The sequence below is a fragment of the Clarias gariepinus genome, chromosome 23 (assembly GCF_024256425.1).
Source record: "Clarias gariepinus isolate MV-2021 ecotype Netherlands chromosome 23, CGAR_prim_01v2, whole genome shotgun sequence".
Lineage (NCBI taxonomy): Eukaryota > Metazoa > Chordata > Actinopteri > Siluriformes > Clariidae > Clarias > Clarias gariepinus.
The window spans coordinates 6,328,142-6,389,089 of record NC_071122.1 but is presented as its reverse complement, the minus strand read 5'-3'; the positions used below and the strand labels follow the sequence as shown (position 1 = coordinate 6,389,089).

At 38.9% G+C, this 60,948-nt stretch overlaps 2 protein-coding genes across 4 annotated transcripts; one reads left to right on the top strand and one right to left on the bottom strand.

Moving 5' to 3' along the window:
• The first annotated feature begins 223 nt into the window (after window positions 1-223).
• On the top strand, window positions 224-13,240 carry si:ch211-112f3.4 (EF-hand and coiled-coil domain-containing protein 1). 3 transcript variants are annotated; one of them, XM_053484400.1, is made up of 7 exons: window positions 224-792; window positions 1,098-1,638; window positions 6,128-6,231; window positions 7,944-8,079; window positions 8,768-8,903; window positions 12,157-12,226; window positions 12,988-13,240. In XM_053484400.1, exons 1-7 carry the CDS (start codon window positions 243-245, stop codon window positions 13,134-13,136), a joined length of 1,686 nt encoding a protein of 561 aa, XP_053340375.1. In that variant the 5' UTR covers window positions 224-242; the 3' UTR covers window positions 13,137-13,240. The 3 variants fall into 3 exon arrangements, with proteins under 3 accessions (XP_053340375.1, XP_053340374.1, XP_053340376.1); XM_053484399.1 differs by having other exon boundaries at window positions 8,765-8,903; XM_053484401.1 differs by having other exon boundaries at window positions 8,765-8,920; window positions 12,988-13,115.
• Window positions 13,241-30,134: 16,894 nt separating this feature from the next.
• On the bottom strand, window positions 30,135-56,067 carry LOC128511550 (solute carrier family 41 member 1). Its single transcript, XM_053484462.1, has 11 exons — window positions 55,817-56,067; window positions 54,043-55,048; window positions 47,162-47,269; window positions 40,800-40,871; window positions 40,512-40,656; window positions 39,674-39,820; window positions 38,286-38,433; window positions 38,122-38,201; window positions 37,716-37,850; window positions 36,603-36,751; window positions 30,135-31,435 (listed from the first exon to the last, which is right to left on the bottom strand). Exons 2-11 carry the CDS (start codon window positions 54,490-54,492, stop codon window positions 31,250-31,252), a joined length of 1,620 nt encoding a protein of 539 aa, XP_053340437.1. The 5' UTR covers window positions 54,493-55,048; window positions 55,817-56,067; the 3' UTR covers window positions 30,135-31,249.
• Window positions 56,068-60,948: the final 4,881 nt, after the last annotated feature.

Genomic DNA, 60,948 nt, shown 5'->3' with positions numbered 1-60,948 from the left:
GAAGTGATTGGGCGAGGCTCAGAGCTTCATCTTCATCTCATCTGTCAGTCGTGCGGGTGGAGGCGGAATTCGGGACTTCTTCAAGCGCGCGCTGTATTCTTCTGTATTCTTCCTCCTATTTCGTGTACAGCATTTATTTTCATCCTATCTGATGCTTTCCGTGTCATCCACAGTATAGTATCTTTTTGTCACTGAATTCTTAATAACTTGTGTGTGACTTTATACCATTACTACCGAAGCCAATGTCTCGCGCGTTTGCGGCACCGCAACCGATCCGCGCCGCGCGCAAAACCGAGTGGCTCCGCTGCGCGCTCGCGCATCACTTCTCCCGTGAGCCCGGGGTCGAGAACGAGATCGTGGTGCTGGCCACCGGCATCGACCAGTACCTACAGGAGGTCTTTCACCATCTCGCCTACTCCAGCCGGAGCAGCACCAGCGATGTGGTGTCCGAGCAGGACTTCCGGCTGCTCTGCTCGGTACTCGGTGTGAGCGCGGAGGAGGACGAGGAGGACGATGAGGATGAGGTCTGCTCCGCGCTTCCGCCCGCGCTCAGTTTCAGGGAGTTTCACGCGCGTCTTTGCGCGTTCTTCGCCGTCCGAGCGCGCGACGCACAGACATCCCTGCGGCTGCCGGTCACCGTGGAAACCGAGCACGTGGAGCGCGAGATCAGGCTCCGGTGGCCGCGAGTGCGGCGGAGAAAGTGCGTCAGTTTCGACTTGACTCGGGACGGTGCTGCGAACAGGGCATCACGTGACAGGATGGAACCCGCGAACCCGTGCTCAACGGAAGCAGGTAAAGCACCTGGGCGCACGTGTTCTGAATTTATTTTTATTTTGTTCATGAATGAAGCAAAGTACCATGAAAGCAAATGGAATATGAATAATTACAAAATATAAAATAACTAAACCAAAGTGTAAAATAGGAGTCCAAGTAGTGTTTTTATTGTATGCATGTATATATATATATATATATATATATATATATAAAGGTGATTTACAGCTTTTCAAATTACACAGATTTTTTTCCCCATTTGTTCGGACACTATTAATGAAAGGCATTTTTAAAAAATGGATAAACATTTATTCCATTAATTGCAGGACAGAGATCATGTCAGGAGCAGGTGGAGATGGAGAATGCCAGTCTGAGAGAGCTCGTGGAAGACCTGCGCTCCGCTCTCCAGAGCAGTGACGCTCGCTGCATGTCCCTCGAAGTAGCTCTGAGGAGAGAACGTCTGAACACACTAAGCAAAAGCTCTCCACAAATCACTGAAAGGCAAACCTGCTTTGCTGGCAGTGAGCCCAAACACAAGCCAAGTAAACAATCCAGACGCACAAAGGACCTGCTTCGAGAGCTAGAGCTGATCCGTGCTTCCCGTGACGGCCAGCTGGAGGAGGCGATGAGGTTCAGCCAGAGGCTGGAAGAGGAGCTTATGTCTGCGTATGGCGAGGTCAGCAAGCTGGAGGACACAGTGGCGAGGCTGAGAAAAGAGAGCACTGAGATCAAGAGGCGGGCAGAGGAGGCAAGAGCAGCTCTCTCTGCAGGCCTGACGAGGGTCAGAGACATCCAGGACAAAGCGCAGCAAGTCAGGCCACTGCAGGAGAAAGTCCGAAACCTTGAGGAAGAATTGGAGACATTCAGGTAGCTATGATTGGAGGCTTTGCTTTTCTGGTATCTGGTAAAAGTCACATTTTAGTTATAGAAGTACAATACCTTTAGAGATCAAGGCCCTGGATTCAGTTACATCTACATTCAGACACAGTGATATGGAAGTATAATAGTGTTATACTTATACTATTATAACTATTATACTTCCATAAAGTGACATCTTTATTACATTCTGTACAGAATTTTTAAAAACGTATCCCGTTGTTATATAAAAATAATAATTAACAGAGCATTATGATGAAGTGGAGTTATTGCTACCACCAAAATTACCAGTTACCATGTCCTGTTTTGTTCCACTTAAACGACAACTTTAAATTTAAACGGTAAATTAAACAACATTACTTTAGATTTTTTAAATTTTTCATTTCATAATATGGATCATCCACAAAACAAGTTAGATCTGAATGTTTACTATTAAACACTTGGTATTATACAGTATGAACCTTGCTAACTTTTTACTGGGCTCCTCATTACAAAAAACTGTGTTCACAGACATCTACACAAACACGTCCTGAAATTATATACACCAGCAGTGTAGTAGAAAAGAAAAAGCAACAGGAATTTCTGAATGCTTCTGAAATGACAATGCTTCATTTTTGAAAACATACCCTCAAAGCTCCTCATGTTATTACCGTAATTATAGGCTTGTCTTTTTTATAAGGAATCTCAGTTTTCACTAATCTCTTGCATGTTTAGAAGATTTCCCTCTGGTGGATATTAATTTGAGCCCTGAGGATAAGGAGGATCAGTGATGAGTCCTACAGTGGGTGTGGTTTAGGAGAAAAATGGAGCTGCTGAGCACATCCAGAGCGATGCGAAAAATTTAGGGATGCCCTCTTTTCCTTAGAGACACATCACAATCACAACACGGGGCAGGTTAGTTTCCTGTCATAGCCCAATTAGTCATTATCCTTCAAGTATGACTAAAGCAGACAGTCAGCGCAGCGTGTCATTACTGCACTTCAGGGTATCCTGGGCTAGCGCCAGTTTTGCTCTCGAGTCTGGCCGTAAATTGACTGAACACACATCCCATCAAACTTCAAAGCTGTGTGGTTTAGCCTCCTCCCTCTTCAGTCTAGAGCTCACTCTCATTCAGTTTGAAACACCAAAACAGCCAGAGGCGTCAATGGCAGTGACTTCAATTCAGGAAAATTTACTGGATCTTGTCATCTTAGACGTATACAGAGGATTTGGAACCTGCACTAGTAAAAATGGACTGAATTAAGTAAAGAATAAAACAGTTAGGGCTGTAATATTACAGAAAACTAATTAATCACAGTAAGTCACAGAGTAAGTGTCACAACCTTAAAAGTATTCATGTCCAATAACAGCACATCCTGAAGTGTTATACACTCTTATACAGTGTATAAGGCAAGTCAAACTGGGACTTGTGATAAAATGTCTGGTGAATGAAGGTGTAAAAACAATTAACATTTACGAAAGACTTCAAGCACAGTGATGAGATTCTTATCTGCAGTAAAACATTTGAATGGAGCAAACATTGTAAGGTGAGGCTGAGGCGACTCTGAGTCCACTGCAGTCCTTCCCATGAACTTGAAAATGGATGGATAATTTTTCGCCAGCTTGTGGAAGTGACACACCTGTCTGTGGGAACTGTACATACAATCATCCACCAGCACCACTTGCACATTACAGGAACTCAGCTAGAAGTTATTGTCACATCTCCCGTACAGTCCTGAACTCGCCCAAGCCATTTCCACAGGTTTTTGGCTCTTAACCTCTCGAGACTTGGACTGCTGTGTGCATTGCAATTTCTTCTCACTGTTTCTCATCATTAGCACCGAGAACTAGCACCTAGAATTTAATCAGTCTTTAAATAGGAAGGAAAATAATTTTGAAAAAAAATAAGTTTGGCAAAAAAATGATGCAAATTAAATTTTTTAATAAATCTTTCATATGGGACTCATCTTAGGACCTTACTGGTCTCCTGAAGTGAAAGGCTGGGATAAGCGCATTAGTGTAGCAGGGGATTATATAGAGAAATAATTGTAGTTCCATGTTACATTGTAAATTTAAACATCTGTTTTAAACAGCTAGCTCCTATGATCACTCACCTACAATTTTCTTTTAAAATTCTTCTTATTTGTCTTAATTTGTCTCAATTGCAAAGCTGATTGCACACTGATGGTGGAGACTCTTTCACACTGATGGTGGAGTCTCCATGTGTCAATGTTCTTAGACTTAAATGTTCTTTGGTACAACGGCCTGAGAACTGTTACTATAAAAACATAACATATTACCGAAGAAAATAGCTTCATTAGAGATGAAAAAAAAAAACATTTTTCACATTTTTCTTTTCTGATAGTTGAATAATTTACCAAAATGCATTTTTTTCCTAAGTTAAAAGTTTCATTTAAACTGTTTTAATAAAACAATCCGAATATTTTAGTTATGTGAGAATAACTAAAGTCCAAATACTTGAAACGAACAAACTGAAAAAATTATTTAAAGGCCGCCGATAAAAAAATACTGCTCTCATCTCTTTATTGTTCTTTAAAAAAGAGGATGCTACAATTATAGTAATCAGGTTAATTATAATTTTCTAATTAGTTACAATCAAATAATTTATTAATCTTTGATTAACTGCATTCCTAGCTTTAATATAAACCTCTGTTTTTAGTTTTGCTACTGCCGGAGCTGCTTTTATATAAAAAATAAATCAAATCCAGAATTTTTTATACAATTATGGAATGTGTCATAACCATCAGGTTAATGTTAAAGAATTAAGTACAGACTGCGATGGGTGGAGTTGATAGGTGATGTTGAAAGAAATTCCACTTCCTAAAGTATGAAGCAATCAGATGGCTGTTTGATGTCTTTTCAATTTCAGGTTTATCATAATAAGTTGTCCACCAAAAGGCATGCGGCTTAGATTAATTTAAATCATCAGAGTAGCTCAGTAATGGTGTAATGCTCATTCCTTTCCTAGCCAGGCATGTTTTAGCCTGCAGGTTAACATACTGTCTACACTGGCTATCCACACAATGCTGTATTCTCTCTCTCTCTCTCACACACACACACACACACACACGAGCCTGGTATAAACTATATTGCCTCACATACACAATCAGTATACTGTATATGGAGCAGTGCTTAAAGAAGAAATGAACATAATCTTTATCATTTTATTTTGTAATAGTGTTTAAGCATCTTTCCTCAACATCCAGCTCTATTTTTACATCAGTTAGCAATGTCCTTCATTACCCAGAATACCTTTTCACCTGCTGATTATGGTGCAGGAGACTTTAGCCCTCAGTTTGTCTCTATCTAAAAAGAGGGATGCAGTTGTGCGTTATTCCTGTAGTCTTGTAGTTCAGCTCTCCTTACTGCCTCCCAAACCTTCATGCTAATCAACACCACAATGCTATCATCCTGTAGGTGACTAGCCAAGTCAGGTTTTGTGTCTGGTGTTTGCTTCTCTACTCGGTTTTTCTTGTTGCAAAGTGAAACCTGATCATTATCACTTATGTTTTGGGATACTTGAAATATTTTTTCTCCATGGTACGATATCTGTGCTTGCAAGAACGTTGTCTTTTTGTGACTTGTGACTAACTCATGAAAATACAGCGACAGTACCAGGTTAGCATCAGAATGTTCACAGTAAACACCTCCTAAACATTTTACTATAAGCATTTTTAAAGTGTTTAAGGGTGGTGATTTTCTTAAATTTTTGGAAGTACACAAAACATTGAAACACCTGAATGTTTTAAAGAATCTTCTACCAAGGTAGAAAGTTTTCTTAGTACACCGGAGCCATGATTGGACTGCCTGCTTCAAATCTGAAATGCTGACCAAGAAAAACCTTCAACTGAAAAAAACGGCCTGGTCTAATAAATAAAGGGCATTTGTTTTATTAGGGCAAGGCACAACCTCAAGCAGAACACCTCACCACTTGCACATTACAGGAACTCGTCTGGGAGTTATTGCCATGTCCCAAGTACAGTCCTGACCTTTCTTTACGCATTAAAGGAATTACTGGGAGGCCAGCGTTTCAGACGTGAAGCAGGCAGTCTGATCATCATGGCTCCAGCGCACTAAAAAAATCTTCTACCTTGATGGTATTCAAACATTACAGAAATGCTGGAATACGTGCATCAGTGTAGCAAATTATGTGGAGAAAAAGGTAGTTTATACTTTTGTGACTGCGTTTTATTTTGCACTATTAAAAGTCCTGCTTTCACTTAAACACCCTTTGTAATATAAAAGGCACTGTAATACACACCAATACATCATACAGTGTTTAAATAGGGCCAGTGGGACTCAAGTGTCAGATTAACAGTTTATTACACACCTTAAATTTAGATTTAACTAATATTTAACTAAGCTAAACAATCATTTTAAATGGAAATGAACAGGCAAACATTTATTGGTATGCTTAGGAAGGAAACAATAATCGTCACAATATTTTCTCCTATTTTACTCACATCTGATTTGATCACAGATCTCAATGCACCTGTAAGAGAAGTCCTGAACCTCCAGTTGAGTCCATGAAATCCACAGCACGTGTAATTCCCACAGGCCAAGATGAAATTCTAAACAGAGGAGGTGAGAAAGATTGTTTCAGGTTTAAATTTCGCTTACAGTGGAACCTCGGATTACAAGCATAATTCGTTCCGGAAGTGGGCCGGTATGTCAAAACACTCGTAAACCAAATTTAATTTTCCCATAAGAAATAATAGAAACTTAAATTATTCGTTCTACAGCCCAAAAAAAATAAATACATAAAAATAATTATTACAAAATATTAAGTAAAAATAAAACAAATTAACCTGCACGTTACCTTTCAAAAAAGTAAAAAATAAATCCCGGCAGATAAGCGTTTCCCTTTGTGCATGCAGTATGGCGCTGTGTATGTGTGTGCGAGTGTGTGTGTGTGAGACTATAGTAAGTGGAGACTCTTGCTTTCAACCCCTCCTGTCTCTCTTTCCTCATCTTACACATTAAAACTTTCTTCTCTCGTTTAAACACACTCACACACGCATTAACGGAAAGAATGTTGTTCTGGTCTAAATTATTAAAGCTTCTGCGCTTTTTTTTATGTTGCTCGCGACAGGTTATATTACAAACTTTCGGGTGGATTCTGCACTTAAATCCAACGAAAAAACATACTAAAGAACAAAACTCAGGCTTAATATCCTAACTTAAATCTCACATTCACGTTTACACACAGCGGACTGCATTACCCACAATGCATCTTTGCACCTACTACACTTCCGTAAACAGGGGTCATAAATCAACGTCTCTCTCCCGCTACACTGTTTTATCTAAAAAAAAAACAACCAATAAACATCGCTAAAGACACTCGTGTGAGCGCAAACTAACAGAATCACTGCTGTAAAGTAAAACAAACAAACAAATGACCCAACACCTCACCTCTGAAAAGATTTGCGACAGAGTTTCTTCGGAGAGCAGAGTGTGTGTCTCTTGCCTTCATTTCTGTGCGCGCGTGTGTGTTTGTGAATGAGGGTTTCTCACACACACACATACACACAGCCGGCACAGTGTCTAATTACGCTTGCGCGCGCACACACACACACACAAACACACCGCGATGAGGAAGAAAATAGATTTTTAACCTCTGTATTATTGTATAGAATTTCTTTTGCCTTACTCGCGCGCACACACGTGTGTTATAAGAAACAGTACACGCGCTGTACACACGCGCTTCCGAACACAAAACAAAATATGTTTTACAGACACACAGGGTCACAGTGTTATAGTAAACAGTACACGGGTGCACAGATGTTGATTATACCAAGAAGAGACGAGCACTAAGACCCAGCAGGGGAGATGATTCCGCAGCACAAGAAAGAGGAAAACCGTTGGCTTAGTTGTGATCACGTGACGCTCAGCGTCTAAACAAGAAGCGCATGCGTGAAACATGATACTCGGTGCTCGTAAACCAAGAAAATGCTCGTTTTCCAAGTTAAATTTTATTTAAAATCTTTGCTCGTCTTGCAGAACACTCGTAAACCGCGTTACCTGTAATCCGAGGTTCCACTGTACTTTGTTCCCCATTGTGAAATATATTTAAAAAAAAAATTACATTTATTTTATATTGTTAATTTTTGTGAGTAAATACTGAGGAAAAAACCCACCTGTTCTTGTGTGGCCTTATTTAATATATGTTTGATGTTTATATTATTGATTATTGATGTTATTTTTGTAATTTTTTTATAAACATTGATTTTTGTAATTTTGTTGGGTTTGTAGTAAAAATTACCTTTTTTTTTTTTTTTTACTTCTTCACATTGCAGAGGAAGGCCTGCAGAGGGCAGTAGAGGGCCAAGCAGCCTCAGATGAGGAGGAGGAGGTGAGGGTGAAGGAGGAAGGCCAATGCTGTTTGCTGGAGGTGAAGCGACTTATTAACAAACTTCATAACTGTGCAAAGGGGTAAAGAGATCAGCACAACACACACACACACACACACACACACACACACACACACACACACACACACACACATTCCTATATGTAATTTCTTGTTATCAAAATGGGCCCCTTAAGTCTACAGTAAAAGACAGCACTCATTTAACGATATGATTCATGACCAAAAAAAGCCTCTATATGGCAGGTCTGCATTCTGTAATAAGAGTTACAGAATTCTGCAAAAGAGAATAGTCCCATGGTTCCTTCCACTTCTGGATGGCTAAAGGGATGCTACTTGATTGAACTAAATAATCACATCATTCAACTGACTAGATTTTAATGAGATCTGGTTGAAATGTATATCTTTAGTACAGTATATGTGTGTACAAAAAGTTTTCTGGAGGTGAACTCGTCTGGGTAAAACTGCACCGAACTGTTATAAAATAGACACACAACATTAAGGTAAACACAGTAAGTGATATATTTTTTCAGAACAGAAAGCATTTGCTACGTGGTTTTATGTAGCCAAACTTGTGGCTAGCTTGTTACTGTAGCACACGGATAAAGCTTTGGATGCCTTTTAAAAGACTGCAGTTTTCCAAGAAAATCACTTAAAGGATTTTTTTTTTTCTCACTGTCAAGGTTAAATTTGTAACAATCGGTACAAGGTGAAGATGAGACGTTTTCCCCTTTTATGTGTGTGTTTTAGTAGGTGTCAGAAGATGGCGTTATGTCATCTGCTTCTCTGTCATCTGTCATCTGATCAGATCAGCTGTACTGGTCAACCAGAGTCAAAGATGAAGGAACGAAGGCACCATGTGCTTCTGGATGAAAACAAAATGCATAAAGTAAGAACACAGCTGAAGTAAGAACTTCATTTTTGTAACTATCCTTACTAATCTGGAAGGAGCGTAGCATTTTTATGGGCTTTTTATGGGCTAGTATATATATATATACTTATATATATGTTCCTCCAGGATCAAGGTCCTAGGATCAAGGTCCTACATACAACATAAATTAACACCATACATTAACAAAATTAGCTCAGATACTTACTTAGATAACTAGCTAAGACAAACACCATGAGTTAAGTAAACTAGCTAAGAACTATGCAAAAAGGCAAAGATAATTATGCAAAATAAAGTGCAAAATAATTTTGTCTTTGAGATTATTTATGTAAACATCTCATGACTGAAAGCACAGTGTCAGATTAAATGGAACCTGCAGCCGTTTGTAGATTGAGCTGTGTTCGTCCATTTGATGAAGGTTTTATCAGTCGCAGCAAGTGGAAATGTAGAAAAGACAGGAGGCAGAGTTGGAGGTAGCAGAGCTGAAGATGTTGAGGTTCTCCTTGGGAGTGACAAGGATGGATAGGATCAAGAATGAGTTCATCAGAGGGACAACCCATGTTAGATGTTTTGGAGATAAAGTCAGAGAGGCCAGATTGAGGTGGTTTGGACATGTTCAGAGGAGAGATTGTGAATATATCGGTAGAAGGATGCTGAGGTTGGAACTGCCAGGCAGGAGGTCTAGAGGAAGACCAAAGAGGTTTATGGATGCAGTGAGAGAGGACATAAAGTTATTTGGGGTGAGAGAAGAGGATGCAGAGGATAGGGTTAGATGGAGGCAAATGATTCGCTGTGGCGACCCCTGAAAGGGAACAGCCGAAAGACAAAGAAGAAGAAGAACTCCATACTACATACTCCAAATATAATCAGTAATCCCTTTTTAATAAAAACTGCCACGTTTTATTGAAAATAATAGATTGTGTTAATTATTGTGAAGATATACAGTATGTTATGATACTCTTAATTGCTCAAATGAAAAAAAAAAATCACTGGTTTAGTTACAAACTGCATACTTGTACAGCATGTTAACTAGAACAGATAGTGTGTGGCATCCTTGTTGCCATTTTGGACGTATTGGACTGCATTAGGAAAATAATTACTACTTGTGAGTAATAATCTAAAATAAGTTAAGTGAAATAAGTAATAATCCAAAGTAAGTTTTTTTTTTTTTTTTTTTTTTTTTTACCTCGCATCATTTATTTTTTTAAAACAAAAGCCCAAATGTACACAGGAAAAACTAAACAATATTATAAATTGAATACTTGTCCCATACACTGTATAGACATATTTACATATGCATGTTCCAGGCATAACATGTCTTGGCATCACAGGCTGCCCATATCTTTATACCATACTTAGATGGTTTGTTTCGCCTATACTGCTTAAATGAGCACCGAACAGACTTAAAACCGACAAGATACTCAGCGTATAAAATTGCCTGTTGTCCACATCCCATAAGCTGGATGCACATTCGTTCTGGGATCTGTAGACACCAAACAAATTGAATACACCCACGTAGGCTTCAATATTTACCGGGTCTACATCCTTCCAGGTGTTGAATTTGTGAGTAAAAGTTAAAAACAGAACTGGATGTTATCCACTTGGGACATGACACATGGAGTTAGGTATCGGTTCCATTTTTGGTCCGAAAGGAGAAACAACTTCAGCTGGGTCTTCTTTTTCATTAGTGTCGAAGTCTTCCTCCTCTAGGCCTGTACTCTGTATTATCCTTACCTCTGACACCTTCTCCTCTAAAAGCCTCCAAACTGTCAACCTGGTTTCTCTCATTCTGATTACTGTCATTGTCGAATATAATTCCACAGCTTCATGTACAGTATACTGTATCTCTTGGCCATCGAGGTGTCAAAGACTGAACTGTGAAATGTGCTTGAATTCTGTTTTATACACCAATTAGAAGTCGTACCCATTCATTTCCATTGATTGGTCATTTTTGACTGGAAACACCATGGGTGTATATATAGGTTTCATAAAACACTCACATTTTTGTTAACATATTTCTAATAAATTTTAGGTGTTCAAATGCCATGTGAGAACAAAGTGATTGAACCTCATGAGAAATGCATAAAATGTACGGCACTTTAAAAAAAAAGAAAATCTGTCAGATTTGACCGGAACACAACAGAGGGGTTAAACATACTTGTCAGTGTGGTAAATCCTCTCCTATAAAATTTTCCACCAGATGCCATTAGTCAAATGTTGGAATGTCGAAAATAATGAGAGTTAGACTTTTACCTAATAAAATAAATAAACATAATCATTTTACCTTAGAAATGTTGATGAATTCCTAAAAATAAACTTAAACAGTATACATTTTAAATGACAATAAATCATGTGGCAAAAAAAAAAATCTGACTTCTGAGTTAGTGATTGTGTTTATTTTCACAGTCATTTATTTAAAGTCATTTAAATAGGATGCATTAGGAATAATTTATTAAGAGAAGATTTTTAGGATTTTTAATTAATTTTTCTTCAGTTATACCAGGTCAGTTATACCAATAATAGAGCAAACCTGCCATCTACTGGTCACTGAACTGCTTCCATGTCATGATGATACATTCGTACCAAAACATTTGATTTACATTTAAAAACAACAAACAAAAAATATGACTGTAAAAAAAAAATCAAATACACGCAAGAATGTTTACAAGTATATCTGGCTTGTTTATAGATAAATAAAATTAGAGTAAAAAGAGTATAAAAAAAACAATAATCGGAATAAACAAACACCTCTTCCCAATATTGTGGAAGAAAATTCTGTACTTGTTTTGACATCAAATGTGATAATGCATAGTAAACCCATATACTGCCATAAAATCTTTTGCATGCAGTAACACACAGCGTCCACAAGGAGGCGAATGTTAATGTAATGAGAGTTATAGTATTTAAAATAAATGCATTAATACAGTAAATAAATAACAAAAACTAAATAGACTTACAATTAAACAGTAATGGACACTTGAATGGATTTGCTAATCTAGCATCTGTGTGTATACTATGCCATGTTGTACACATTTAAAAGAAATCATCATTAAGTGAAAGGAAATGCTGTAATATTTGACATCATATGTAATAATAACCTACAATAAACTCACATCCTGCCATAATATAGGAGTGTAGCATTCTGTATGTCAGTGTTCAGTTAATTTCACCGTTAAATACGAATATCCCAGACTCTCCATCATCGTATACACTGTTATTTCTGTTATTATAATTGTATTTTTTGTCCTTCCAGAGAATCTCACAGAGAACCCTAAGTAGAATCCTGCTGAACATGCTAGATCTGTGTAACACAAAAGGCCAAGGTAGGCAACACAGTGTTTTAAAGAACATTTACTGGTTCTAATATAATTCAATTATCATATATAAAAAAAATGCAATTATTTAGTTTTATTATCATAAGCTAAACAAGCTTATTTAGTATTACATTCCAAGGCATCAACCTGAAAATAAGATATTTACACAAGGGGTGTTCAGTTCAAAGCAAGACTTTTAATAGTGTAGAATAACAACACAGTTCTGGGGGTAAACTCTCTTTATTTCTCTATATGATCCCAAATGCACTTATCGCAGCATTTTAGTAGTGCTTGGATACCGTCAAGGTTTTCTCAGTACGGAAGAGCCATGATTGGAGTGCTTACTAAAATAGGGTGATATACTCGTATCTTCTGGTTCTAGTGAGGACTCTCAGTGCTGCATTCTGAACTAATTAACGCTTGCTTATGCACCCAGTTAACAGCCAGACATTTTTTTTTTACCTCTCGTTTTACTGGAGCTACATTATCTAAGGTATAACAGAATGTTGACTCTAAATATTCAGTCAACTGATCGAGTTCTGTGGGGTCAGAAGGTAAATAAAAGTCATAAGAGTGAATCATGGAAGTGAAGGGCTGGTACAATAAAACATAGTGTGCAAAAGAATTGAGAAAATATGCATTCATTTTACAGTTTAAAACTGAATAATAACAGATTTCTTAAAAAAGACGTAATTTTTTTTTACACTGATCTTTAACTAGTCAACAGAATATGAAGCACATAAAAACAACTAATGTCTATCTTTTTACAGAATCGATTCCCATCATCCAGGTCGTGGACGCACTTTGTCAGCAGTTAGACTCTAATGAGCTGATCTGTTTGGAGGGAGATTTTACAACGTGGCAAGGTGGGAACCCACATCACCGAAACACCACAAACCCCCTCCTCATCTCCTGCTGAAAGACTCGACTGATTCATCCCAGACATTTTGAGGAAGAGCCCTAAACCCTTAAAGAGTAACATCTGGACAAATGTATCAAATTAAATTTGTGTGTATTTGTAATCAGTTTTTAGAATTATATTTAAGATTAAAAGAACCCCATTAAAAAAAACTTTGTCATTCCAGATTATTATAAACAGCTACAAATTTCTGCTAAAGCTTTAAGACTCTTACCACTTAATAAGCTATTCCTGTAATGTTACTGTGCACAATATATCTTTAAGCAGATTACAAGACATATGGAATTCTTTTATGTCTGACAGTCTCATAAAGTCCTCATGCATTTTATGAAGTATAACATGCTTTGCAGGTTTATTTAAGTCACAGGAAGGAAAGTTTGTTTAAAACATTTCAAATCAGACTCCAGGGTCTTGTTATGACGTCAAGCAAGGTTGGAATTGCTCATACTCTTATAAGATTAATGATTTTATACAATCATGTCTTTCTTTTCTATTCTTTCGTAAAAAAAAAAAAAGGTGCCAATAATTCTGAACCGGATTGTATGTTCTCTGCCTTTGTTGAGAACACTGGTAAGGGACATTTCAACACATCTGTGTGAGAACAATGATGCTCAGTTATTTTCCCAGAGCCTGCCTCTGTTTCTGTGATAAGAGCGTTCTGTTCATGACCTCACAGGACACTCGAGTCCGAACGTCTCCACATCGCTCCACATATCTGTTCATTACACATCTCATCTTAAACTGTTCTGTAAGCTCTTTATTGAGCCTGTGCTTCAACTGTTTATCTGTGGATAAGCTTTCATTTCTAATTATAATTACTTCTTATTGTATCATTATTATTTATAATTAGATAATTAGTAATGAAATTCATAATAAAGCAAAACAAATGTGTGTCTTTAAACACGCATTTAATTTAAATGGCTTAATAATTACGAAAATTGTCTTACGTTTCTTATTGGCCTGGTTATACATTTTATGCTACAAACATTATTAATCAGCAACATCTTAATCAATAAGCTTTTCTTTTTAAGTTATTAATCATTATTAAGTATTATTTTAAAAACATTTAAGTATTAAATCATTAGACATCGTAATGGGACTTTCACATGAATCCCCTCTAGAGTATGTGCTTTTGTTTAGATACAGTGATGGAAATCAAAAAGCGAAATTATTATATTTATTATTACAGTAAGTTCTTAAAATTACAAGTTTATATGACTTCGCACTTTAAATGAGTTTCATTTAACTTTTAATAAAAAACAAATACAAGTCAGCCCTGATAAAGTGAGAAAATGTTTTTTATGTAAACAGACAATTAACAAACCAGATTGACCAGAAGCAGATTTACACTATGCACCAAAATATACAGTGAAATGAAAAGACGAACAGTATTAGCTTGTTGTCATCTGTGAGTTCTCCTGATAAAAAAAACTAACAAACACACTATTAGCGTGTTGATTTACCATGGTATGCGTGATGTAAGTGTTTGAAGTATGTGTGCACCGCCTCGCTATAGACAGTGTTCATATCATTCATGCAGATTCGCAACCTGGATTCCTGGAACGAAGGTTGCTGCAGACTCCTGCAAAAGGAGACGATTTTCCTGTGTAATGTGGACACAGTTCTTGGCACAGTTGAACGCACTCTCTTTAACATTCCGCACAAGTAGGCATAAGGTGGTGTAAGAGTGGCGGAATGGGTTGGGTATGGAAAGGAATTGTTCTGCCACTTTTTCACAACTCAGGCCCATTCATGACCACTTACGTATAAACGGAAATAATACTTAACTATGAAAACTTTTAACTCTGTTTAGTGACCCATTTCCAACAACGAGTGCACAACACATCTTCCTTTTCACTTCTGGGAACATGTACAGTTGGAGCTATGCCCTGCTATGCAAGTCTGAGATGGGTGAGTTTCAGTGCTGTGTATTTCTGCACATACCGTATTTTACAGTTACTACTTTTAAGGGTTGCTATATTTTACTATTTCTTTACCAAATTAACTTTATTTTACTTCTCCTACATGAATGCTGTTTTAGTGTTTATATGAATGAGCTCCTGCTGACACCCCCACCTCCAGAGAACTTCAGAGCTGGGCAACAATATATATATGGACACTGGATACTCATCTAAACATCTACCATGATTAAAAAGTTAATTATGCCTAATAAGTCCCCTTTAAGCTTACTAACAAAAAACTGATTTGTCCATGTTGCAATGCTTTTTTGATCAAAATGAATATATTAACTATAAAAAACATTAATTAAGAATAACTAAGGCTGTCAATATCAACCGGATAACATATGATTAATCTAGAAATTTTAACACATTTTTTTAAGGCATATAACCAAGTTTGTCCCTAATGGCAATAATAATCACAGTGCGATTTCAGTACCCAGCTGTGTGTAATAATAGGATGTTTAGGGGGAAAATAAGATGACTGAGGAAACATCATCAGGTGTGATGAACAGCAAGTTCCCTTTCAGTCAATTCACTCAGTACAACACATATTGTATGAGATATCACACCCGCTGAAGCCACCTATATTCACGCCGTAAAGGCTGGCAAACCTGTGGTGACGTAGGTGTAGCCCCGCCTACGCCTAAACCATCGTCGCCACGGTTGACCCTCAGTTCTTACGCTCTTCACCTCGCTGTAAACACCTTTTCCACCAACACCATAGTGAGGACTTTATGAACTTTTTTAATAATAAAATTGTAAATATTAGGCATAAAATTGAGGTTTTGAAACCGAACAATGTAATTGATGCAGATGTTAATCTAGCCATGTCAGATCAGAACCTAGAATACTTTACTCCCCTTGAAGAGAATGAACTAATTTCACTCATCTCTTCTTCAAATTCATCAACCTGTATATTAGATCCTGTACCGACACATTTTCTTAAACAGATAGTACCAGCAATAACAGAACCCCTGTTAAGAATAATTAATTCTTCACTCAGCATTGGTTATGTTCCAAAATCTTTTAAATTAGCAGTTATCAAACCAATAATTAGGAAACCTGACCTCGACCCCTGTCAGCTGTCCAGTTACAGGCCAATATCAAACCTCCCCTTTATCTCTAAGATTCTGGAAAAGATAGTAGCGGAGCAGCTATGCTCATATATACATATACAGTCACATATACAGTCACATATACAGTCAGGATTTAGGCCTCATCACAGTACAGAGACAGCACTCGTTAAAATAGTAAATGACATTCTATTGGCCTCTGATCAGGGTTGTGTAACTATGCTTGTATTACTTGACCTCAGTGCAGCTTTTGACACCGTTGATCACGCTATTCTTCTTCACAGAAAATGTAGTAGGAATTAAGGGTACAGCCCTCTCCTGGCTCAGATCCTATCTGACCCATCGTTATCAGTATGTAGACTTAAATGGTGATTATTCTGCATGTTCTCTAGTGGAGTTTGGCGTTCCACAGGGTTCAGTTTTAGGTCCACTGCTTTTTTCCCTTTACATGTTTCCTCTGGGCAACATAATCCGTAAGCATGGTATTAGTTTTCATTGTTATGCTGACGATGCACAGTTATATGTCTCAGCAAAACCTGATGGGAAAAAACAGCTTACTAAAATTGAGCAATGTGTGCAGGACATAAGAAATTGGATGCTAATTAACTTCCTTCTGCTAAATCCGGATAAGACAGAAGTTCTAGTCATAGGACCGCATACAGCTAGGAGTAAAATTTTAGATCACACCGTAACTTTAGATGGCCTTTCTGTTCCATCAAATGCAACAGTGAAAGACCTTGGTGTGATTCTTGATTCCAGCCTTTCATTTGAAGCACATGTAGATAATATTACCAGGATAGCATTCTTTCACCTCAGAAATATTGCCAGGATAAGAAATTTATTGTCACTAAACGATGCAGAAAAACTAGTTCATGCTTTTCCATAACTAGTCCATAACTACCTGGACTATTGTAATGCCTTACTGTCTGGTTGTTCAGCTAGATGCATAAATAAGCTTCAGCTAGTCCAGAATGCAGCAGCGAGAGTCCTCATATGAGCACATCACTCCTATTTTATCTTCACTCCATTGGCTCCCTGTGAAATTTCGCATTGATTTTAAAATACTACTCTTGACATATAAAGCATTAAATGGTCTCGCGCCGCAGTACCTGAGCGAACTGCTAGTGTCTTACAATCCACCACGCCTACTTCGATCAAAGGATGCAGGCTGCTTGTCAGTACCGCGTATTATGAAAAATACAGCTGGGGGCAGAGCTTTTTCTTACAAAGCCCCAAAATTATGGAATAGTCTTCCAAATAGTGTTCGGGACTCAGACACAGTCTCAGTGTTTAAGTCCAGGCTAAAAACCTATTTAATTAGCCAAGCATTTTTATAAATAGATTTGCCATAGGTAAAGGAGCAGATCTGGGGGACTCATGGACGTAGAGTATTATGGTGAACTGGTATGTTTGGATGCTGTCTTCCTCACTCTCATTGATCACTCAGGTTTGCTGACGGTGAGGTGATTGTTTGCTTTACATGTCAGGAAGCCCTCATGTTTGTGTTTCCTTCTGGCTCTCCCTTTTAGTTATGCTGTCATAGTTAGTCCTGCCGGAGTCTCTGCTTGCACTCTACAGTTAATATACATTCACATTATACATTGTGTGACTGTGACCATACCTAACTGCCATTTCTCCTCTTCTTCTCTTTCCCCCCCTCTTTCTCTTTCCTCTCTCCTCCTGTCTCCCCCTTTCACTCTTTCTCTCTCTCTGTCGAGCTACACATGTCGTTCCTGAGCTGCCAGTGATCCAGACTTCCTCTGCCCTCCGGACCTGTCTGACCCATCCTGGTGCCCCGCTTCTGGCTGAAGATCTCGTCACATGGATGCCCCGTATGTCTCTCTGGGATGCGTCTGGTGTCTGGGAATAATTCTCTCTACCTAGAAAATGGTTCTGGCCTTGACTGGTGTTGGCAACTGTTTCTCTGGGGACTTGACAGTTCGATAGTTCAGGACTGGAACTTCTTACAAGTCTACCTGGGTCTTCAATAACTACCTGGACTCCATATTAACATCAATTAACATCAGCTATTATAGCTGAACTGCCTCCCACCCTACACACTGTATAAATGCAGATCATTTACTGCTTTCTGTTTCACCCAAATGAGGATGGGTTCCCTGTTGAGTCTGGTTCCTCTCAAGGTTTCTTCCTATTACCATCTCAGGGAGTTTTTCCTTGCCACTGTTGCCCTCGGCTTGCTCACCAGGGACAAACTGACCATTTTGATTCATACAAATTCACATTTCATACAAACTTAAATAATTCTTTTGACTGTGTAAAGCTGCTTTGCGGCAATGAAAATTGCTAAAATCGCTATACAAATAAAATTGAATTGAATTTAATTGAATTTTCCGTAGAGTTTTCTAGGTGCTGCTAGTTAACTCTACAGTACATTTTACTTTACAAGACTGCGCTTAAAATCAGCTTAACTGCTCTTGTTGGTCATTTTGGTAAGTCTACCTGCGGAGAGCTGACCTTAAGTTCACTGTCAGTGGGAACATTAGCGACATCTCAGTTTGGTTGGCTTCTGTTTAGCCGTGCTAACAGTGCTAGCTGGCATGAGCATGGAAGCTAATGTGGCAAAGAAGAAGTCTGCTGTTCGCCCCTGTCCTCAGGAGTGCAGCTTCTCCTTGCACGAGAAAGACCAGCACGAAGTGTGGCTGTCTGTCTGGGAATTTTTGTCAGAAGTCCCCGCACTTAGCTGGGAGGACCAGATGGAGTATTTCGAGGGGTCGGAGGACCGTAAGCTCACCTACAGTGCTGGCCAGCAGCCAGGCACCGAGCAGCGGGCTTTCAAATTCAAATTCAAATTCAAATTTTATTTGTCACATACACAAACATACACAGTACGAAATGTAGTGAAATGCATTTTACGGCTGCCATTGACCCTAGAAGAGAATTAAAGTTTACAAATAAGAAATAAATATGAATAAAAGAAATACGATAGAAATTAAATAAAAAAATTAAATTAAACTAGGAAAAATAGAACTAAAAATAAAAATAGAAATGTGCTAGGAAAAAAATAGAGCTAAAAATAAAAATAGAAATAGAAATATGATGTGCAAAAATAGAAATCTACTGTACAAATTGAAATATACTGTGCTGTGTGTGCAAATATGCATAGAATAAAGTGACTTTGTGCAGAGGTTATTAAAGTGTCTTTGTGCACTGGTCCAGGATGTAAACGTAAAACTGTAAAATGTAGTGTAGTTGTGAAGGTAGGTGTGCAAAGTTATTAAAGTGTCTTTGTGCAATGGTCCAGGATGTAAGCGTACGACATGTAGTGTATATATGAAGGAAGGTGAGCATGTAATTGTCCATAGTGTTCATGGATGTAAGAAGATTGATGGATTTGATCAATTATGAAAATGGTTGTGGTTGAGAGACCTTATCGCCTGCGGGAAGAAGCTCCTCCTCAGTCTCTCTGTGTTGGCCTTCAAGGAGCGGAATCGCTTCCCAGACCGCAACAGAGTAAACAGTCCGTTATTGGGGTGACTGAGGTCCTTCACGATCTTCCTGGCCTTGGTCAAGCACCGCTTGCTGTAGATTGAGTGCAGGTCAGGGAGCTCGATGCGGATGATGCGCTCAGCTGATCGCACCACCCTCTGTAGAGCTCGTCTGTCCTGCATGGTGCTGTTCCCGAACCAGGTCGTGATATTTCCCGTCAGGATGCTCTCTATGGTGCAGGAGTAGAAATTCCTGAGCACCTTGGAGGGCAGTCTAAAGTCTCTCAAGCGTCTGAGGTGGTAGAGACGCTGCCGGGCCTTTTTTACCACGGTGTTGATGTGACAGGACCATGCCAGGTCCTGCGTGATGTGAACACCGAGGTATCTGAAGCTGTCCACTCTCTCCACTGGGCTCCTGTTGATGACGGGGGTCTGGTAGTTCCTCACCTGCTTTGTACTAAAGTCCACTATCAGCTCCTTTGTCTTACTGACGTTCAGGAGGAGATTGTTTCTCTGGCACCAGTTCTCCAGATTTCCAACCTCCTCCAGGTAGGCCGTCTCATCGTTGTTCGTGATCAGGCCCACCACAACAGTGTCGTCAGCGAACTTGATGATGGTGGTGGAGCTGGTAGTGGCCACGCAGTCGTGGGTGTACAGAGAGTACAGCAGGGGGCTCAGAACACAACCCTGGGGGGCTCCAGTGCTGAGAGTGAGGGAGGCTGAGACATGTCCGCCCATCCTTACTGCCTGTGGTCTGCCAGTCAGAAAATTGGAGATCCACTGACACATTGATGAGCTGAGTCCCAGGTGCTCCAGCTTGGTGGTAAGTGTGGAGGGAATTATGGTATTAAATGCAGAACTGTAGTCGATGAAGAGCATTTTCACATAATTCCCCCTCCGAGTGTCCAGGTGAGTGAGAGATGTATGGAGGAGATGAGAGATTGCATCGTCCGTGGAACGGTTTGGACGATAAGCGAACTGTAGTGGGTCTAGTGTGTCTGGTAGTGAAGAGATGATGAAGTCTCTGACCAGGCGTTCAAAGCACTTCATCACTACTGAAGTGAGGGCTACAGGGCGATAATCATTGAGGGAAACAGGATGAGGTTTCTTTGGGACAGGAACAATGATGGACTCTTTAAAGCATGTGGGGATCACCGACTGAGATAAAGAGATGTTGAATATCTCAGTGAACACAGGTGCTAGCTGGTCTGCGCAGGCTCTGAGGATACGGCCTGAGATGCCGTCTGGTCCTGCTGCTTTCCTGGTGTTCACTCTCTTGAAGGCTCTCCTCACGTCATGCTCTGAGATGATGAACGCGCTTCCGGTGCTGGCAGTGACTTCCTGTCTGCAGCCGTGAGCGCCGCTAGCATTAGCATCGCTAGCATCTTTAGCTGCAGCCTCGAAGCGAGCATAGAAAGTGTTCAGCTCGTCTGGCAGAGACACGTCTGCGTTTATCATACCGGATGTTGGTGCTTTATAATCCGTTATTGTTCTTAATCCCTGCCACAGGCTCCTAGAGTCACTCTGTTGGAGTTGTGACTCTAGTTTCCTCCCGTAGCGCTGCTTCGCCTCTTTCACCGCCTTCCGGACGCTGTATGACGCAGCTTTATATGGTTCCATGTCCCCCGACGCGAGTCCCGTGTTGTAGGCAGCGGTGCGAGATCTCAGAGCGTCGCGGCTGGTTTTATCCACCCACGGCTTCTGGTTGGGAAACGTTTTAATAGTTTTTTTTTCTACGGTATCGTCCGCTAGTTTCCCGATGAATCCCACAACCGCTTCCGTAAACACGGTGACGTCACCATCGGAGCTGTTTCTGAACATGTCCCAGTCTGCGTCATCGAGTGCGTCCTGTAACGCGGCCACCGATTGGTCCGTCCAGCACGCGACCTCCCTCTAAACCGGAACTTCCTGTTTCAGCCTTTGTTTGTATTTTGGCATGAGGAAGATGGCGGCGTGGTCGGATTTACCAAACGGTGGACAAGATTGTGCCTTGTAGCCGTCCTTGACCGTTGTATAGCAGTGATCCAGTGTCCTTTCGCCCCTGGTGGGGCAGGTGATGTGCTGATAAAAGTTCGGCGTCCCGGTGTTGTGTTTGTTGCTGTGTGAGTGCCTCATGCAGCTCGCATAAGGTAGTGTCCGTGTCCGCTTGTGGTGGAATATAAACGGCGCTGATTATGACCGATGTAAACTCCCGAGGAAGGTAAAAAGGACGACACATGATGGACAGTAGTTCCAGGTTGGGTGTGCAGGAGCGTGTGAGAGGAACAACGCTCGCGCTGTTGCACCAGCTGCTGTTCACCATTAAACACACGCCGCCTCCCCTTGACTTCCCCGAGTCCCGCGTCCTGTCCATGCGGTGAACCGAGAAGAACTTGGCCGGCTGAATGGCGTGGTCCGGCACCGCTGGGTTCAGCCATGTCTCAGTGAAACAGAGGGGATTGCAGTCCCGAATGTCTCTCTGGAACTTTATCCTGGCCCTGAGGTCATCGAGCTTGTTTTCCAGTGACTGGACGTTGGCGAGCAGGATGCCAGGCAGAGGTGTGCGGTGTGCACGGGCTCTCAGCCTGTTCCTGATGCCGGCTCGTTTCCCTCGAGGCCGCCGCTTCGCGTCGCGTCCTTTGTTGTCCCTCAGGATCTCACTCGGCCAGCTCGGATCCGGAGTTAAAAACGTCGAATTGTGAGTACATTGTATACCAATAGAAACAAGAGTGTCTCTATCATAACTAATGTACCCCATGGTGGTAATTTTGCCGGTTTTAAAACGCTGTAAACTAATTTAAAGAACAAAAACAAAGAAAAGGTGGTCGGAGCAGTCGTGACGGCAGCCGACCTCACCGGTGCCATCTTGGCTTTCGAGGATGATAACATGTACGACAATGGGCCTAGACATGCATGGCTTGTCGGAGGACGAGCATGAAATTTTGCCGCCCGCTCAGAGCTGAGACGGAGCTGAGAACACAGGTCTAGTTAGCCCACTGCCAATGGAGTCATCTTTGGCTGCTTATTTGGCACCCTCGCATAATCATGGAGTGTCTGGCCCTACTGTCCTTCTGTCCAAACACTGAGGATTCTCCTTTGCCCAGCTGGAGAAGATTTACCGCGCTCAAGCGGGCACTGCTCGTTACGCTGCTTCAAACATATCAGGCAATGTGTTTGGCAGAGCTCGGCTCACTGGTGCCTCAGGAGAGCCCGTTCTGTGCGCTGCTTAACAAGGTCAGGACCGCGACAGACTATATTTTGCGCATGTCTCGTTGTGCTGCTCTCTCCCTCTCTACTGCCTGGCGAGCGCAGTGGTAGCACAGAGGCATTTATGGCTCACACTCTCTGACATCCCAGATAGAGACAGGGCCGTCTACTTGGATGAACTGCTGTCTGGGACGATTCAAGTGGTGCCTCCATCGGAAGCAAACTCATGTTGGTATAGTCAGTATTCTGTCGTTACGAAGAGATGGGGAGGACTGTGTCCTTTTTTGGATCTGGGAAAATTTACCACGTTTCTAAGAACGTACAAATTCAAAATGCTTACCCTAAGACAACGGCTAAATGCAATAGGCCCTGGAGATTGGTTCACTACGATCGATCTCACAGATGCTTACTTTCATATAGCGATCTTTCCGCACCACAGAAAGTTTCTGAGGTTTGCATTCGGGGGTTGGCCTACGAGTACCTAGTGCTGCCGTTTTGCCTGTCACTAGCTCCCGGAACGTTCACAAAGTGCGTCTAGGCGGCACTGTCTCCTCTTCGGGAGAGAGGCATTCGCATATTGGCCTATCTAGACGACTGGGCGCTAATAGCGAGCTCAAGCGAGCAGGTGGAGAAACAGACAGCGCTAGTTCTGTCTCACATTCAGACTTTAGGGCTCTCAGTAAATATGCAGAAAAGCTCACTGACTCTGAGTCAACAGTTTTCATTTCTGGGTCTGGAGATATGCTCCATTACCAGCCGAGCACGTCTCTCAGAGCGTCTTTAGCGCTGCCTTGCTCTGTTTCAGTTGCAACACAGACTTCGTTTCCGACTGTTTTTGGGACTGACTAATGGGATTGATGGCGTCTATGATCTCTGTGGTGCCTCTCGGGCTGTTGAAAATGTATGCATTTTAGCGCTGGGTGTGCTCTCACCGCCTTTGTGCAGCGTGCCACCTCAACAGGAGGTTAGCAGTGACGCCGTCATGCATGTCAGCTCTTCTGCCCTGGAGGGAACACAGGCTGTTACGTCAGGGCTCTCCGATAGGCAGGGAGTCGTTTCGCAAAGTGGTGTCAACAGATGCCTTCCTCAGCGGCTGGGGTGCTCTGTGCGACGGCTCTGCGGTCAGGGGGGCGTGGTCACAGGAACAACTCAGGCTTCACATCAACTATTTGAAGCTTTTAGCAGTGTTTTCAGCCCTGAGACATTTTCGTCTGACCCTGACAGGCCATCATGTTCTGATCAGGACAGACAACACAACAGTGGTGTCGTATATAAACAGACAAGGAGGGACTCGTTCACTTCCCTGTGCTGAAACTTTCTCATTCTCTATTGCTATGGTCCAGTGTTCATCTTCTGTCACTCAAGGCCACTCACATTCCAGAGCACCTGAATCTAGGGGCGGACCTTCTATCCAGAGGGGGCCCGCTTGTGAGGGAATGGAGGTTACACCCATATGTGGTAGCTCAGATCTGGGAGTGCTTCGGCAGGGCAGCAGTGGGCCTTTTGCATCCAAAGAGAATGCTTACTGCCCATTATTCTTCTCCATGACAGATCGCAATGCCCCACTGGGGATCGATGTGCTGGCACACTCATGGCCCCCAGCTCTATTGTATGCTTTTCCTCCAGTAGAACTGATTCTGCCTGTCACAGAGAGGGTGCGCCAGCAGGGCCTCATTGGCCGGCGAAGTTGTGGTATGCAGAGATAGTCAGCCTGCTAGCAGATGACTCAGGGACCTTCTGTCTCAGGCAGGGGGAGAGGTAGTGCACCCGCGTCCCGAGCTGTGGAAATTGCACGCTTACCTGTTAAAAGGTCCAATCTGTTAGCAAAAGGGCTTTTCCCGAATGTGATTGAGACAATTCAAAGTGCTCGGGCCTCGTCTACTAGAGGTTTATATGCTTACAAGTGGCGAGCTTTTGAGCAATGGTGTCAAGAACGTAATGTTCTTCCATTTCAGTGCTCCATGGTGGAGATTTTGTCTTTTCTACAATAACTATTAGAGAAAGGCCTTTCCTTCTCTTAACTTCTATTAAAGTACACTTGGCGGCTATATCAGCTTGTCATGTTGGTTTTGATGGAAGGTCACCAGGGCCTCGTCTGCTGGCAGTACGATTTTTAAAAGGAGTGCGACGTCTGCGACCCACTGCGAGGTCCAGTGTTCCGTTTTGGGATTTATTGTTAGTGCTTGAGGCCCTCTGTGGTCCTCCTTTTATTCTTTCATATAAGACGGCACTTCTTCTTGATTTAGCGTCTGCTAAACGAGTGGGTGATCTCCATGCTTTGTCCGTGCATCCATCTTGTACGCAGTTTGCTGCTAATGGGTTAAAGGTTACTCTGCGGCCAAACGCGGTCGCCACTGATTATAGCTCTATGGTCTTTGACCTTTATAGCTTTAGTCCTCCCCCTTTTGCTTCTGAGGAGAGAGGTAAATTGAACTTGAACTTGAAATTGCATAATTTGTGCCCCGTACGTGCACTACGGGTCTACATGGACCGTACAGTAAATATGCGCTTATGTGATCAACTGTTTATCTGCTTTGCCAGTCTAGTAAAGGATAAAGCGCAGTCTAAACAGCGGCTTTCCCATTGTATTGTGGAGGCTATTTCATTAGCTTATAGCAGTAAGGGTGTCTTATTGCCTCTGGGTGTGAAAGCACATTCAACAAGAGCTATGGCAACATCATGGGCGCTCATCAGTGGCGACGATGGTTTATAGGTGTAGGCTGGGCTACGCCTACGTCACCACAGGTTTGCCTGCCTTTACGGCCTGAATAAAGGTGGCTTCAGCCAGGACACGAGAGGGCGTGATATCCCATACAATATGTGTTGTACCTCGTTCCTCTCCTTCAGGGAACAGAGGTTATAGTCATAACCATTCGTTTTATTATAAGAAGCTTTTAGATAGAACTTTGGATATAACCAAGCATTTTGCACAAGCTACCTTTAAGGGGAACGATTTTTACAATAATATCCTAAGTAAAACATGTGGGGGTTCAGGAGGCTAAGGCTCAAGGTTTATGTGTTTAGGATCTGATGATCTGGGTTCAAGCCCTGCTCTTGGTGGGTTGGCACCCTATACTATCCAGCCACTGCATGCAGTGCCGGTCCCATTTAAGAGATTTTAATTTAGGCATAAGCTGTCTTTTCTAAACATTGCACTTTTATAATACAAGTAAATCTGAGTATTTCAAAATTGTGATAAATCATGATTAATCTTACAGACTATGATTAATAGTACTAATAGTAATAAAACAATCCCAAGTTCTTATTTAGTACAGTGGCTCGCCTAACAAAACCTAAGATGCCTGCAGAGAGTACTCCACAACATTATAGTAGTGAAGATTTTATGGACTTCTTTAATGAAAAAATCGATAGCATAAGGAAGAAAATAATTGGAGTTCAACCTCTAATAGCATCTCATGATCTAGTTCAGCCTAAAGTTTCACATTTAGTTTTTCAGTGCTTCACAGGTGTAGGACAGGAAGAGCTTTATAAACTTATCACCTCAGCTAATTCAGCAACGTGCCTGTTAGACCCAATCCCAACCAGATTTTTGAAAGAAGTGATGCATACGGTTGGAGGGCCACTTTTTAATTCAGCAACGTGCCTGTTAGACCCAATCCCAACCAGATTTTTGAAAGAAGTGATGCATACGGTTGGAGGGCCACTTTTAAACATTAATAATTCTTCATTATATCTAGGTCACGTCCCTAAACCTTTCAAGTTGGCAGTTATTAAGCCGCTTCTTAAAAAATCAAATTTGGACGCAAATGAAATAACAAATTATAGACCGATTTCAAACCTCCCCTTTATATCAAAAATATTAGAAAAAGTAGTATTAGCTCAAATATGCACATTTTTGCAGGAAAACAACATCCTTGAAGAATTTCAATCAGGTTTCAGGCCCCATCATAGTACAGAAACTTCACCAGTTAAGATTGCAAACGACTTGTTTTTAGCTTCGGACCAAGGCTGCACCTCAATTCTAGTCTTGCTTGATCTTAGTGCTGCATTCGACACTATAGATCATAACATTCTCATAGATCGCTTACAAAATCACATAGGTATTCAGGGACAGGCATTAAAATGGTTTAGATCATACCTGTCTGATCGATACCATTTTGTAGACCTAAATGGAGAACTGTCTGGTGTAATGCCAGTGAAATATGGGGTCCCACAAGGGTCAGTTTTAGGACCTCTGCTGTTCTCAATATACATGCTTCCCCTGGGTAACATCATTAGAAGACATGGGATTAGTTTCCATTGTTATGCTGATGATACCCAATTATATATCTCAACAAAACCAGACGAAATACCTAAATTGTCTAGATTAACCGAGTGTGTCCAGGACATAAAAGATTGGATGACCAATAACTTCCTTTTACTAAACTCAGACAAGACAGAGATATTACTCATCGGCCCAAAAACCAGCACACAACAGCTTTTCAGCCTGCGTTTAGAAGGATGTACTGTTACTACCAGCTCAACAGTAAAAGACCTGGGCGTAATATTAGACTATTAGACTAATATTAGAATATTAGTAACTTGTCCTTTGAAAATCATATTTCCAATATCACAAAAACAGCCTTTTTCCATCTTAGAAATATCGCCAAACTTAGGAGCATCTTATCCGTATCTGATGCAGAAAAGCTAGTTCATGCATTCATGACCTCCAGACTGGACTATTGTAATGCATTACTAGGTGGTTGTCCTGCATCCTAAATAAACAAGCTACAGTTAGTCCAAAATGCAGCCGCCAGGGTTCTCACCAGATCCAGAAAATATGATCATATAACCCCAATATTATCATCCCTGCACTGGCTACCTGTTCAGTTTAGAATTAATTACAAAATAGTATTACTTTTATACAAGGCTTTAAATGGTTTAGCTCCCACATACCTAACCAGTCTTCTGAAACGCTATAATCCGCCACGCTCCTTAAGATCACAAAACTCTGGACTTCTGGTAGTTCCCAGAATTTTAAAATCTACAAAAGGGGGTAGGGCTTTTTCATATTTAGCTCCAAAGCTTTGGAATAGCCTTCCAGACAGTGTTCGGGGCTCAGACACAGTTTCTCAGTTTAAAAGTAGACTCAAGACGCATCTCTTTAATCTGGCATACGCGTAACTCATCCCATAACTTCATACTTCAGTACATCTATTCTGAATGGCAACTACGATAATTCTCTCCATCTGTTCTGTACTTTTCTACCCATCCCGAGGCATCTGGAGATTGTACCAGCTTCAGTAGACAAAGGCCAACCCTGCGAGGATCCTGAGGCATCCAGAGAAGGACCAGCTCCAGCTGGATTCTGCCTTATTATGATTGGAGCTACACATCCTGCTCCTGTGCTCCCAGTGATCCAGACCCCATCTGCCCTCTGCACCTACTGACTCATCCCTATGCTGAACTGGACTTCATGTTAATTTAAAGCATTTCTGGTATATTGTACTCTCAGCTGCATAATGGTGTTATATCATCTCTATCTGTTATCACCCAAATGAGGATGGGTTCCCTGTTGAGTCTGGTTCCTCTCAAGGTTTCTTACTATTGCCATCTCAGGGAGTTTTTCCTTGCTTGTTGCCAAACTTATTTAGGGTAACAATTAACACTTAAAATGCAGACAAGGTTTCAGTGAGGTTCTGAAGTCAGTAGAAAGCAATGACAGCCACATAGAAGGAATAATATATTCCTTTATTTCCAGCAATTTACAAGTACCGCTGTTGAGTCCCCTCTGGAGCAAGAGAGTGCAGGGTAGAAGAAGGCAGAAACAAAGTCAGGATTACTTGTGTGTCACATCATACAGACTAAATACACATGTCTGCGCTGTGTCCTGGACCACAAAGTAGCTCTAACACAATGTGTCTTTTCTTAGATGAAGCGTAAGATACATAATCAGAATCTGAAATGACATAAAGATTTGACCTTGGCTTGATTTTTTCATGTGTTTATTTCTGCTCTTCTACCTATGATCGTACACAGATCTTCTGCTGCCAGGAAAACAGCTCAATCAAAAACAAAAAAGCAAAACATTTTTGCGATTTTGCCATTTATGCATTAAAACATTGCGATATACAAAAAATAACAGACAAACCAAAAGGACAAAAAAAAACAAACAAAACATAGACAGCTAGTTGGAGTTGAGCCGTGCTGCAGTTAAGGCCTACGACGTTCAGTGCTCTACTGAACCAGCTCGAGTGTGAGGTTTCATAAAGTATTAGGCACCGACATCTGATATGTATGTTAAGTAAAAAAAAAAAAAATACAGTAAATTACATCTCTTCTGGCCCAAAAATGCAAAGAAAAACAGACATCGAATAAAATTAAAAATAAACACCTTATTTATAGAATAAATATATTATATAGATATATACACATTTTTTTGCTTTGTATGCATCTCTAGAAATAAATAAACAGAGCAATCTCATACTCTGAAGAAGTATTCACAACCAGAGGGCTGTAATAGGAACGGCGAGATGACTCCAGGAAGGCTGGACACATAGTCACAAAAATGTGATACTCGAGGCAGCAGGAAGCTTATTAAGCGAGTGCTCCTGGGATTACAGTATGCTTTGCACAGTGAACTGTTCGGACGTTGTAAGACGACTGTAACAGTGTTAAGAGAATGCATGTCTATTACATATGCATATGCACAGTGCTAGGAGTTTTTTTATGTTCTGTGCTTGGCGCAATCCTTTCTGCTGGCCCCGTTGTAGCATAAAGCAAAACATAAAGCAAAGACAGACCATCCACTTAAAAAACACAAGTGGAGTCACTAAAATTAAACACTCTCGAGGAGGGTGTGTGTGTGTGTCTACACAGAGGTGCCAACATTTTTACTACAAATGGTAAAGGTCCCCTTTTTCTACAATTTTTTCATCTTAGATTAGCAGATCACATGTCTAAACGGTAAGAGCAGTTACATTTCTAATAACTATTAATTATTTATTCAGTATTATTTTGTAGTGCTGCTTTTGGTAACTTTGTATTTAGTTTAATAATTAGTTCTGTAGTTAAGAACGCCACTCTCCAGTTGCAGATCAGGACTGGGCATGATCAGGGAAGTCTTTAGAAAAGTAAGACAAAAATCCATCATGGCTTCAGCTAGTTGGCTTCATTAGTGCATTGCTCTGCTACAGAATATTTTAAGAGCTTGCTTTGGACTGCCGAATTATATTATTGGATCTAGCACATCATATTATAAATAATCAACAGCACATTATATGTTAAATAAAAGCGATATGCTCTGTCCACTTGTGATAAACCACACCCAGAAGCAAACAGGTCTCTGTTTCATCCTGTGTCTTTCCCCCTCTGTGTGTTCTTTTTAACTTAAAATGGTTCCATATCGCTGTACCAATTGGTAAAAGATGATAAATTTTATGTCTAAACTACAAATGTTGGCATCTTTGTGTACATGCATTAACTAGTTATTAAAATGAGTTAAAGGGCTCCCTGTTGTTAAGCCTGGTACCAAAGATTATTTGCTCTTCTAAGACACACCATATCAGGTTCAAGTTTCCAAAGGGTGCTATTTACATTAAAAGTAATAATTAATGCTTTGCACAGCAAATGACTTTAAGTCTTTTTTACCCCTTTTGGCTATTCTTTGAAAAAGCCGATATTCCTTTTCCTGAATTTCCCCTCCCATCCCCTCCCATCATGCAGCAGTTCTACATTACAAAGTAGCCCTTTTAAGCTTTGTTGCACAGTTACAAAGACAGTTTAATAAAAAAATTACATGCTCGAAAAGAATCTGAAAAAAAGCACAGCGTTACTTGACCTGCTCAGTTTTCCCTGACTCTGCCTAAAAGTGAAGTGGATAAATTTAAGTGGTGCATTTAATTCCCTAATTGTACAGTACAGGAGATTTTATTTAGATCAGCAATCTTACATCATTTTTATCCTATTTCGAAATCCACAATGAAGGTGACAGCACTCACAGGTAGGTATGTAAATAAGACTTTTTTTTTTGCCATCGCCTGTGAGCTAAGAGCACTTGCTTGCCACTCAGAGATTTAAAACGTTCCAGTTTTCCTACTTTTACAAAAAAAAAAAAAAAAAGGTAATCACCTCATAATCAAGGTCACTTTGCTGTGGTCTGGAAACCTCCTATTTATATCACTTACACATAAAGAACTTGGTGTCTGAGCATCTTAATTCTTGTGAAACCTTCACGTTTAAGTTTGCTGCCAACACCTCTATGAATAAAAAGGGGTTGAACATCCCCATTGAAAAATAATGAGGATTCCTGTTCTCCCACAAGAACTTAAGCCATAATGTAATAATCATTACATACCACTACTACAGCGACAGTATTATCAGTTATTACTATAATTATAGTGGCTATTGTAGCCATAATATCTCATTGTGGTGTTTGTGTTTTTTCTTTTTTTCTTTTTTGATAAATAAAGGCTCATGAGATTTCTGCATGTGTTCATCACAGCCATTCAGTCTCCCACATCCGTGTCCCTATCGCCGACCATCCACAGGATATGGAAGCACAGAGCCAGGAAGCCTGTGCCTAATAAGTCACCAAGGGCAGTTAGGTAGGGAATGGAAAAGTTATCAGGATCCATCCCTCTCTTCCACATCCACTGTACCATCCAGTCAGCCAGATAAAGCAGGATCATCACCTGCAGGACACAATGGAGAAGGGAGGGTGGTGGTGGTTATTAACAAATCAACACTACTGTTAAAGAAATATACAGTTAAATCTTGGATTGCAAGCATAATTCGTTCCGGGAGGACAAACACTCGTAAATCAAAGCGAAATTGTATTTGAAATTGTATATCAAAACACTCGTATATCAAAGTGAATTTCCCCATAAGAAACAAAGGAAACTGATTATTCGTTCTACAACCGAAAAATATTCATATAAAAATAATTCATACAAAAGATAAAGTAAAAATAAAACAAATTAACCTACATTTTACCTTTAAAAAGAATCGTGGGTTTGATAACTGAGACCAGAGAATAGAGAGGAAAGGGAAGAGGAGGGGTGGGGGCTACTGTGTAGAACGACTTTTACACCCATGTGTGCGCACACACACACACACACACACACACACACACACACACACACACACACACACACACACGCACACACACACACACACACACACACACACACACCAGTTTACAGACAGAGGCTCTCACTGCAGCATGGGAGACAATTACCCACAATACTGCTATCCTTTATACTTTCTGCTCGTCTTGCGAAACACTGACAGACCAAGGTACTCGCAATTTAATGTTCTACTGTATACAATGACATGAAAAATGTTCTTAAATAAAAGTTAAATCATTTGCAATATACTATTATTGGCAGAGCCATTCCACTGCAGTTTACTGTAGTATAGTACCATAGTATTGCATTATATTCGTATAGTATAATTAAAGTGGTCTTCAAGTCGATCTGAGACTTTTGATTCTGACTTTTGTGAAATATAACAGAACACAGTTATAAGAGTAAAACTCCCTTTATTTCTTTATATAATCCCCCGCTACACTAATGCACTTATTCCAGCGTTTCGCTAGTGCTTGGATACCATCAAGGTGTAAACTTTTCTTAGTATGCCAGTCATGATCAGCCAGCCTGCTTCTTGTCTGAAATGTTAGACTCCCAGTATCTTTTTTATTATAATATTATAGTGTAGTAGTATCTTATTATAGTATTTTAGTACAGTATAATATATTACTTTAGTTTAGCATAGTATTATAGTACTATATATACTATATATAGTATTTTAGTTTTTAGTATAGTACAGTTTGGTATGGTCTAGTATTTAGGGATATTTGTAATAGTATAATATTTTAGTATTTTATTATAGTATAATATAGTATTGTCGAATCTTAATGTAATAGAATATTATTACAACAGTTAGTTCTGACTGAGGAATTTGATTGGATGAGAGTCAGTCCACAAGTGGTGATAATAGAGCACAACAGCAATGGGACAGCACTTTAACTACATGTATCACTCCCCCTCACCAGTGTTCTAACCATTATTAATTAACTTAACTAACAGTCAATCACCAGCATGGGTAAAAGTGGGTAGATATGGTCCACAGTGCTGGAAAAAGAGAGCAGCCTGTCAAAACCCCATTCATATCAGTCATGGAAGCACTTTCAGCAAGAAAACACGTGACAACATTATGTCATTAAACACAGATTATTACACGTCTCCTTACTAACTGCTTCTGACTTGTTCTGAATTGCATCTGAACCGTCCATGTTGTTTTATCTATGCTAAAGTGAACTACAGTAGGTAGACAACCAGAATGCCTATTACCGCCACGCTCACCGCCGTAGGAAAACGGCAGCAGCCAAAATGGATCAGTTGCATTTTAAAATCATTCGTGAAATGACCGCCAGGTGGCGCAAAGTGAAATTTTTTCACTCACCGCAGTTTTAAATATAATTAAGTCATAAAAAAGTCTTAACAATATGTTGTATCGTAGAAATACTACAGTGATTGTAATTTCCACATCTGAGAACTTTTACAACAAAAATGAAAAATCTAAACCAGAGCTATTAAAATTTATTGTATAATAATGAGTCAAAAAAACAAACATTGATTAAATATTGTCTAGACAGACGATCAAGTTTACCAGCTGATAATTTTATTTGTACAAATAATGAACTGTTATATAGCCTATCTCTGTTTGTATCTGTGAATTGTTATTAAAAAAAAATACATTCAAAGACATCAAACTTTAAATATAGAAATAACTGGTAAAATAAAGTTTGAGAATAAAACATTACAATAACTAAAAAAAGACGCACTAAGAATGCTGTGTTGTTTCTGTAAACACATCGTTTGGTGGTTTATGCTGGGTCAAAATTCTGGGTTATTTCGGGTACTTTAAACACAATGTTGTGTTGCTCATGTTAGGTCAAATAAGATGTAGTAGGTCATTTACAAATGAACACCTGGTTGGGTTATTTTGACCCAACAACTGCTTTATTCTTTATTCTCTGGTTGCTCCAAACGGCAGCCTAAAAAATGTTCAAAATATTAATGTTATTTAATTTCTTTGGTTTCAGCTGTAGTGATGAGGTAATCCGGTATTCTTGTCGTCTCCGCAGAAGTGGACGTGCCCATAATTCACTTTTCATACGAATTACATAATCTAAATTTGTTTTCAATTAGTTTAAAAGCAGACATTTCGCTTTCTATAAGTATATATTTTTCATGTCTGTGAGGCAAAGTTCACCGATAACAATACAGAATAGCGCTGTTTTTTCGTCATTGTGACGCCTAAATATAGATGCAAGATCATTTTTTTATAGTCTAAATAAAAATGCAACAATGTGGGCTATTGTTGTTTACTTCCTTCTCTTTAATTTCCTACATAGTCTAATCAGCGCTCAACTGCACGCATCTGTTTTCTCTGAATACGCTGTGTTCACGGGTGAGACCAGCAATGCTCTGGCTTAGAGACAGTGGCACTGAAGAATAGACAGGAGGCAGAGTTGGAGGTAGCAGAGCTGAAGATGTTGAGGTTCTCCTTGGGAGTGACAAGAATGGATAGGATCAAGAATGAGTTTATCAGAGGGACAACCAATGTTAGATGTTTTGGAGATAAAGTCAGAGAGGCCAGATTGAGGTGGTTTGGACATGTTCAGAGGAGAGATTGTAAATATATTGGTAGAAGGATGCTGAGGTTGGAACTGCCAGGCAGGAGGTCTAGAGGAAGACCAAAGAGGAGATTTATGGATGCAGTGAGAGAGGACATGAAGTTAGTTGGTGTGAGAGAAGAGGATGCAGAGGATAGGGTTAGATGGAGGCAAATGATTCGCTGTGGCGACCCCTGAAAGGGAACAGCCGAAAGACAAAGAAGAAGACGCTGTGTTCAGGGGGGTGGGGCTAAGAAACACGCATCTCGGTTTATTAATTTTACCCCTTTTTATTTGTGGTAAAGTGAATGATGTGCCTAACTTTTTTCTGACTGAATAACCCACTTCCTATTAACACCTCTCATCACACACAGACACACACGCACACACACACACACACACACACACACACACACACACACACACACACACACACACACCAAAACGCAAAGAAGTAGACCAAACGTCAGCCTGTCCCTCCCCCAAACAGCGCAGCAATGAGCACTGACTTAAATCTAAACTGAATCGTTTACATAAATCACTGATCAATAGCTTATGATATACACATTTAAATAATTTATTCATACAGATGTACCTGTTTTACATGGAAAGTTACAGGCTTGTTACTGAATAATTTACACACCTAAAATAAATGCTGGATTATTACTTTATAGTCTAAATAAAAATGCTTTTATAAATGTGGTCTCTTGTTATCTACACAAAATATTTGGTAATTTAATTTAAATGAGGTTTGCGCTCGGGGCATTGAGCATCGTAATCCTCCTTTAATTTCCTATGTAGTCTAATCAGTGCTCAACCGCATGCATAAAGTTTTCCAGAGGGCAGCGGCAGAAGTAAACTAATGATTACGAATGCGTCAGAAAAACAGCAAGCAGAGTGAATCTGACTATTTTAATAATTAATTGATAAATTAGTGATTTCTTTGGTTTTGGCTGCGATGAAGGTGATCATGTCATCTCGTTGTATCCGCTTTAGTGGACGCGCCTATAATTCACCTTTCATATGAATTACATAATCAAAAATTTGTTTTTCTTTAGTTTATATAAAAGCAGACATTTCACTTTTTATAAGTATATATTTTTTATGTCTGTGAGGTGAGTATACACAGAGTTTCGGTTTATTTACGCGCTCAAGTTCCCCAAAAACAATACAGAATAGCGAGCCCTGTTTAACAAAATAATAAAGTTTTTTCGCCATTGTTAATGCACCTAAATAAAAGTAGTCTCTTATAAAGACTATGTAGCTTATATAGTTTTACTATATAGTTTTTGCACATTAATCTGACAATGTTTCAATTTTATGTTCATTTAGTTTAATTTATTTTAGTTAATAAATCTACTACATATTTAAAGAACACAAAATATAAAATGACCCTACACACGTAGCTTTTCTAATTAAACATAAAATCTAAAAGCTCAGTGTGTTTACGTTTATGCTGCTTAAATTCGGTCCTAAAAATATTTAATTTAATAATTACATTTGTACTGTAATGTTAGTACTGTAATTATGAATTTGTTGAAAACTTGATTTTATCTGCAACTACATGCAGCTCTGGACAAGCTGCGGCTCTTTAATTCTTGAGAGAATGAACTAAGGGGTGAGGCCTAGACTATAGTTATATAGCGCCACTCAGCGGTAAAAGCCAGCAAACGCACAAACCCAAATGCTGTCCCGGTGAGGTGCGGCGGGAAAAGTAGAATACCGCTTATCTACCTACTGTACAAATCTAACTAGCTTCTAACACAAGGATGAATCAGAAATCCTTTTTAACCCTTGATTGAGGGTAACATAACAGCATTCTATAATATACAATTTGAATAGTATAGCTGTATACTATAAAAGTATTTTAGTGTAATATTATAATATTAAAATATATTAGTATAAAAATATAATATTGCAGTTGTCTAATAATATTAATTATTGGATAGTAATATTTTACTTGTCTTTACTTGTCTTTGGTGTAGTATAGCTGTAATTCATATTAATATTTTAGTGTACTATATTATTATAGAAGTTTACAATAATAATAATAAAGCATTATACAGTAGTATGTTAAAACTTAATTTTATTAGTGAAGAATAATTTCAGAAATTTAACCAACCTGTAATTATAAATGATTTTCACACCACACTATATGACTAATGAACTACTGTATGTACCTGGAGTAAGGCAGCGGTCAGGTAGACAGCGATGAAAATGTAGGTGAGGGTGGTGTGTCCAGCCCGCAATAAGTTGATGGTGTACAGGAAAACAAGGTGACCGGGTGCCACCAGGAGAAAGAGCACTCGGGCGGAGCGAGAATTTACGCCTGTGGAGAAAATAAAGCAGGGAACACAAAAATTTTAAATATCATGAAAAAGTTAATTTCCTTTTTAGTTTTATTTAAAGTGAAATTCTCATCTATTCTTGATTCATTACATGTAAGATTAAATATTTTAAATATTTTTGGCTTTTAATATTTTAAACGATTACGGCTTACAGCTGGGTCAGGTGTTTCTCATGTTCCTTTTGACAATACCCCATTGATTCTCTAAGGGGTTCAGGTCAGGCAATTTGGCTGGCCAATCACAATCACTGTGGAAACTTCAAACTGGATACTGTGCAGCTGGAATTCTGTGCCTATCCTTTCTTCCCTCAAACTCTGAGACATTGACTCCTAAATGAAATGCAAAATTTACTTTTAACTGAAAAGAGTACTTTGGACCACTGAGCAATGGTCCAGTTGTTTCTGTAAGTGGCTTGATCCTGTAGACGTCTGCACATGGTGGCGACTCCAGCCTCCCTTGACTCCTTGAAGCCGTTCTGAGAACTTCTTAAAACGGCTTCACTTGAAAATCTTCTTAAGGCTGCAACAATCCCTGTTGCCTATGCAACTTTTTTCTTCCATACTTATCCGTTCCATTTAACTTTCCATGATTATACTTTGATAAAGCACTACAATGATGATCTTTTGCTTGTGGAGGGTGTCGATAATCATCTTTATCCTCTTTTGAGATACAAGATTTCTGTAAGCCATGATGAAACTGATGATCTAATGTTCTTTTTTTCAGGTCTAGATATATATTATTCAATTCCACACTTTTTTAGATGCAAACACTGTGCAAACCGAACAAGAAAAATATGACAGTTTTCGTACCAAAACACCAAACAGAATTTATTTATTAAGACATGATTTTCGCTGATGATTCTAGTCATTCGAAACCATCTAACTTGTTTTTTATAATCTAATCTGACAGGTTTAAAGCTACTGATCATATTCTTGCTTTTGTTACCTGAGCCGAAGAATGTGCTGCATGGTGTGGGACATTTCTGAGGAGTCGGATTCGCCTCTGCGATGGGAAGGCCATTCATGTGCAGGTATGTGGAGATGCGACTTGCCTGTACCGCCACCAGATTACCAGCCACACCTACATCAGTTTAACACACAGAACATTAACCTCCCTTTTTAGTCTAACCTTCAGGTCTGAATAACCCAGCTTCATTTATTCTAAGGTAAAATATTAAAAACCTTACATGGGATCAATTACTGTTAAAGAAATTAAAATTTTTAGAAAGCTAAATAAAGCAAGATGAAATAAGTTTAAAAGCTGTGACCTATGACCATGTTTATACAACTGGGTGTATAGGTTTAATAGTAAAATACAAAAAGAATTTGAATTTAACTAATACGATGCTCACCGTTGATGACCGGAGTAAACACCGCCATTCCAGCGTAGTTGGGATTGGACACAGTTTTATCCAGAATGAGGCCTCCAATACTGAAAAATCATTTAGAATTTAGAATCTTCAAATTCTTTGACATGAAAGAGATCAGGTGTACTATGTGTAACTCTTCATTGTACCTGCTGATCGCCATGGCGATTATAACAGGCTCCCAGCCTGAGTAGAGCACTTCTCGGGTGGAGGGGATTCGCCGAGCGATTAGGATCCAGATCGGTGTCAAAGCGACGAAAAACACACAGACTAATGGATTGGCATAATCGTTGTACTCTGTGAGAAGAAAAAACATCAACAATGCTTTCAACAAGATTGTTTCAATACAATGTTAAACTATCAAACTACTTCCACACAAGCCAGGAAAAATAGCACCTGAGAAGCAATAATATGTTTCCAATCATGACACAACATTAACCTCAAGCCAGACACCTGGTGAGACAAAACACAAACAATGCTTTGGTGGAAATTCTTCTGGGCATAATTTAGCACCCACACTCTGCAGACATCGAGTAAGTGCTGGTCCACCTTTTTAGGAAAGCTGTTTACTTCTGGATGGTTTCGACTTGGATCAAAATCTTGGGATAACATTTGTGAAAACATGTAATTACTCTAAAGATAGAGATTTTCCTGCCTTTTTATGCACACAGTACCTCAGGATTACAATTTAAAACCACAATGTGGGGACTACTGAAAGACTGAGACTGGGATTTTTGCTGTGATATTTCTGTTATTTATTAGTGAGTTAATTTGTTTTAGTTTATAAATCAGAGATGTTAACTTACATTTCTTTCACTATTTTGAGTTCTGAGGCCTATTTTGAGGCGTGCCATCGGGGAAGAAAAACTTCATAGATGTGATAACCTGATCATTTAGCACATTCAGGTCATTAGCTGACTTATTTTATTGCCACATAATGTTGCTGAGCCTAGACATGACCAATTGAAGCAACCCCAGATCATAACACTGAATCCAGAGACTTGTACATAGGCACTATGCATGATGGGTGCATCGCGTCATGCACGTCCATTCTTATCCTTACTGCTCTGGAACAGGTTCAATCTGGGCTCAGATTAAATGACCCTTCAAGATTTTGTTTTCCAAACCACATTTCTTCCACACAGTTGATGGTTTAAAACTTCCCTTCCATGTTTTAATAATACATTGGACAGATCTTTACACAATTTTAATTATTTCAGTAATCTCATTGGTTGTTTTCTTTGCTTGATTCAGGCCAGTGATTTGACCCTTTTGAGACTTTTTTGGCCAGGCAGTGTACATGTACATGACTAATGCAGAGTAAGTATGTCTTGCATGTAGGCAAAAAACTCATCTTTGGTTTACATATACATCTTAGTTTGCATATACACAGAACTTCACTAAACAATTTGTTGAAGCCAGAACTAAAACATGAACTGGATATCTTTAATTCCCTTTCCAACCATGAACATTTCCTGCCACTAGATGCCACCTATAAACCCTAAAAGCACTAGATTACCCGTAACCCTTTACTCACCCAGCTCCTGGTAGAGTCCTGTGCTGATGCCAGATAGTAGGGCCAGAGTAATCAAGTCCCCAAGGCTGGCAGCAATAGGTGTGGCCACGTTATCCGGGTTAATGCCAACCTTTCTCGAGCCGATGATCACGCCAATCATGATAAGACCTGTTTTGAAGGAAATATTGGCTGTGATGGTGTTGAGATGTTCAAGCAAACACAGGAAATGTTTTAATTTGTACACAATGAAAGAAAGGGTTTTTTAGGCTTCTGAGGTCTGCTGTTTTTCTTTAGGGAAAAAATGGTACACTTCCCAAATGTTTGGGAACACAATTTCACAGATACCAAGGTGACTGATCGAATATTTCATTTGTAAAGGCCTGTAGGAACATTTCAAACCATTTCCATAACAAACAATGCAAAGTCTGAACAATTCTAATCTCCTAATCTCCTTCATGTGACCAGTGTAGGCCTAATTGCTACATTGACTCAGTAACTAGCTCCCTTGAGGTTAAGCTAATGGGGATTTTACAATTTGTTTTTCTAATTTCCAATTCCAAATGACAAACATCTGTCTTTGTTCAAGATTGTAGCTGAACCTAAAGCTGTTATTGGTATTGTTTTTTTTTTTTGCCACTGTGCTGCTTTTAAGTTGATTGCCTGTTTTTGGAATATATAGCTTTGGATATATAGCTAATCAATGCAAAATAATCCACATGAGGACATTCAGGTCAGAAGGGGTTAAATTATTGGACACCATGCAGCCGACATGCTAAATGTCAAGTGCTTTCTCAGTACTATTTCAGCCCCCTCATCTCATACTGTATGGTATTAAACAGAAACATGTCATTCCTCTCACCTAACAGCAGGGAAGCGATGAAGGCTGTAGCTACGCTGCTTGCACAGAGCAGAACAGCATGACCTATCTTAAATTGGCCTTCTGGGATCCAGCCAAAAATGACTGCTGCGATGGAGGCTAGGAACCCCACTACAGTGGCCTGAACCTGTAAGATGTAAAATCTGGGTTATTTCCATAAAAAAAATAAAAAAAACGCCTTCAAACATTTAATATTTCAAAAGATACTATGCAGCTGTGACTGTGACTGACGTGTGTACAGTGAGATTACATGTAAACAGGGTATGGTACCTGAATTAGTGCGAGGTTTCCAATGATCATTTTCCACATCTCCTTGGCTGTGTCCATCTGCCCAATATTAGCCTAGAGGAACAGGACACAGGAAGCACATTTACAGCAGCTCTATTTATAACATAGGGACAGAGAGTTTTCTTCAGATGGGTGAGAGTACTAGGAAGCTTAAGGCAACCGCCTAATATTAAAGGTTTCAACAGTTGCCCATTCATCAGGTAACATTTGGAATTTAACAGTATAGTTATGTTACACATTCTGTATTAATGCATTATATTCTATATAATGGCACAACAGCAACATTTCCAATAGAAATATATTTCTACATTAGCAAACAAAAAAAGCAACAGAAAAATGTTTAAATGACCTTCTATTACAAAGAAGCAAGTACTGTAGTATGTTTTCTTTTTATACATTTTAAGTTGAGTAACATCTGTAAAAGAAGTTCCTGTTATCATTTATTTTACCTCACCAGCCTCTGTTTTTTCTGACTCTTTAAAGAAAAAAATATTTAACCGTTTCTTATTATAATTATCAGAGTTCTGCCAGGTGGCGTGTGTGTTAATGCTGTGGCTGAAATACCCACGGATAATGCATTTTTTACACACCTCAAACTGCTTTATATAGTCAGGTCCCTGAGAGCTGAGCTGAGCAACAAGACAGTGGAGAGGTATCTTTCATCGCGGACGTATATAAATTGCTAACACTAGACACTCCTCCCATAAATATTACATCAATTAAACCTTTCCTTAAAGAAAGACTTACACCGTATCAATGATAACACTTTTTATTGTGATTTGTAGCTAAATTGCCGGAAGAGCTGCTGCTGCTGATGAATCACGATTGAAATTTTCACAGCACTGTCGTACTAAGCGTAATCATTTCATGTGCTAAAATTTTGAGTATCAATTAAAAGTGCTTTGTGTGTTCAAGTACTCCAGAGCAAAATAAGCAGCCATGAGCTGAACATCTACCTTCGTGTTTGGACAATGAGAATATCCAGTGTTCTGAACAGCATCAGCTTAAAGATTGGTTAGAACAAACGGTGGTCAGTTCTCGGGACAAAGGAGGTTTGAGCCGCTGACACACGCATCCATCTCATCTTCCTCCTGCTGGCTGACCCCCACTTATCTCATCCCTCTAGCTAACATCGAGTGGCTTGAATTCTGCAGTACAACTTTAAGGGGTGGTACGAGACGTTGCGCTGGTACATTGAGCTTATCTGCATTTCAGAAAGCCAAGTACTTTAAATATCATTAAACAGTTAATACAATATATTAAAGAGTTAATTGCAGGGTTCGGTTAAGCACTCGTAAACCTAAAGCCGGCTTCTTTACACTGACCAGTGGCCTCCCGCTGAAGTATAGTGGAAGTCGAAGCTTTGGCCAAACAGGAGAGGAAGGACAATAGTGCAAAGACGAGGGAGGAATACATTTCCCCAGAGAGGAGCGGCCTCTCGCTGCCATTGAGCCCCAACTGGCTGTGCCCTCTTTCATTAGCTTTCAAAGGAGTAGTAGTACTTGTGCACTTCCTGTGCAGCCCTTCACTTTATCTCCATATTCTCACTCGTACATGCACATCAGAGCTGATTGATCGGAGTTAAAACTTAGCATACATAGCCACCTCTAACTCATTTAGGAAATCAGACTTGGCTCATCCCTACTGATTGGTCACACTGGGATGTCAATGAAATGGCCGGCACTCTTTTTACCGCTGCTGCTAAGGGAATATTAGCTACACTGCTATGTAACAAATGTCCTTGGCAGTGGGACAAAGGTGATAGAGGCCATTCAGAGGGGGAAGAACCATATGTGGATGTGAGTGTGTGAGATTGAAATAGGAGGAAACGGGACTTGTGCCAGGAGTTTACGGTGACTCTTTCGCTGTGTGAGATCTTATGTGGCACAAATGAAGGGAGGGAAACCCGGTCAGTCTGATAACGAGCAGCACGATAAGATGTGTGAGAATTTGCCTTTACTGTACTTGTCTGGAACTGTAGATCTTTGATCTAAAGCTCCAGAGGTTTAGCCTTCAGACATACAGTACGTGACCCATTACATTAAATTGCATTTTGATTGATTTGAGTTATGCATATTTTCAGATAACAGAAAAAAATCATAAAATTAATGAAATAGACAGCTTCAGTTTCATAAGCGGGAAATAATATCCAAAATAGAATATAACAAACTGAGAGAATTAGCCTTCACTTACTTATTTACATAATATATAAAATAAAAAATTACAATATTATAAATTATATTACTTTATTATAAACATCATTGCTAATTACTATATAACATATTACAAATACTAGGGCTGGTCCACACTATTAGAAATTTTTGTATTAGTTTTTATATTTGAATATGCATTAGGTATGAAATAAGCTTATAGTACCTGGAACAAATGTGGCTGTACAGTGTGAACAGAGATTTTCATGTCATTAATTCAGTTATTTAATTTGCTAGCTGTAGAGTTAAGAAAGTTGTTGCTACATTATGCTGTCATCAGATTTATTACGAAAAAGATATGTTTTAATATATATAATATATAATATATATTAATATCGCTTTGCTGTGAAACTACCAGGAAACTAGCGTTGCTGTACGTAAATAAATAATTTTCTAAGTAAGCAAAGAAACTGCCTAATTTAGAAAATTAAAAAAATTCTAACATCAGAATTTTTTTTATTTTAGAATCATTACAACATGAAAAAAAATCAGTTATGAAAACAAAATAAAAAAGTATATTTTATATAATATACATGTATGTATATTTTATATATGATAAATAAAAAAATTATTATTATTTTATTATATTTCGATTTAATAATCTAAAATAAAATGTTAACATATTTTAATTAAAAGTTTGCATGCAATAGCAAAAGACAGAATTTAAAAAAAGCTTTTGTTTTTTCCTTACCCCAGACCAAATCTAAAAATATATGTTTTACAGGCTAGACTTGCTCTCCAGTTACAGAGATTTTATAATCATTTATCAGTTTTTAAGGTGTTTTTTTTCATCAAGTGGAAAACACAATTTTTAATGCCGTCTCACAGTAAGTGTGTTAAAAAAAGCCCAAACCCACGCTACAACGATGTGTTAAAGTTACTCATGGAAAGGCTTTGTGGCGACCAAGTGGCCACAGCAATGTCTTCAGCAGCAATCCGTCCAAATACAATTCAGCTCCAGCTGTTTAGGACAAATAAGGAAGAGTATAAAACTGCTCCCAATATTGATATATATATATATATATACAGTGGTGTGAAAAACTATTTGCCCCCTTCCTGATTTCTTATTCTTTTGCATGTTTGTCACACTTAAATGTTTCTGCTCATCAAAAACCGTTAACTATTAGTCAATGATAACATAATTGAACACAAAATGCAGTTTTTAAATGAAGATTATGTTATTAAGGGAGAAAAAAAACTCCAAATCTACATGGCCCTGTGTGAAAAAGTAATTGCCCCCCCCTTGATAAAAAATAACTTAACTGTGGTTTATCACACCTCAGTTCAATTTCTGTAGTCACCCCCAGGCCTGATTACTGCCACACCTGTTTCAATCAAAAAATCACTTAAATAGGAGCTACCTGACACAGAGAAGTAGACCAAAAGCACCTCAAAAGCTAGACATTATGCCAAGATCCAAAGAAATTCAGAAAAAAATGAGAACAAAAGTAATTGAGATCTATCAGGCTGGTAAAGGTTATAAAGCCATTTCCAAAGCCTTGGGACTCCAGCGAACCACAGTGAGAGCCATCATCCACAAATGGCAAAAACATGGAACAGTGGTGAACCTTCCCAGGAGTGGCCAGCCGACCAAAATTACCCCAAGAGCGCAGAGACAACTCATCCGAGAGGCCACAAAAGACCCCAGGACAACAACTAAAGAACTGCAGGCCTCACTTGCCTCAATTAAGGTCAGTGTTCACGACTCCACCAAAAGAAAGAGACTGGGCAAAAACGGCCTGCATGGCAGATTTCCAAGGCGCAAACCACTTAAGCAAAAAGAACATTAAGGCTCGTCTCAATTTTGCTAAAAAACATCTCAATGATTGCCAAGACTTTTGGGAAAATACCTTGTGGACCAACGAGACAAAAGTTTTACTTTTTGGAAGGTGCGTGTCCCGTTACATCTGGCGTAAAAGTAACACAGCATTTCAGAAAAAGAACACCATACCAACAGTAAAATATGGGGGTGGTAGTGTGATGGTCTGGGGTTGTTTTGCTGCTTCAGGACCTGGATGGCTTGCTGTGATAGATGGAACCATGAATTCTACTGTCTACCAAAAAATCCTGAAGGAGAATGTCCGGCCATCTGTTCGTCAACTCGAGCTGAAGCGATCTTGGGTGCTGCAGCAGGACAATGACCCAAAACACACCAGCAAATCCACCTCTGAATGGCTGAAGAAAAACAAAATAAAGACTTTGGAGTGGCCCAGTCAAAGTCCTGACCTGAATCCTATTGAGATGTTGTGGCATGACCTTAAAAAGGCGGTTCATGCTAGAAAACTCTCAAATAAAGCTGAATTACAACAATTCTGCAAAGATGAGTGGGCCAAAATTCCTCCAGAGCTCTGTAAAAGACTCGTTGCAAGTTATCGCAAACACTTGATTGCAGTTATTGCTGCTAAGGGTGGCCCAATCAGTTATTAGGTTCAGGGGGCAATTACTTTTTCACACAGGGCCATGTAAGTTTGGATTTTTTTTCTCCCTAAATAATAAAAACCATCATTTAAAAACTGCATTTTGTGTTTACTTGTGTTATCTTTGACTAATAGTTAAATGTGTTTGATGATCAGAAACATTTAAGTGTGACAAACATGCAAAAGAATAAGAAATCAGGAAGGGGGCAAATAGTTTTTCACACCACTGTATATAATTATATATAAATATATATATAATATTTTGTATTGTGGCAAAAATCATTTGCATTCTATGTTATAATGTAGCAATAGTAGTTTATGTACATAAAGGTACTCATAGGAAATGTTCAGGTTTGAACATCAGTGAATGTGGTAAAAAAAATATATATAAAAAAGATGTTTAATGTTTTGTTGCAAAGAGCTGTCTCTAGGGCGTTTCTGGAAAGCCTACATTAACAGTACATGTAAGTATAAATGGATAAAAAGCATGATGTTCTTTAATTAATAGATATTCTGATCAGTCATACCATAACATCAAAATTACTGTGAAGTCAACAACACTGATCATCTAATTACAATGGAACATGTCAAGGAATGGCATATATTAGGCAGCACGATACAAGAGTCTGTTTTCAAAGTGTTGGAAGCAGGAAAATTGGGCAAAAGTAAGGATCTACAGTAAGTGACTTCAAAAGGCCAGATAACTAAGTAAAAGCAACTCCCAAACAGCAGGCTTCGTGGGATGTTGCCAGTTTTCACTGGTTAAAACCTAGCAAAAGTGCTCCAATGAAGGACAACTGGTGATCTGAAGACAGGGCTATGGGCTCCCAAGGGCCACTGATGTACATGGAGGGTGAAAGCTAATCCATATGGTCGGATCCCACAGAAGAGCCACTGTAGCACAAACAGCTAAAAAAGTGAATGCTGGCTAGCTCTAATAGAAAGGAGTCAGGACACACCGTGCGTTGCAGTTGTTGTGTTTGGGGCTGGGTAATTGCAGACTGGTCAGGGTGCCCATGTTGACCCATGTCCACTTCCTAAAGCTCCTACAATGTGTAAGTGAGCATCTGAACTGGACCATACAGCAATGGAAGAAGGTGGCCTGGTCTGATAAATATTTTTTTCTTTTATATCATGCAGTTTACATGGAGAAGAGATAGCATAGGGATTCTCTATGGGGAGAAGGTGAGCTGGCAAAGGCAGAATTATGCTTTGGGCAATGTTCCACTGGGGAACCTTGGGTTCTAGAAATCATGTGTATGTTACTTCAACACCTACCTAAACAATGTTGCAGACCAAGAACATTCATTCATGGAAACAGTATTCCCTGGTGGCAGTCTTTTTTAGCAGGATAATTCACCTGACACATTTTAAACATTGTACAGGAATGGATTGAGAAACATGGATTGAAAGGAGTTCAGGGTGTTGACTTCGGTCTCCGAATTCTCCAGATCACAACCTGATGGGATGTGCTATACATATAACATGTAAGTCCACTAATGTACTGGTAATGTCTTGGTTCTGATACCACAACACACCTTTGAAGGTTTTGTGGTGTCCATGACTTGACAGATCAGAGCTATTTTGTTGTAATTGTTGCCAAATTTATGTGGTATAAGAGGAATAAAACAATCTAACTCATCATGTGCCATGCCACTACCCTGTCATTGATTATTTTTCTTCAAAAGCAAAACCCTGTTATCATTGGTTCACTCACAGCGGTGGACAGTCTGGAGGCCAGTGTCATCTCCAGGTTTCCCTTCAGACCCAGAAGAGCAGGCACCAGGATAAACACCTCGTTCACTTCGGAGAACACCTTCCAGTGCTGCAGGGAGACACAAAGTGAATAAAAAGATCCTTAAGTGCATTTATGGGTTCCTCGGACATGTGGAGTTAGTGGGTTCTCCATGACCTTCAATTACCATAGTATTGATTCAATGCTGTAACCTGATATGACTCTCTCTCTTTCACTCTCTCTCTCTCTCTCTCTCCCTTTCTCTCTGTTAGATACAGGCTGGGCAAAGCTGCTCCAGAGATATTTACCCTCTTGCAGGTCTCACTTTCAAATCATATAAAGTAAGTTTTAAGAAAAATAAAAAATAAGGCAGATTTTTATATTTATATAGCATATAAATATACTGAAATTCATAAAAAATTACAAAAAATATAATCATACACATTTCATACAAGATATTAAAAAATACAATGCAAAAATTTGCAACAGCCGTAATACCATCACATTTTTAAAAACATTTTTCATTATAAAAATGTACTGTTAAAAGAGAGAAATGTTTAACATGATTAAAATGTTCTACTTTTGTACTCAAATCTATAGCTCTGCTTCTATTTTCTTTATTTTCTTATCCACTTTCTGCTGACCCAGATTCCTGTAACATAATTGACCGAAGGTGGCCATAGAGTCATCAATGATCACATCCATTTGAACTTCATCCAGCTTTTATCCTTATTAAATAGTTGATGACTGGGGTAACTGGCAGCAAGTAGCTCTTTTTTTTTCTTTTTTCTGGCAGATGCAATATAGCAAGAGCCCGTGCAGATCAATAAGTGGAGAAAGTGCTTATCTGTAGAACTCATTCCACTGGCACACTACAATTACAGCGCTGACTTTGGACAACTAAATCAATGCAGAGGAATCACTTGAGCTCTAAGAGGAGAGAAAAGCGCTAATGACATGCGTAATCTTGTACAAAATTTTAACATAAGGGTTTTCTGCTTGGCCAGCTGTAACCAACAGGCATTTTTTTCTTATTCATTGGCGAGAGGGGCCAATTGAGAGGGGCCAATTGTAAAAAATAAGGTCTACACGAATTTGAAATTGGCCATCTGCCACATTGGCTTAGGTTTCCTTGCTGAGAAGCTCTCTCCTCTCCTCTCTGCTCCTCTTCTGTCCTCTCTAGCTCACTTGCCTTCTGAGATATATAATGATGTCTCCGGGGAACAGCACTGCCTCGGCCAACGCACCCTTAAAGCCTGTGAACCTGCAGGTTTAGCAAGGCTCAGATTGCATAAACTCTAAAGCTCCAGTCTATATAGTCACAGAGGAATTCAGTGACACATCACTAGCAGAGACGTCACTAGCATCATGGTGTCACTGCACAGTGCTGATCTCCATGACTCATTATGCTGATGGAAAACTAACTAAATTAATATTTACAGAAGACTTTAATACATGATACATAGTATCATGTTTTAAATGTCACACATAGGGTTTTTCTTTTCTTTCTTTTTTTCCGATGGTATGCTAGAGCTGTACAAGTTAAATAATTATGTCATTCAATTGAGCTTTTGTTCGTCAATTCAGTTAACTGAACCGTTGGATCAGGGTGGGATTCAAAAATCAATTTAGAATTAAATTTAGACAATTTAGCCTTACTAATGTTAAATTGTATAAAATTGACAAATTCCTTAAAAATACACGACAGATTTTGGAAACAGAATCTGCTTGATCTTTTAGAAATGCTTACATTTTACAATTTATGAGCAGTTGGTGCAATACTACCTCTACTGGACTGTATGGTATGGAGTATGGAGCAGAAAAAAAACATTATTGGTTTGGTCATTCACACACTCTATGTGTGTAAATGACCATTTACCAACACCACTTGCACATTACTGGCACTTGACTAGGAGTTCTTGCAACATCCCCCATAAAGTCCTGTTCTGACTTCACTCCAAGCAAAAGGAGTTTCTGGGAGGCCAGCGTTTCAGACGTGGAGCAGGCAGTCCAATCATGGCCCCGGCGTACTGAGAAAACGTTCTACCTTAATAGCATCCAAGCACTAGTGAAACTCTGGGATAAGTGCATCAGTGTACCGGGGGACTATATAGAGAAATAAATAGTGTTTTTACTCTCATAACTGTGATCTGTTATTCTGTACAATCAACAATCCCACTATGACTTGAATGTCCCTCGGACATACAGTTTCATATATCAGAATCTGTAGTGTAGCAGATATCGGAGAAAATATTTGATCCAATCCTGTCACTAACAGAAAATATTGGAATTTAGATTTTATTGAAATTCTTTTTTTTTTTTTTGTTAAGATGTTGCTTATTTTTAGCAGTTTATATCGTTTCCATTTCCTTTATTCTGTCAGTGATTTTATTTGCTACAATTTTAATTATTTATAATTATATTTTTGTTACAATTTTTGACTAGCTTGTTTTTTCTTGATTTCCCCTCATTTTACCTTCACATTTATCTTGCTGCACAAGAAAATGCATAAAAAATTAAAGGTGCTAAACAAAGAACAATAATAATTATAATAATAATAAGACTTAATTATTAATTAATTATTATTATTATTATTATTATTATTGAAGGTGAATGAAGTAACCCATCTTTGTGTATAAACGAATACAACTAGCAGCTGAACTTTGGTTTACAGCATCATAAAAAAAGTCCTGTACCCAGAAATCGGGTATGATTCATTCAGTCATTCTTTCATTGACTCAAAGGCGGAAAACTTGATTTCCTGATAACTAACTACGCTTTTCCTCCCACAGGAAGTGAGAGCCACAGTCTTTCCTTTCAGTTTGGTTTAGACAGCAAAACAAGATAATGTTAAAAACAGCACAACAAAAAATAACAAAGCTTCATCCCTGATAATAAGTAAAAAACATTCTGTGGAAAAACAAGGAGGTTGCTCAGAGTGTTGAGAGCACAGGACTGCCTACGCTTGTTTGTCTGCACCGATTCCTGTAAGAATGGGGTGACAGTCTGGATGTGGTAGACCCAAAATGGCTTCCTGTGGGAGTGCTGAGACACTGGCTGGTGTGAGGGCTTGAAGTTTGTTTTCCTCCTGGTAAAAATAGGCTGAATGACTGTCTGGACTGAACACCTCTCCCTTCGTGTTTTAGTTTTGATTTATTCTGTCTTGACCAAACCACCGAGCCTTTCTAGACAAAGCCTCTCAGAAATAACAGAAATAACTGTTGCTAATTCTTTATTGAGGATGCTAATCCTTATCTGTAGGTTCCCTAACATTTCTGGTCTAACACCACAAATCCAGAATAATAGGAATATGGGAACAGATTTTTCGAAATTGGAGAGAAATTAAGAAAATCTCATGATCCATACTTGCTTTTGATATAACTGATAGAATGGATTTATTATTATAAATTTGCTTTTAGATTTAACCCCTGAACTGATATAAAGAAATATATGAAACACTGATGGGATCTTTTCCCCATAATCTACTGTAAGACACATATAACCTTATCATAATATTTTACAGGTAAAAAAAATTGTATTGATTGATTGAATGGGTATTGATATTGGTATCATATATTCTAATCTATTTTTTTTTTTACAGTTGTATTGTTTTTATTTTATTTACCCTGTCAATTGTTTTATGCCTTATTAAAATTATAACTGCCCACAGTGTAAATCCTTATCAGGCTCTGGTTTTACTGTCCATTCATACCCACTACAGAATAAACAAACAACAATCTTCTGAAGTCTTTTCCAGTTTTTATCCATTAGCATAAAATGTTATGCTTTTCACATTTTTTCCTTAATAAAATTCTGACTAATATTATCAACATCATAGAATTCTGACCATTATCAACATCATAGAATTTTTTACAGTAAATGTAAATTCACCAAATCTAAACCACAACAAATACCATTTTAGGGCTGGGGTACTGTAGCTTAGTGGTTAAGGCATTGGACTACGGTTCAAAAGATACCAGGTTTAAACCCCACAACCACTGTTGGGCCCTTAAGCAAAGCCCTTAACAACCCCTGAATTTCTCAGATGTATAATGAGATAAAAGTTGCTCTGGATAAGAGCATCTGCCAAATACCTAGATGTAGATATCCACCATTATCCTGAGCAATTCAATACAACATGGCTGACACATGGGTAATGTTTTTATCCTATCTACTATTACGATTTGTCATCTGTGATTCACTCTCCGATGATCGAAGAGAGAGTGTATTTGGCTGATGATAAAAGTAGTACAACTTAGCGTAAACAAGGTGTAAGATACTCAACCTTACAAAAGATTTTTTTTGTTCCGTAAAGAAAGACAGGCAGATGTATGTAGGCTTCAACCTGAAATAATAATATCACTGATTACAATGAAGCTGCTCAGCATATTTTCTGCTTTAAACTTTTAACTATTTCTACAAGCTCCTTAACCGTCAACGAAGGGTACTTATTAGTGATGCGCGGGTTGGGTATTTTTCCAACCCTCCCCGCTCCGCGACCATTAAATAGACATACTAGGCATTGTAATTTAAATGAAAACAGCCTTTATTTCAAAAAATAAAGGCTGAAAGTAAATTCCCGACCTCAATTTCTCCCACACCTTGTCTTCCATCTTCCATCGCTTTCGTGACATGTAACGTGACGTAACCTTATCAAAGAACTTAATAAAATATGAAAATAGATATTCCCAAATATTTAATATAGACTATTGGAAATTGCACGCAACATACATTGATTTTTTATTTAATTTTGTTTTTAATGACCCGCCCCAACCCACCCCGCAAATAAAGTGACAATTTATTTACCCGACTCGTGGGGTCCGCGGGTTACCAGACGACCCACGCATCACTAGTACTTATAACAGGGTTATAAATGCATTTGAAACCATCCTGGGCAACTAAGTTTTGCAAATTATTTTATAGTAATTTTTTAATCTAAAATGTTGCAAGTGATTTTTCAGCCCTTATGCTTTGTCCCATTTTTTCCCTCTAAAGAATAAAAAGTACTTAGTAAATAAAAAGTTAACATAAAAAAAATCTAGATAATTTTAATAATCTTAGCATGAGAGCGTTTAATTGTGCTTCAGGTTACATTCTTAATTAATTTCAGCACGACAATTTTGCCATTTCGTACAGTATTTGTCAAAAGCTATGTGACTGAAACTGAAAAAAAAAAATTATAATCAATTTGAATGTTACTTTATGACCAGATGTCCTAGTTTAAAGAAAGAACCAGTTTATGACTCACAGAGATACGCTTTGATAATCGGGTGACATATCGATTTTCCATGTGGTTCAGGAGTTAAAACATGCGCATGAACAACGTCAACCTAAAAGGAATGGTACAGCAATATGTCTATACTTACTACACAAAACATTTTTTAATCCCATACATTTAATCCCATAAATACATTAAGGCTTTAAATAAAATGTAACATTAAAATGGAATGTTGTACTTGAAATACCTGCAAGCAACTTATCACAAAAACATCCCATCATTTAAATAAGCAGATGCAGCAGTCCCGAAACCTTCTCAATATCTTTGGACTGATTTAGTTTTAAAATTAAATAATAAATAAGGTAAAAAAAAAATGTGCCATTTCACCCACTGGAAGACATTTTTTATGGTTTGTAATGTGGCTTTTTGAATGTCACATCATCATACTTTTAAAAAGTTATCTTCAAAACAAAATAAAAAGAACATAAAACAAAAGCACACAAAGTCAACAGGGAGTAATTACAGAGTTCTCTCTCTCTCTCTCTCTTTCTCTCTCTCTCTTGCTCTTTCACTCACTCTGCAACTATTAACATCCCAAATCACTTGGCTTTGCATGAATCTGCAGAACAGCTGACCTGCTGTACAAACAGCATGCATGAAAAGTACAAGATTTCTGTAAAAGGACTGTACTTTTAGCAAAAAATGGACATCACAGTTGGTTGAAATGCAGTTCTTTCTCCTGATTTCGCAACTAAGAATCCAATTGACCATCAAACGATCATTAATGTCATTGTACAATCTCTGACAGCTCTAGCATACACAATGTTACAAAGTTGTAGTAAATTTTGTCACAAAACATTTTTAGAAATATCTATGTCAAACTTTCTTTCAGAGGTAGCAATAAAAAATGTTTGAACTTAACCATTAAAACTGTAAATTGTACAAAATGTTTACAATTTTTTATTTTTTTTATCCATTTCACTCTGACGTAAGTTGCTTTTGTAGACATTTTGGACTTCAATTTGTCCATGTCCCTTTGCGTTCAACATTTGTCAGGGTTTTGTCATGTTTGCATAGCACTTTACCACCAGATGTAATACCTGTCATGATACAGTTTGAATTTGATAATTTTTGATGTATCGTCCACCACTGAGCTGTAGTCAATGCACCAGTAAGACATGGCGACATAGCAGGAAAAATTCTAATTTTAGTTTCAGAATATTTTTCACTAAAATGTCTTTCTTCTGCGTGCTCAAAAAATAGTCTTATATTTAAGTTTAATGGAAAGAGTCCAGTTACAGAGCCTTGTTTTTTTATTTAGAAAGCAAAAAAAAAAAAACATGAAAGGAATGTAATCATCAGCACCTTATAATATTAGTGGTGCCAAAGAATCAAATAATGTTTCATTTACAGTAAAGCTGTGTGTTAGCCAATGTGGGGGAAAAACCATATCAGTGAGCAACATACTTGAATCAGTATCCAAGGGGTTTTTGTGGTGTGGAAACACTTTGACATTTATCTTTTCTATTCATGGTATACAGAAAGACCAATTAGTATTGAAATGGAAAGTTATGGTGTTAGTAGTCTGGTGGGAAGACTCTCATTAAGACTTCGTTATTAGCAAACAAGCAAAACACACACTTACTTGGACAATGTCGAGGACCATACCAGCGGCCACTGTCCCAAACCCGGCCAGCAGGAATGGGAACACAACTTGCAGTCCTATGGAAAAAGACGTCTCCTTTAGAGGAACTGGTGGCACAGGGCTTTGGTCCGTGCTCGTGTCATCGCTCTCATTGCTTTGGCTGCCATTCTCCAGCAGAGCGTCCTCCTCCCTCTGACCCTTGGCATTGGCACGACAGTCGATCACCACCATTTCCGTCCGTTCGTTCTCCGCCTCGGGATGCTCGGGCAGAGACGTCACCTCAGTAAGCTCGTACTCACCGCTGCTTGGCTGCCTCTCCTCAGTCCCTGTGGCCAGGATGACTGGGTGGACCGAGCCGTTCGAAGAGATGAAGTCCTTCTTCACCTCTATGATTTCTGTCCCCGTGGACATATTGGGCAGTTTGTCTTGCTCTTTCGACCAGAGGACCATGCGGAAGCCTTGAAGTTGTGAGTCGTATCAGAAGAAACGAATAACACCTTTAGTCAGTGCTAACTTTTGATTGGTGCTTCACTTGATCCACGGGTTCAATCTATCCCATCCAAGATGTGGGTCCTTGGCTCGTCAGTTTATAATTTGCGCTCTACAGGTTGAGTAAAAGAGGCAGGTGCTTTCGCCCACTCCAGGGTAAGATCCTGCCTGAACTTTGGTAGCATACAAATTACGTTCCCCATTCACCGCAACCTTTTTTTTTTAAGGCCAACCGATAAGAGGAGGGTACATTTCACAACCTAAAATGACTTTACTTCAGTATTTAAGCCAGGTGGAGATCTGAACGTCCAAGGATTGCTCCTCGTCCCTCTTCACTTTCGATGGGAAAAAAGGGCACTTACTTGGCAGGACTGTCCCGAGCAGTTCTGGACAGTTGTACTGGCTCAGTTTACACCACGTGGATCCTGAAATATATTTAAAGGTCTCCAGAGCTGAGGGATCGTATTACAAGGCTTAGAAAAATGTGTGTATGGTCAGATCGTTGTCCAGTGATCACCTGCCAAAGGGAAAAAAATGGGAAAAAATACACAAATCAGAGCCTGGCACAGGAAAAGGATCATGAAAAACAAACAAACAAAAAACATAACTGAACAAACTCCAAATGAATCTTACATTGTTTTATTTATTTCTGGTAAAAAAACAAAAACTCTAGCCGGGTCTGACCGGTTTCCAGTTTGACCAGCTCGACCTGTGTTTTGTAGCCTGGAAGCCAGACAGCAGGATTTCTCTTTTTTTTTTAATTTGAAATAATAATAATAATAAAACTTTAGTCTTTAAGTAAAAACCCTCCTCTCGTTACTAGAGTGTCCACTGCAATGGAGAAAGGCCAGTTTCCTCAATTACCTCATTACCTCCAACACCGAAACAAACTCCCCTACTTAGTAGTCTGATCAAATACACTCCAGCACCGAGCGGCGTAAATTAAAACCTCCCGGTTTGCAGCTTCTGCCTCTGCTTGACATTCAGCCCATATTTAATCAAGTCATGATGGCATCAACTCTGGCATCCCAAAAAGGAATAAAAAACAATAACTAATATAAATTTTGTTTTTTAAATAATGATAAAAAGCACAAGAATATACAATGTAGTATTTTTGTTTGTTTATTACTCTAACACAAATATGATGATGATAATAATTAACATCATATTTAATAGCCTAGGGAGCTATAAGCAGCACGCGCGCACACTGAAGGGGAATCAGTTAAAGAAGGAGGAGAAGAAGAAGAAGAAGAAGAAGAAGTATTCACCGCACATTCGTTATTACCTTCCTGCACTGATGTACCCCAGTAGCCTCCGGCCTCCACGCCGCTTCGCATGCCTTATGTAGCGGGGTTGTTCGGCCGGACACGGGTTAATAAGTAACCGAGCCGTTAGTCACATTGCTCCATTTGGATGCTGCGCGAGCTCTCTCTTTTCTCTCTCTCTCTCTCTCTCTCTATCGTTCTCCCTCTATTTCTCTTTGCCTCTTTTTATCACTCGCACGAAAGCAGGAAGTGCCGCCAGAGTGACCGCGAGCCGGATTGATAATGATAATCTTCCCCGGCTCGAGCGCAGAGCAGAGCAGAGCAGCGAATCGCAGTGAACCAATCACGCCACCGCTTGCGCCCTTGGCTCGGCTCTACTCGGCTCGGCTCGGCTCAACTCGCGGCGTTTCGAAATGTACACCACGTGACTCGCGGTGACAGCGAGAAGCGCGCGTGGTAAACACGGCGCTGTGTGGCTTGCGCAACATCAGTATAATAAATATTATCACCATTAACACGGGGAATCAACAGATTACAGATAGATAGCCTATCATTATCGTCAAGTCAAGTAGGCGTTTGTTGTTATTTCAACCATATACAGTTCAGCACACAGTAAAACGAAACAACGTTCCTCCAGGACCAAGGGGCTATATACAACATAAAATAACTGGAAAAATTAACAGATTTGATATATACACATTTAAATTAAAGAAAGCTAATAACTGGATTAATATGTACTGTACTAATAATATGCTAATAAAATAGATGTCAGATTTCAATTACGTTTTTTTCCTCTCAAGATCTTTGGTTTAAGAAGAGTGCCCAAATTGTTAGGTTTTAGAATTAAATAAAAATAATAATAATTATTATTATTGCTCAGTGTGTGTGCCGCACCATGATAGGTTTACTGGACTCAAACTGGCAGAGGGACACACCCACACACACACACACACACACACACACACACACATCTTAATGTTTTGGCCAGGTGCCCTATGTCCCTTAATCAAAAGAACCAGTTATTAACAAGTAAGTTATAAAGAGACCTGAAGATGAAGTGTTACCATATAAAGTATCAGGGAGCACAATGCCCAAACCATGCACTTCTTACTCTCATAGGAATGATCATAAAGCAACAGCTACCGGCCCTAACAAGATCCCTTGGTGCACTTCTTAAGGATTTTGCCCTTACGTAGAAGAATGAAGGTTACTCAGAGGTACTAACAGCTAGCAACCAAACAAAACTTCATATCTGTGTTCATCTAAAGAAGTGAAATTTATATTTAGGCAACAGGGGTAAGCAGAATTTCTAGATGTGTCACATGTATGCTGAGCAGAGAATTATTGGAAAAACTTTTATCGATATTAAATATTAAAATTTTAAAGAAGTATATAAATAAATATTAAATACTAAATATTACTTGTTATAATACTAAATATAAATTCATATATTTGATTAAGGTGCCCTATGTCCCTTAATCAAAAGAACCAGTTATTAACAAGTAAGTTATAAAGAGACCTGAAGATGAAGTGTTACCATATAAAGTATCAGGGAGCACAATGGGGGGACGACACTTGGGAAAGTTCAAATTTACTATGATTATCACTGAAATCGACAATCAATAACCACAAAGGTATTTTTGATTGAACTAATCACAGATGCCTCCGTTTGTGGTGTTTTCGTGACACGTGTTGTTGCTCTCTGTGAATACACAGTTCATCTCTGGAGAACGTCAGTTTAAGAGTACCGCTCCAGTCCTTCTGGACTCTTATCAATAAAGTCCATTTAAAACCAGTCCCAGTCAGTTATTGATATAATGATCTTCATTATGGAGCATTACTGTGCAATTTTATGTGGTAATATATCTCCCACAGGAAGCTAGCAAACAACTGCTGGTCATGTAAAAGCAGTTTTAAAAGGAACAATACAATCACATTTTCACAACCACAAACTAGCACAGTGCATTATTTAAAAAATAAATAAATAAATGAATAATAGACCATAATAATGAACATATTCTACTTTAATTCAGACATACAAATAGGATCTTACCTTTAGATCACACCTTTAGCTGGAACTAAACTACATTTAACCAAGCTATATTTAACTTACATACCAAGAGTTATGTTAAACTAACAAACTGAAACAATTGGCTTCAATGATTTCTCAGACCCGTCCTACAGTATCACATGATTGGTCTGACATGTCTTTGGTTATCCACTGTAATTATTTCTTATTTATGGTTTGTTGTTAAAAAAAAAGAACGAGTTTAATCTTATCCTGTCATGTATGAATTCAAGTAATGTTACGAAGGAAAAAAAGCTTTGAAGCGAGTGCAAGAGATTGTAGCTGCCTCTGGTAAAGGTGTGTGGCTAGCACATAAGGGAACCAGTTAATATCCTTTATTCAGTATACAGTATAGTCTGTATTTAGCTGTGTTCACCTCTAAAAGTGCAGACAAAACCAGTATCACCAACAACAAGTATAACCAACCTAACCCTATTGTATAGTTGACATGTATTAGAGTCAAGCTAAAATTACAGACACATGTATCTGTGTGGGTTTATTTGTGATGCCCTGCAACATTCTGGTAAAATATTACAATGGCCAACCCACATATTTCATCTTAATGTTATGTGCAAATAAACAACCAGTAGTCTAAGAGAGTGCAACCTTGAACCCTGTTCATATGGGAAAATGACAATAAACAGTGCGTTTACTATCCAAATAGCAATTTTAATTAAAACATTTTACCAACATGAGAACCATAAACAAACCAAGTAAACACACAGCAGCATATTTTGTTGTAAAGCACATCTTGACCTACATTATTCTTGCAAAATTAGCAGAACAGCAGCATGAATTTGTTTGTTCTGTGTCCTGAGACAACTCCTTAGATTGTATCTGTGGTCTCAAGGACAAGGACTGTAATTGCAGTGTGTACTTTGTCTACTAAACACTCACATTATCAAATATCTCCCTGGTTTTATTTTACAGCACATAAGTAGGATATGTTTACCCAAACAGTAAAATGCAAATTTCCTAGAATTCCTGCCACCAGCATGTTGATTATAAGAACACAAACCCCTCCTTTGTCACCCAAAAGGAAGTACAGTGTGACCATGCCAGTGTTAATAAGTCAAATGCACATTCGTATTGTACTCTTATAAACAGTATGAGCAATATCAGCATTAGATGTTTTAATTAAAAAGGCACAGAACACAGAGCTGGGGTCTCTAGCTTTAGATCTGACAGGACATAATTACAGAGAGAGGATCAACCTGTGCTCATGGGCCCAAACCATGCACTTCTTACTCTCATAGGAATGATCATAAAGCAACAGCTACCGGGCCTAACAAGATCCCTTGGTGCACTTCTTAAGGATTTTGCCCTTACGTAGAAGAATGAAGGTTACTCAGAGGTACTAACAGCTAGCAACCAAACAAAACTTTATATCTGTGTTTATCTAAAGAAGTGAAATTTATATTTAGGCAACAGGGGTAAGCAAAATTTCTAGATGTGTTTTATTTATATATGTATTATAGAATTATTGGAAAAACTTTTATCAATATTACATATTAAAATTTTGAAGAAGTATATAAATAAATATTAAATACTAAATATTACTTGTTATAATACTAAATATAAATTCATATATAAAATAATATATAATAATAAAACTATATAATTAATACATAATACATCTGATCTGTGTGTATACATACACTAGTGACAAAATCATGGGCATCCAGGGCTCACCAATGCCCATGGTGAGCAAATGCCAGCCTGACCAGTCTGATACCACAGAAAAGCCAATGGAGCTCAAATAGCTAAAAAATAAATAAATGAATTGCTGGTACAGTAAGAAGGCACCAGAATACAAAGTGCACCACATCCCGTTGCACATGGTTTCTGGATTAATGGATGCCCATCCAGCAACCTACTGTACAGCACCCAAAGAGTGCCTGGTGCCAAACAGCACAGGATACCCCAAGCCATCTTGTGAAGTCACACCCTAACGGGACAGACCTGTCCAGGTGAAACACAGAGAATGTACACAGTAATGTAATGTATAGTTCACCACTATCCTTCCAGGTTTTAATAATGCGTTGGATGGTTCTTAATCCAGTTTAAGTAGTTTCAGCGATCTCCTTAGTAGTTTTCTTTGCTTGATGCAGGCCAATAATTTCTGAAAACTTTTGAAACGGAGTAACATATTTGCTATGAAAATAAGAATATGTATCTTACATTGTTGTTTAAGAAATGTGAAGAAACTTATTGCATTGTTAAATAACCTGTTGCCAGCTTAACCATTTTAATCACTGCAGTAATTACCCAATGGAAGGCTATTAACTATTTTCTTCATTAAATTCAGGTGGTGACTTTTTTGTCCACGTAGTGTATCGTTTTCTATACATACATACATACATATATACGTATCTGTATATATGGAGACAAAAAAGTATGAGAGAGAAAGAGAAAACCATAATTTGTGCAGGAATGTTACACCAATGTAACCAGACCTGTCACATTCCAATAGCTGGGTTCTATACACTGCAACACACGCCACTCAAGGTGCGGTCTGGGTAAAGGTAGATTGGTTTCAAAATGATTAAGCACATTAAAAATCCAGCAGTGGAATAACCTTTTTTTTAAAAAAAAAAAAAAACATGTAGAATGTCTGTGTATGCTGTTGCACTAACGTTTCCCTTTACTGGAACTAAGGGACCCAAACTGTTTCAGCATGAAGATGCCTCCGCGAGATCCACAAAGCCATCTTCATGAAAAGCTCCACAGTGTATTCTGGTAAAGTTAGACTGTAAGAACACAGAGTGCCCTGATTAAACTCAACCTCAATGAACACCTTTGGGATGAACTGGAAGTAGAGCTCCTTGACACCGCATGCTTAATCTCACTAATGCTCTTGTATGTGAATGAACACAAATCCCCACATCCTGAAAAGCCTTCCCTGAAGAGTGGAGCTTATTATAATCTTAAATACGCACATATAGAAGTAATAATCATGTGTCCAATTAATGTACAGTTTAACGTCATGTAGTGTAGTGGCAAAACCCCAACTGCCTGGAAATGGAAGAGGATAGGGATGCAAGAGCAACTTTAATATTTTACAAGTGAAAATGCGAAAAGAAA

Coding starts and splice junctions, on each gene's coding strand:
- LOC128511550 (XM_053484462.1), bottom strand. CDS start 54,492: ATGGTCCTCTGGTCGAAAGAGCAAGACAAACTGCCCAATATGTCCACG. Junction 38,434..39,673: donor AGGACTCTACCAGGAGCTGG/GTGAGTAAAGGG, acceptor TTCTTCTCACAG/AGTACAACGATTATGCCAAT. Junction 31,436..36,602: donor TGACCGCTGCCTTACTCCAG/GTACATACAGTA, acceptor TGTGTCCTGCAG/GTGATGATCCTGCTTTATCT.
- si:ch211-112f3.4 (XM_053484399.1), top strand. CDS start 243: ATGTCTCGCGCGTTTGCGGCACCGCAACCGATCCGCGCCGCGCGCAAA. Junction 1,639..6,127: donor GAAGAATTGGAGACATTCAG/GTAGCTATGATT, acceptor ATTTGATCACAG/ATCTCAATGCACCTGTAAGA. Junction 8,080..8,764: donor CTTCATAACTGTGCAAAGGG/GTAAAGAGATCA, acceptor TGTGTGTTTTAG/TAGGTGTCAGAAGATGGCGT.